Below are 66804 nucleotides of genomic sequence, written 5' to 3' on the forward strand. Positions count from 1 at the left end.
GGAAGCTCCCAGTGTAGAAGGAGAGAGACGAGAAAACCAACCGCCACGGCTGAGTGGGGTGAGGCCGATGTTAATCTAAGGACAGCGGCCAGACCTCACGCTCACCAGCCAGACCGCCAGCAGAGTGGCCGGGGAGCCATCAAAAGCTGGCAACAGACAGGTGTGAATGTTATTTCACACTCTTTTCCCCACCATCAGGACTGCTGCACGCAGACTTTGCATCGGATAATCAGAAATTATTCAAACATTTGTTGGCTAAAATACAGAAGCGATTGCTTGAAAATACGCTTTTCTTGGTTTCTATCAGATACCCAATTTGGTACAAAGCGTACCATGCAAATAATTTAAAAATCATAATCAAAACAACAAAGGTCCTGCCCTGCACGGCCTTGGATGAGTCACCCAACTTCTTTGAGCCCCAGTCCCTCACGTAGAGGGTGTTATTTATGTGGGCCCTGACTCGGTGTGGGACTGAGATACCGCACGTGAATTACACATGGTGCTCCAGCGCACAGCAAGGGCCTGACGTTGATCTAACATCATTTGTCTGTGTCGTCGAGGAGCTGGCTTGTAAGTTATGCCCACTACTCACCGCCTGCCCTGGACCCCAGAAGGTAGGAGATGTGGAGCCAGAGGCGTGACCATGTGAAGTCCAGAGGAAAAAAATAACTGCTTGTCCATTATCACCGAGCAGAAATGAAGTGACCCCTCCCTTCATTCTCAGCAACCTGCGCCTGTGGGCTGCTCCTCCGGGGAACTGGCAGGGGAGGGGTGGGTGGGGAGAGGGGAGGGGTGCGGCAGCTTGTGCTGAACAGGGTCTCCCGACCCTCCCTCTGCAAGCCCAGCACGATGATCTCAGCCCCATCTCAGCACTTCTCAGCCCGGAGCCTCCGGGGGGTCACACCCCCTCCACCCCGCCCTCCGCTTTCCTAAGAGCAGCCCTGCCCGCCTCCTGCGGGGTACCAGTGCCCAGGCCCCACTTTATGCGGAAACTGCTTTGGGACTGGGGCTCCCTGAAACTGTGCAGTGCAGCCGGTCTGCGGAGTGCCGGGCCACGGGGCGGGGCTGCCCCCGGGGCCTGGGTGCTTAGCGCACATGGAAACAGTTTTCTCCTGAGTCTTCCAATGAGAGCCATTTAAATTCCTGTAGCCATTGGGGTGGAGGCTGAGAACCAGGGGTGAGCGGGTGGGTGGAGCCGAGGCTCCGGGGAGGGTGCTGGGGAGGGCGTGGGGCGCCCAGACCTGGCCTCTGAATCACAGGCCCAGAGCGAAGGGCCTTCAGCGTGGGGCTCTCAGGGAGGCATCGCCCGGGAGGCCACAGGAGCTGGTCTTCCCCGCACGACTGCTGGCAAAACAGTGACTTGAGCGAGGCCCCGAGGGATGGACGGGAGAGCGGGAAGGAGGGCCGTCCAGGGACCGGGAGGAGATGGCGGCGGTGGGAGCGTGTGGGTCGTTTGGGCAAACAGAAGAGCTCGCTCCATATGGCTGGACTGCAGGAGCTGCAAAGGTTCCCACCTGGGGCCAGGGAACAGGCCCAGCCCCTCCACCCGGGGGTCCCTCTCTGTGCAGTCAGGTGACCCAGCAGCAAAGCAGTGACAGGTGCTTCCGGATTCCCCCCAACCCCGTGGTCGCAAGAATGGGCTGTCAATGCCCCGGAAGGGCGAGGCCCCTGACTGAGTCCCCGCCCCTCCGGGCAAAGCCCCTGGAACTCCCCATCGGCTGCTCATTCCAGAGCCACCTTCGGGCTGGCCTCCCCGTGCTGAACGGGGTGCGTCCCCTGTCTGGTCCCCCAGCTCCCAAGGGGGCAGAAAGGCCCGCCTTGCAGGCTGACGGGCAAGGCAGAGAGGCTGCCAGGAGGGGCTGCCGTTTCTGGGCTGCGGGGGAGGGAGCAGAGCCCAGCCCTGCCCTCCTGCCCCGCATCGACCCAGGCCCCCCCAGCCGGCTCCCAGGGTTCCCGGGGGGCAGGGGGGGCTCTGCAGTTGGGGACGTTTGGGGTGCTCCCAACAGCAAGGCCCACGAGCTAGGCAGTCCTGGCTCTGGAGCCGTAGATCCGGTGCAAACCCCAGCTTTGCACTTACTAAGTGAACGGCCCTCAGACAGCGCCTAAACCTCTGAACCTGATTCCCCATCGACAGGGGTTGTGGCCTGGGGACCGTGGGTGGTTGGCCAGAGAGGACACGTGTAAAGCGGCCGGCACAGGCGTGCACGGGGCGGAGGGAGGAGCACATGAGGGCGTGTTGTGTGTGGGGAAAGGGGTGAGCCTGCCCTCTCCCAGGCATTTCTCCAGTTCACGCTGTCTCCCCCCAGGGCGGCCTGGCGGGCAGGCTGGACTTCCCGGGGAAGCGAGCCCAGAGAGGCCAGTGCCACGGCGACCCTGCAGGGACACAGACACCTGGGCCAGCGGGAGAGTCTGGCCAGGAGGAGCGCCACCAGCCCCCCCCCCCCCCCCCGACCCCCGGCCCCAGGGCGAGTCCTGCCCCACCCTTTCCAGAAACCAGGCTGCAGTATCACGGGTGGAGCCCCAGCTGGGAGCCAGTTCTGCCGCTTCCCGTGCGCAGTGGCACCGACCCAGGCCAGCGCCAGGCAGGGACGGCCAGCAGCAGCCGGATCATGGGGCCCCCAGCCCCTGGGGTCTCTAAAGGAGAAGGCCCGACCTGGAACCCAGAGAGAAAAGAGGCTTCTGGGGGCTCCGTAGACCCCGCACAAGGAGGCCCAGCCAGGGCCCAGCGCTGCTGACCTGGCTTCCACACACCTTGAGCCCTGGAGGGGGCCGGTGACAGGTTACAGCTAAAATAGCAGAGACAGCGGCCAACATTCATCACACACTTGATGGGCAGTGAGCACTGTGCTGGTTACCGCACAGGTGCGGCTCTGTTTTTCAGATAAGGGAACTCAAGCACAGAGAAGGCAAGCAACTTGCCCAAAGCCACACAGCTGGGAAGTGCAGGGCTGGACTTCGACGTGGTCTCCAGCTGGAAGCGCTGGGTTTCAAGGCAAGCAGGCCCCAGGAGAACCCGTTGTTCTCTCTTAGCTTTTCCACCTTGAAAGTGGGCATAATATGAACCAGCTCTGCCCGGGACGCGCACCAGTGTGGAGAGAGAACCTGAGGGACGGGAAGGGTCTCCGTCTCTGACCCAGAGCCTCGGAGCCCGGAGGTCATTTTCCCTGAGCACGTGGGTACACAGGGGGCCAACAGACCCCCGACGCAAGGGGTGTGGCCAAAGCAGGGCAAGGTGGGCCCGGAAGGATTGGGGCGCCTGGGGTACAGGGGACGCCGGGCACAGCAGGCGTCAGGGTGTCTGGTGGGCAGCTGGTCAGGACACCCAGGCCGGCTCCTGGCCATCCCCCACCTCTAGTGTGTGGTCCTGCCCCGGCTGCGTGGACAGCACAAGAGCGATGGAATAAAGGAAGAGCTGAGGGGGAGGCGGGTGTGCCCCCCCCGGGCACCTCCACATCCAGAGTCCATCGAAGGGTTTCGGTGCACACGTCGTGGTCCCCCCGCTTCCCAGGAGAGAATGCGGAGAGCGCACACCCTTGCCTTGGACTTGGAAGGGCCCGGCCCCCTGCCCTAGGCTCTGGGCCCTGGCCCTCACTCACTCTCTCCTTGGTGAGCCCGCCTGCCCAGACCCTTCGCTTACGGACGGTGCTTATGGAAGGGCACACAGGGACCTGCTGGCCTCCAGCCAGAGGCGGCACCCGGGTCAAGGGTAGGGCTCGTTTCACGATGCCGGGGTGGGGACTGGACCACCTGCCGCAGTCAGAGCACGGCCAGCTCTGCATGGGGATGGCGCTGGGGCACCCGAGGGCCTCTCCTGGACACCAGGGGACCCCAGGAGAAGAGAGAAGCGGGACCTGGCCTCAGGGAGGTTCAGAGTAAGGCAGCGAGGCTGCCCTCCACGTCCGCCTCTGCACAGGGTTTTCAAAGGCAAGACCATGTCCATTGGAGCAGAGAGACGCTCATGGGGACCCTGTCGGGAGGGGAGGTGCAGCACTCGGGACCGAGACCTCACCATCATTCCATCCTGCTGCTCCAAGGAGAGGCTGAGACACAGGAAGCAGAGCCCGTGGGGGCTTGGTGGTGGTTGGAAAGTTCTGGTGTCCACTTCTGGGCTCGACGCCCCTCTCTCTGGTGGCCGGAGAGGGGACCATTACGGAGGAGGGGCTGGGACACTGATGCGGTTGTCGACTGGGGAGCGTGAGGGGGGCCGTGCCCAGGAGCTCTGGTGGGTCTCCCGGGGGCAGTGGTGAGAGCCCCCCGTGGGCCCGAGGGCCTGCCACCTGCCGCCCTGCTCTTTCGGGCCTGTGCAGGGGGCCCTCCTGGTCCCACCACAAGCCCTTGGGCTCCGTGAACATGTCAGGCTGGCCCCCGCTACCAGGGCCTATGTCTGTGCTGCCCCTTCCCTCCCTGCCCGCCCCCCTGCCCCGAGTTTCTCCTCCTCACCCTCTGGGGCCTGGTGAGGACACCATTTCCTCCAGAAAGCCCTCCTACCTGCCAGGGCGAGGCCGGGGGGCCCTGGTCTGCACTGCCTCAGCCCCCGCGCACCCCTGCTATCACGCGGAGCTGGAGCCTTCTGTTGCTGTGTCTCTCCCCGACCGGGCTGCGAGCTCCTGAGGGTCGGGCGGCCCTGTCTAATCACAGCACCACCACCCCCAGCACAGCAGCTAGCATTCATTTGGGGCTCAGGAGACATTTACTGAATGAATCAGTGAATGAACAAGGAATGAGGCCAAGACCCCAGGCCCCACCCCTCCCAGGTGCCCTGGGACCATAGCCTCTTTATCTCAGCATCTACCACGGGGCTCGGCACACAGCACCAGACAAAGAGGCCCACACGTCTCTCGAGCATGGAAGGGCGATGCCCAGAGAACAGGAAACTTGCCCTCCGTGCGTAAGAGGTGGCGTGACCGTGACAGTTACAGGGCCAGGGTGTGCAGAGCAGGGAGAAACGAGCTCACTCTGCCTGGAAGAGGGTGGGAGGTCCCACCCCACCCCGAAGTGTTCACCGTGCCAGGTCCCACCCCACCCTGAAGTGTTCACCGTGCCCCTTCCGGTGGAGGAGTGAGAACTGAGCGGAGGACCCCGGACGGAGGGACAGCTGCATTCAGGGGACTCCAGAGGGCAGGGCGGCCCGCCCCCTCCCACGCGGCTTCCGCGTCCTCTGCCGACTGGACCAGGGCCCGGCCTCTTCAGCTCAGGGACCCTGCGACCCCGCGACCCCGGCTCGCAGTTCAAGCCCAAGAGGACCTCCAGATGGTGGGGGGGACCAAGGCACGCAGACGGGCCCAGGCCGTCTTCTGAGGCGTGAGGAGCCGCCTGATGAAACTGGCCTCCTTCCTCCGCCCGCTGCTCGCACCCTGGCCCAGAGAGGAAGACAGCAGGTGTGCACCGAGGCCTCATTGTTCCCGGGAGTGACTCACTCGTGAAGCCTGGGGGCCGTGAGGTGCCGCCAGGGGCTCCCATCACAGCCTCTCTGCCCTGCGGCCCAGGCTGGGGAAAGCGCGGGCATCCCCGGGCCGTGCCCCCTCCCCACCGGGAGCGGGCGAAAGCCCTGGTCCAGGGGCCTGTGTCCCTAAGGGCTGCTGTCCGCCCCGAGTCCCTGGGAGGCCAGGGTGCGCCTCAGTTTCTCTCCCTCTAAAGAGAAGTGACAGGACGCCGTGGGTGCGTGGTGGCCTTTATTACTGGCTAGGGTGGGCGTGGGGGCGCGGTCGGGCACGGGTGCGGCTTCCAGCTGGGCCAGCTCCTGGTCTGCGGCGGGAGTCGGCCTCCGGTGCTGGAGGAGCCCGGGAGCCGGGGGTGTGCAGGGCGGGGACACAGCGAGGAGCAGATCCTGGGAGAAGGAGGCTCGGCCTCCGAGGAGGCTGAGGCTCTACTTCCAGCGCCCGGTGACTTTGGCCTTCCCACGGGTCTTGGAGCTGCAGGAGAAGCAGGGCCCAGTCAGACAGGACGCGGGGCAGCCCTCCATGGTGGGTAGGTGGGGGGCGTGGGGGGCTGCTGAGGGCTGCCAGGGGCAGGGGGCCACCTGGAGCTGCCTCCAGAGGCTCAACAGGGCAGCAGTCTCAGGCGGGGGGAGTTCTTTGACCCTACAGGAGAGGAGGAAGGGGTGGGAGGCCTGGGAGACAGGGAGGAGGGGGGAGGGGGCAAGGGGGGGATGGAGCTCGGATGCTCACACTTTCTGGTTGTCATTGATCCTGTTGCGGAGAACGTTGATCTGTAAGAAAAGAAGGAAAGAGAGAGTGACCCCGCCAGCACCCACTCGGCTCAGGACCCGGCTGGCCTGGGGACGGGGTGGGCAGGACCAGCGGGCTGAGCCGCTCTCTTGCCTGGCGTCCAGGACCCCACACTAAGGCCCCGGGCCATCACGGTGAGAAGTGAAGCGGCTGCGTCCCTGGTGAGGTCCCCACCACCACCTCCACCGGGAGGCCTGGCCCGTGCATCCTGGTCCCCCCATCGTGCTCAGTGCACTGAGCTGCTGCCTCGAGGCCAGAAGTGGCAAGACCCCACGGCTGGAACCCCAGGAAGTGTCTGCTCAGCCCCAGTGAACCCTCAGACTCCAGAAGCACCAGCCAGCCCAGCGGTGGGCGCTGAGCACCGTCAGAGGAGGCAGCGGGCAGGCAGGTGAGCAGGACGGGGAGGGGCTGCGGGCAGCAGTGGTGTGGGGCTGCGGACGGGCCGGCCGGCTCACCTCGTATTTCTGCTGCTTGAACTTCTCCTGCAGGTCGAACTTCTCCGCTTCCAGGTCGTAGATGCTCTGCCACAGCTCCTTGGCCTTCTCCCTGCACAGGCCGTGGGCGGGCGGCAGTAAGGAAGGGCCCTCACCTGCCTCCCTCCTGCTCCTGATCACTCCCCATCCCAGCCCTCCTCCCCTCTCCAGGCCTGCCGAGGCCCCCCACCCCGGCTGACTGCAGTGTCCGGAACTGAGGACGGGGCACCGGCGCCGCCAGGACAAAGCCCCGAAGCGCGGAGGTGGGGGGCGCCCCGACACCGTGCGCAGGTGGGGAAGGGGAGCGGGGCTCTGCTGCCCCGTCCAGCCCGTCGCGGTCCCACCAAAGCCGCCGACGGAATAAGTGGGGCGGCAGCGCCCCCTGGTGGCTCAGGCGAGCCGGTGCCCCTGCCCTCCGCCCGACGCCCCTCCCTCGTGGGTGCAGCCCCAGCGTGCGGGCCGCCACCTCAGCTGGTCTTCGTTCAGGTGATCGATGGCCAGCACCTTCCTCCTCTCGGCCAGAATCTTCTTCTTCTTCTCCCGCTCCGTCTGCCTCTTCCCACTTTTACGCTCCGTCTGGAGGGAGTGAGAAGCAGGGGAATGGGTTAGAGAACACCCCCTCCTATCCCCGCACCCCCAAACCCAGCGGGGACAGAGGCTCGGCCTTGCAACCCCCGGGCCAGCAACTGCCTGGGCTCCCCAGGAAACAGACAGGTGGGGGTTCCCTGGACCCCTACCTCCCCACATCTCCCCCCAACAGCCTTCCCCTCCTGGGGCTCCCCAAACTACGAGGAGGAGGAGGGTTTGAGGACTGGCACCCACCTGGGCCTGCAGAGCCAGGACAGCAAGAGGAAGACCCAGAGAGAAAGATGCAAACAGTGACAGAGACAGGAAGAGGGGAGGGCACAGGGACACAGGCAGAGACACGGGAAGGAGAGGGACGTCTCCTCCGCTCAGAGAGGGACGTCTGCGTGCCTCGGTTCCCCCCACTCGCGGGCCACCTTAGTTACTGGACGTGCGTCCGGGGTGGAGTGGGGATGTTGGACAGCAGGGCCCTGCTCGTAGGGTCACCGTGGGGCGCAGGGGCCAGGGGGCTGGCCCAGTTCTGAGCTGGGGACTTGGAAAACTAAGAAAATGTTCTGATGTGTCCACTGCACAGAGAAGATCAATTTCCCATTTCTCCGCCCCTGGGAACGGAGTATCTGGTGGGGATGGGCACCAGCACTAGGACGTGGGGGTGAGCTCCCAGGAGCAAACCAGCCTGCGTCCAGGCAGCACTTAGCCACGTTCCAGGGTAGCCCGTCTGACCCTCTCAAAGCAGGCAGGGTGGACATTAACCCCGTTTTACAGATGAGCAGACTGAGGCTGCAGGATTGCATGAGGCCACACACGGTGGATGTGAGACGGGGCACAGGGCCTGCCAGCTCTACCAGCCAGCGTGGGGCTAGGGCTGGGAGGGGCAGTGGTGTTCCGGGCTCTGCCCACAGCCCTCATCCCAGCAGCCCCTCCCAGGGAAAGCCAGCTGGGCGAGCGCCAGCTTCGGGTCTGGCGTGGGAACTCAGTCTCGCAACAGCGGCTGGACATTTCTTCCCGGGATCCCGCGCACAGGCACTCCTCACGACACGGGACGTCTGGAGGCCCCCCACCTTCTGGATGTAGCCTCCAAAATGCATCATGTTAGACAGAGCCTTCTTCTTCCGGGCCTCGTCTTCCGCCTTTCTCCGGTTCTCCTCCTCCTCCCGGCGGGCCCGCTCCTCCTGGTTTCCGGCAGGGAGGGAGTGGATTAGGGGTGGGGGCCGGACACCCTGCTTCTGGACTGGCGCTGGCGGTCTTTGTGGCCAAGCAGACTGTCCTGAGGATTGAGGGCACTCCGGGCATGGGGCCTCGTGCTGGAGTTTGTTGGCCGGGGACACGGGACTGAGCGAACGGGGTCCCAACTCCTGACAGTGAGGCCCGCCACCCCCAGGCCAGGAGCATGGGGCCCCAGGGGTGGGCGGAATTACCGAGGCGGGGCCCCTGGCAGCAGCACAGGACGGGGGCTATGGGACCTCAGCTCCCGGGGGGCGCGCTGTGCAGGGGTGAGGGTGGGGGGGTCTTTAAACGCCCAGTGCATTTCGCCAGTGCCCAGGGGGTGCTCGCCATCCCTGACTGAGCCCCCGTCTGCGCATAGAGGGCCCGGCGGGGGTCACGCACGGCCAGGCGGGTCTGCCGCTCCTTCTCCCGCTCCGTCCGGATCCGCTGCTGCTCTGCCCGTTCCGCCCGCCGTTTCTCCTGTGGAGGGAGCGCCCGCTGTGGGACTGACCTCAACACCTGAAGAATGTCAGGTGGGCTTCTCCGTGTCCCCTGAGTGCCCCCCCACTGGCCGCTGCCCTGTGCTGGAGACAGAGGCCAAGTCCTGCTGTCGGGCAAGCAGCACAGGAGGTAGAGAGGAGAAAGGAATCCAAATAACCTCTTGTCCCCAGGAGAATGGTTTGGGATTCTGGAGGTCACGCATCTTCCCTCCGTTAGTGGCTGGGTTGTGTGTGTGGGGGGGTGCCCGGTGGGAGTGAGGTAGGGGGGCAGAGATGATGGCTCAGCTCCAGCCCTCTGGGGGGGGAGGGAAGAGACCATGGTGCTGGGGCCTCAGGGGCTCTTGCTGGACCCCATTCCCAGCCACCGGGGGAGGGGGCCCGACACCCACGATCCTGTCTTTGAGGGAGACCAGCTCCTCCTCCTCCTTCTTGCGGTTCTCGAAATGCGCCTCAATCAGCGTCTGCAGCTCGTTCAGGTCCTTCTCCATGCGCTTCCGGTGGATGTCCTGGGTGGGGGGGCGGGGCTCAGAGGCTGCCCACCTCCCCCATGCCAGGGGGGAGGGGCCTGGGTCCAGGAGAGCAGTTGGGGCCGGACCCAGGACACTGTCAGGCACTGTGTGCCCCCGCCCGTGACCTCCCCTCCGCCAGGAGGTCCTGAGGTCTCTCCCAGGGGGCCTGCCCTCCCCAAGCCCCAACTCACGTCGAAGTCCACTCTCTCTCCGTCGGGGATCTTGGGTGGCACCAGGTTGGGCATGAACAGCCTGGTGGGCAGAAGGAGGTGTGAGCACCAAGCCCTCCCTGGACCAAGGGGCTGCGGTGCTTGGGCGGGCAAGGTCCTCTCCTCCCTGCAGAAACGCGGCCGCCGCCACCCGGACACCGGCACGGTGACACCAGCGTGGCGTGCACACAGGAGCCCCCAGGCCGCTCAGCACCAGGGTCCCACGGCACCCGCACGTGCCCTCACGTTTACCCACAGAGTAGGAACCAGTCGTCTCACTCAAGGAAGCCGAGACTCTGAGACATAGCGCCTGGCTCACAACCACCCAGCCAGGAAGTAGAGAGGCTGCACGGGTGACAGCTTGGCTGACCCATGGGACCTCCCCAGGAGCCCAGGAGGCCGCGGCGGTCCCCACCCCCTCCCACACTCGCCGTGGGACTCCAGACCCCGGGCGCTGGGCCTTGGTTTCCCGTCTGCCTCATCTGTGTGGGGCTGAACCGAGACGCTGCAGCGCTCACACCAGCGGGGGAACGGGGAAGGGGCTGGACTGTCGGGCTGGGCTGGTTTCAGACCATCCACTCTAGCCGGAAGGCACCGCGGGGAGACGCCTGCGTGTGCGGAGGCGCCGCCAGCTGGCGGCGTTGGCATTCCCGAAACCCCCATCCCACCCAGCACCCAGAGCTCCCAGGCAGGGTCACGTGTGTGGCAACAAGTTGCCCTGTGTGGCCCTTTGTGACGCTCTGAAGCCACACGCCGAGGCTGACACACTTTCACTGCTTGGCTCCCCTGAATTTTCTTCCCTCTTCCCCACCCCCCGGTCCCCCCTCAGCCACTGAGGATGGAGTCCCAGCTCTCCTGTGGGGTCAGACAAGGTGTCCACCCAGGGCCACAGCTAGTGCATCATCTTCCTCTAGATGGACATAGTGCTGACGGGGGCAGGGCCCGGAATTGGTGATGGAGTGTGGGTGGACTTCAGCCCCCATCCCCCCCAACCCCACACACCCTGGCAGCAGACGGCAGAGACTCTTGTGCAGTGCACAACCTGTAAAACCATACGTGGTGGTCTATGCCCGCTGTGCCACCGTGCACGGCGGTCCTGTCCCAGTTGTCCTCCCTCATGGGCCCTCTGCTCCCAGGGCCTCACCACTCACCTGGGCTTGGGCTTGTACTCCTCCACTGGGCCATCTGGAGAGAAGGGAAGCACACGGCCACGGGGTCAGGAGGCCTGGATCTGGTCCCACTCTGCCCCTGATGAGCTGGGCACCTGTGGGCCTCCGTTTCCCCATCCACCTGAGTCCCTCCCAGCCCCGGGTTGCAGGAGCACCCAAAGAACTAAGCCGCAGGGTTGCAAACCCCACACTCCCTCTCGGGGCTGCTCCCCAGGGGAGTCTCGGGGGACGCACGCACGCACAGCCCTCTTGTTCAGCAGTGCTGGCCTCACAGTGAGGAGGGGTCCAGGGCACGGTCCCTGGGGGTCCTGGCCCCAGAGTCCCCTCCCGAGCCTCTGCCTCCTCGCTTGCCCCCAGACCTCCTGGCGGCCTGGGACCAGGAAGCTGATGGGGCGTGACCCCAAGACCCACTGGCTGTGCCCCTCCAGAGGCGTGACTGGGGCCACCTGGGCCCCTGGTGAAGGCTGCCGGCCAACAATGACCGCAGCAGTGACCCACCCCATGGACCGTCCATGCCTGGGATCTCCTCCCCCAGACTCCCCACCCTCGAGTGGTTCAGCCGGGCTCCAGGCGCCTCGTGTGTGGACGTGGCTGTGACCACTGCCCTGCCCTGCCTGGGCCCTTGGACATCGCCCCTCTCCCCCGGGCGCCACCGAGGCAGCTCCTCTGCAAGGAGGAGCCCAATCTCCAAACACGCATGGTCACCGAGTTCTGTCCTGCCTTCCCCAGCCCTTCCCCCCCCTCCCTGGGGTCTCCCCCAAGCTGCTGGAGGGGCTCCCCGGCCCCCCAGCGCCTCCTCCCAACGCCCAGCGGGCCTCACCTTCAGCCTCTTTATCTTCCTCTTCTCCACCTTCTAAACAGAACGTGAGAAATCAGTAAAGGTCCTGGTTCCGAGCTCAAACCCCTGCCAAGAGCCTCCCTGCAACAGGTCCTCGGCCAAGTGTGCCCTGTGGGGGTCTGGGGTCCGGAACTGTCTGTCTGCACCTGCCCTGGGCCCAAGACCACTGGGCACCAGAGGGGCACGTGGCCAGCGTTTACTGACAGGGCGACCGAGGGCTGAGCCCCGACAGGACGAGTGGCCGCCCAGGCTGCAAAGCTCAGTCCAGGTGGATTTCTTGCTGCTGTAGGAGTGGCTCTGGGGCTCTCGCCACCCCGAGCTCCAGGACAGAGCCCCTCGCACCCTCACCCCCGGGCGGAGCCTTACCTTCAGTGTTGGTCTCCTCAGCGTCAGTCCCGCCTCCAGCGTCTTCTTCCACTTCCTCCTCCTGTTCTGGAGAAGTGAACCAGACACAGTGAACACGCTCGTGCTGGCAGGCAGAGCCCGGGGCGGAGGTGTGGGGAGGGGGCCAGCGACATCCAGGTTCCAGATGAATTTGGGGGTGACTGATGTGACACGATGGGGGCTACTCTGTTCTTGGTTTAAACCAGAAGTCCGCAAACTATGGCCCAATCTGGCCCCCAGACTGTTTCTAAATAAAGTTTTATTGGAGCATGGCCCAAGCTGCTTTCACGCAACAACAGAGTTGAGTGGCTTCCACAGGGACCAGGTGGCCACAAAGCCTAAAACATTTACTATCAGCTCCTTCTCAGGGGCCTGGAGACCGGCTCTGCACCTGGAGGCCTCTGGGAAGGCCAGGCGGGAGCTGGGCGGCACCAGGGAAGGGGTTGGGGCTGTCTGCCGGGCTCTTTCTGTCGACTCCGCCCCCTTCCCCACCCTGTCCCCCGATGCGGCACGACAGGGGTCAGGGGAGCGCCTGTCCCGGGCTCAGACCCTGGAGACCCTTCATCTGTGTTTGAAAGAGACCAAAGCAGGACTGCGTGTGGGTGGAGGAGCCGCCCCGCATGTGGACGCATGTACGGTCCAAAGAGTCAGGGGGTTTCTGTTTTCATCCACTTGCTTGGCAGGGTGTAGACCCCGCCCCAGTCAGGCACTCCGAGTAGATAGACACATTCGACAGCGTGGCGCCAGGCACAGGGATCCGCCTGCAGGGGCTGCTGCTGATGACCTTGACTGAGGCACTACATGTGGTGGCCTCCTGGCAGGGGGGCTGGAAAGCCTGGAGGTGGGGGGGGTGAGGCCAGCACAGAAATGTTCACATCCCCTGCCTCCACCCCCGGCCTCCACCCCTGGCCTCCATTCCCCGCCTCCACCCCCTGCCTCCACCCCCTGCCTCCACTCCCTGCCTCCACCCCCAGCCTCCACCCCCTGCCTCCACCCCTCGCCTCCACCCCCAGCCTCCACCCCCAGCCTCCACACCCTGCCTCCACCCCTCGCCTCCACACCCTGCCTCCACACCCTGCCTCCACCCCTCGCCTCCACCCCCAGCCTCCACCCCCTGCCTCCACACCCTGCCTCCACACCCTGCCTCCACCCCTCGCCTCCACCCCCAGCCTCCACACCCTGCCTCCACACCCTGCCTCCACCCCTCGCCTCCACCCCCAGCCTCCACCCCCAGCCTCCACACCCTGCCTCCACACCCTGCCTCCACCCCTCGCCTCCACCCCCAGCCTCCACCCCCAGCCTCCACCCCCAGCCTCCACACCCTGCCTCCACACCCTGCCTCCACCCTCAGCCTCCACTCCCTGCCTCCACCCCCAGCCTCCACACCCTGCCTCCACCCCCTGCCTCCACACCCTGCCTCCACCTCCTGCCTCCACCCCCAGCCTCCACCCCCTGCCTCCACACCCACCTCCACCCCCAGCCTCCACACCCTGCATCCACACCCCCTGCTTCCACTCTTGTTCTAGGTCTGAGTCCTCTCTGAGGCCTGGAGAGTCCTGTTCTTTGATCCCTGCAGGACCCTTACCTCAAAGAAGATCCTTCCAGAAGGGGTGAGAGGGGAGGGCTGGCTAGCAAGGACATGGCCAGGTGTGGGGTCCACCTTCAGCCCATCTTGTTAACACCTCTCCCACCCCGTCTGATGTTTCAGTTCCCACCTCGCCCAGTGGGCACCCAACACCCCCAAGGGGAACGCCCCAGCTGCCCCCGCATCCTCAGACGTCACTACCAGAAAGTTTCCGCTAAAATTCAGTCCGAGTCTGTGCCCCCTACCCTGCCCCGTCCACATGCAGCCGTGCACACTTGCAGGCTGACATCCCGTCCTTGCTGCTCGGGCTATTTCCAGTCCCCCAGCTGCTCTCCCCATGATTCTGTCCCCAGGCCCCTCCCACCCCGGCCACCCTGCCCGGGGGCTGTCCCCTAAGAGGGCGGGGCCAGCACAGAACACTGTGTGTGCAGCGGGGCGGACATCGGTCCCCTCTGGATCCTGGACTTGGAGCGGGTGGGGGACTGGCCAGCCTGGGTCCCTCTCGGGAAGCACGGAAAGGGGCAGTGGCCCCGGCCGCTCCACAACGGTCCCCACCCCAGTGCAGGCCCCTCCTCATGGGGGCAACTTGGGACGACAGGGTGGGAGCACAGGGACAGGCAGATCTGCACCGCTGTCCCGTCCTCTCTCCGGGCTTCCTCATCTGAGGTCGGGGAGCGGCAGCCGCGAGGGGAGAGGCGAGACAGGTTAGCCTGGGGGCAGGAGGACGGGGCAGGCGTGGACGGCGCATGGTGGCGTGGGTGTGGGCCGTGGAGCCCAGGCCCTGGCCCACCAACTCCTAGACCCGCTCCGGTGGCTTCCCTGAGCCTCAGGGGTCAGCAAAGGGGAAATAGCTGCACTCCCTTCTCGGTGATGCTTGGCTGTGCCTGGGCCCTGGGGGGCACTCAGGGTACCTGGTCACTTCCTGCTTCCAGACCCCAGGGCTCCCGTCTCCCTCTCGCGGGGACAGAGGCCCCAGAGTGGGAACAACGCACTATTGTCAGACCCCTCCACATCCCGACCCCGAAGGAGCCTCTCAGGGACCCACGAGACATCTCCAGTCTCCAGGAGAGCCGGGCACAGGGCAGACTTGGAAGGAAGCGACCCCATGCAGGGAAGCACGGCCCAGCACTCCCGCTCTAGGAAGGCCGACGGCCCGCAGAAGGACTATTATCTCCTGAAGGAAGCAGAGGCCCTGGGATTGTCCGTCCTGTGGGCTTAGTGACACCCTTCCAGACCTCGCTCTCTTGGTCGCTGGCAGCCGGGGACTTAGCTACCAGGGAGCCGGGTGTGGTCCATTCACTGCAAGCAAGGCAGACGCTCCAGGGACTCAGACCACCAACGCAGTGGAGAATCATTTTGTTAATTCACAGCCAAATCCTAGTGTGGGTAGCAGGCAGGTTGGTACCAAATCCAGAGTCTATGGCTCAAACCTCATCCCCCAAAACCTGTTGTCAGGAGCTGGCAAATCCTCCAAAGCAAAGGAAAACCCACCGTATGGAGAGTCTGCAGGAAACACAACTGAAGGTGGAGCTAGATTTTTGATTCAAAAAATATTCAGATAGCCTCTGATGTGAGTGGTGCTCCTTGAGAACTGACTCCCAAGGCCCCCCCCCCCCCGCCCGGGTTCTCCTGTGAGTGTCTCTGTGTCTCCTCTTTGTCAGGTACCCCTGGAACAGCCTCAAATGCAAGAGGCTCCCACTTTCCCCAGAAGACTCGGGAACAAGGGTCAGCTCCCAAGCCCCCTAGTTCTCTCCCAGAGACCCTCCTCCTAATGTCCATGCACGATGTGCTGACATGATGCTTTTGAGGGTCCGCTGAGCCTCTAAGGGGCAGGATCCACCCTTCCCGGGGGCAGAAGCCTGAGGGGCCCAAGGGCTATGCTGGGCCAATTGGGGGCACGGTAGGGACAGAGAGAGGCCTCTTGACCACTGGCATGTGTCAAGTACTCAGGAGGAAGGGAAGGTTAGGTGCTTGCAGGCAGAAGGGGCACCACGCTGAGGAGAGGACCAAGATAATGATAATGATCAGCAAGTAGGAAGGGCAAAGATCCGAGGGTCAGAGTGGACCCTCGCCAGGTAATAACGTCTTCGTGTCTACAAGACGTGCCTCAGATACCTGAACACCTTCATAATCTCATTTGATAAAGCATTAAACTGAACGTTTTTAGGTGTGATCACGGTATTATGGTTATGTTTTTTAAATAGTGCGTATCTTTTAGAGATTCATACCGAACTAAGTAAGCGTGGGGTGCTGTGATGTCTGCGGATGATTTGTCTGCTCTAAAATACTGGGCAGAGATGGAGTAAGTGAGAGAAGATGGGCTGTAAGTTGACGGTTGTTGAGCTGGGTGATGGGTGCACGGGGGGTGCATTATTCTATTTTTGCCACTTTTATGTGCATTTAAAACTTTACATGGTAGAAAAAAATTAGAGAAAAAGAGCAAAGATAATTAATTGGAAAAAAAGCAGTGATTCCCTGTGAACCACCTGGTGGGCGATAGAGACAGGTTTAAACCTTTTGCCCCAAGACCTGAGCACCAGGGTTCGGGCTGATCCCAGTTAGGAGCTGGGATTGGTGGAGGGTCTTTGCTCAGCTGAGAGCGAGGGGCGGGGACAATGTGCTCCCTCCACGCCGCCCCTCCTTCCCACCCCATCCGTCCCCCATACCTTCCACGGCTCTTGCTCCGGGGATGAGGTGCGACCCCAAGAGAGGAGAGAAGAGACCATCAGTTTCAAAGCAGGCTGTCCTGCCCAGTGAGCGTGGGGCATGCGCTTACCTTCCTGCTCCCTGCGGTGCGAGGGGAGATGCCGTCAGGAGCACAGGGCACGCTGCACACACGTGCACACACACACCCACCCCACATCCACACACCACACCCTGGCCTCTTCCTGAAGATGACCCCGGTTTTTGCCCTCTGCACTGGGTTCTGGCATCCGCCCGCTCTGCCCACCCGCACAGCCTGGTCTGGCCCAGCCTCCGGTCCAGCTGCCTCTGACCACCCCCAGGAAACCTGGCTCAGCTGCTGGTCCCCTGCGCTCTGTCCACACCCCTCCACCCGGGGTCCAAGTCCAGGCAGGCGGGCGGGGCCCCTCCACGCAGCCCCCCAGGCCCTCCACGCCCCGCAACCAGGAGGGAGGTCTGTGGGGTCCAAGCCGTGCCGGCACTCGTGTCACTCCTGTGCACCCACTCCCCTCAGGAGATGACTGCGTGATCGGCCGCCAGTGTGTACCCCCTCCCCGGCGCTCGGGACAGGGCGGCGCAGGAACAGCGGCCTCCCGGGGCAGTGATTACAAGGGCTCTGAGGTGGATTCCTGGGGCACGGTCGCTCTGTGGCCTCGGGGTCCTCACGGAACCTCTCTGGTCCGTTCTCGGGAGGCCCAGCTCCCGGCAGGAGCCCACTGCCCTGGGAATGGGGTCTTTACTGCCAACCCCGCGGGGCAGCCCAGAGGCACACGGCTGGAAACGAAGGGGTGCAGCTCTCCCCGGGCCCCCAGAGGGGCACGGCCCCTGCCCACACCCCAGCATCTCCCAGGCCAGGTGCACGGAGGGGAAGGCCCCCCAGCAGGACCCCGGTACTCACTCCTCGGACTTGTCCACCGCCTCCTCCACGTCCGACATGGTCTCCGCTTCCCTCCAGAGAGAGGAACAGTCAGCACGGGCGGAGGGCCGGCCTCCCGGCTCTGCGAGAAACGCTGGGCCCGGTGTCCACCCGAGACTCTGACCACCGCCCCTTATCCGCCCGTGATGGCAGCAGAGCCCGCTGCCTCCTGTGGCGGGGGCACGGCAACACCTGCACCACGTGGTAACCATCTGAACCCCCGCTCTAAGCTTCCCCAGCCTTCCCAGCCTCGCCCAGCGACCCGGGGAGAAGCACTGCCCCATCCACGCAGTCTCCCCTGGGAGCGGCACAGCGTGGCGTGGATGGTGACAAGGCCACAGGAAGGAGAAAACCGGGGGTGCAGCTGACACCCCGGACGGACCTCCAGGGAATTACTCTCCCTGGGGGGAGGAGAAGCCGAGGCATGTGCTTCCACCTCTATAACATTCTCGAAACGGCAGACTTGTGGAAATGGAGAACAGATTGGTGGTTTCGGGGTCGTGGGGAGGCTGGGAGGGAGGTGGGCGTGGTAGGAAAAGGCACACGAGGGACGATTGTGGTTCTAGAACTGCTCAGTATCTCTGGTGGTGGATCCTCGGGCCTGCACAGGCTAAAACGGAAGAGAATTTCACGCTCACACTCACACACACCCACAAAGTCGAAGCAGAGCGGGGAATCCGAGTAAGATCACGGATGGAGCTTCCACGTCCCGGCTGTGATTTGGACCTGGTTGTGCAAGTGTTACCGCGGGGGACACTGGGCAGTGTGTGTGTGGTTCTACATCATTTCTCACAGCAGCATGTTTATCTACACTGGCTCAATAAAAAGTCCAACTCAATGGAGCTTCTCTGGGGAAGCTCTCGTCTTGAGATTCTCCCCTCACTGCAGTAGGAACAGAAAATCAAGACTCTCCTGTCAGCTGAGCATTGGGGCAAGTCTTCCCAAAGCGCAGAGTGCCCGCATCCTGGCTGCCCGGCCCAGAGGTCTGTGAGGACCAGGCTGACACCGAGGAAAGCGTTTTACTGTCACTTCCCTGCAATGACGGGGAGAAGCCAAGGGGGGGGTGGAGGCTGCCCGCACGGGACTGGGGGGCTGATCTGGCTTTGAACGCTGGCTCCATCTCACATTTGCCTGTGACCTTGGAAAGGTCGTTGACCTCCCCACACCTCAGTTCCCTCTTCTCCGAAGGGGTGATGCGAGGCTGCTCCTGACTCTGCCCCACTGGCACCCGGCGCTGCAGCCACCAACTTCCGGCTCAGCCTGCGGTGACAGTGGCACGGAGAGCGGCGCTCACGCCCGCATCCCCTGTCCCCGCACACCCCACTGTCCTGGCCGAGACCCACCCCAGGCACCCATCTGCGGACACGCAGTGAGCCGCAACTCTGGCGGGTGGCGTGATGTCCACCGCAAGGCAGCCCCTCTGAGGCCAAGAAGTTCTGAAGGAGCCTCTGCCCCGCGGCCCCTCTGGCGGAACACCTCCTCAGACCCAGCACCGCCACAGCCTCGGACTGGCTGCTCTTCTGAACCTGCCTCAGTTCGTCCAGTCCTGCTGGGTCAGGGCGAGCGCTGCAGCGAGCCAGACCCCCCACCAGCCCCCTTCGCCAGCCCCCCTCGCCAGCCCCCCTCGCTGGAGTCGGTGGGGCAGTGAGGGCGGGGCCAGGCACAGGGAGCTTTGGACAGAAGCTGGCTGCCCCAGGTGAGGGTGGCAGTGGGTGAGAAAGAGATGTCAGATGTGTAGGGTGTCCTGAGAAGACACACCCCAGAGGGTCTTCAAATGGGGCCTTGCGGGGAGAGTGGCAGGGGAAGAGCCCCCAGCCCAGAGTGGGTGGGGGTCTGGCAGAGGAAGCAGTGCCTGGAGCCCCAGGGAAGTAGCCAGAACCGGTGGCCCGAGAACTGGGGAGCCCCTCCCTGAACCCCGGGCGGAGTCTGTCACCTCGGCGCAGGGGAGGCCTCCCAGGGAAGGTGCGTGGCCAGACTGGGGCTTGGGGTCTCTCTCTGCTCTCCCGCCCGCCCTCCCACGGGCTCAGAGCCATCGGGCACAGCCCCGGAGACCGCCCCCTGCTCCTTTGAGTGCCGTCCAGCTCCTAAAAATAGCCTGCCGACCATGGGAAGGGGAGGGCTTTCGGCAGAGAGGACGCAGCCCAGACAATTGTTCAGGGGACTGGTGACAGGAAGGCAATGGGCCTGGGCGGGGCTCCAGCTTGGAGGCAGTCGAGAACCCGGCAGGCGAGGTACCAGAATGCCCACACCCGGGCCCCCACCTGCCACCGCAGACTGATTTCTAGCCGGTCTCCCTCACAGCCAAGAGAGTGGGGTCACATTTCTTGGGGAGTAAAGCAAAAACGATAGAAGGCAGAGAGAATGCTGGCCATGCGGTCAAAAGAGCTGGGTTTAAAACCCAGTTTTTGCTGTGTGACCTTAGTTAAGTCACTTAACCTCTCTGGGCCTCAGTTAACCTGTCTATAAAACAGAGGAATGGGGGTCCCATCCCTCAGCCCTTGTCCCCAGCCTTCAACTGGAATCTTCCTAAGCCTGCAGCTGTTAGCCCACCGGCAGAGCTAGGCCAGGGTACGGGGGGAGTGGGAGGGGCAGTGGGCAACTTGATCCTCTCAGATTCCTCTTCTGCCCCTAGAGAAGGAGGCCTTGCCCTATAAGACCCGGGTCAGGGGAGGAATTCAGGAGGTCAGGTGCTTCCCAGCTGCATGAGGACAGGAATGTGCTTTGAAATTCCCCGTGCTCCAGGCGGTCCCTTTCCCAGTCTGTCCTCAGCCTGCCCAGGAGAAGAGGGAATGGTTCTCCCTCCTGAGCTTAGAGCAAGCGCTCTCCCCGGGGGCGTATGGAGGTGGATGGGGCAAGGGTCACACTCGCAGGGACCCTGGGGTGGGGGGCAGCTGGACTCAGGGTTAACCCTCTAACCCAGTGAGCTGGGTTCACCCCCCATGAAGGGGTCTCCCAAGGGGGTCTCTCCCCATTGCTCAGCCCGTGCCCTGCCTGGGGAGGGGTGCAGTCCTGGGTCTGGGAGGTCAGATGAACCCCGTGTCTGCCTGGAGGGGCCTCCAGGGGTCCCTGCTGCCTCAGGACAGTGTCTGAATGCCGGGAAAAGAGAATTCGGCCGCAAGGACTGTTCTGACTGATGCGAACAAGGCCTCACTCTGCTCTCTGGGGATCGAGAGGGACCCCTTCCCTGGGAAGGCTCAGGGGCCCTCTGCCTGGAGGGGGAGCCCTGTGGGTTGGAGGCCTGGCAATTATCTACCCCTCCTACCGATGAGGAAGCTGAGGCCGGGGGAAGGAAAGCCGCTCACCCAAGACTTTCCAGCAAAACCACCCTTCGGTGACAGATCCCAGACTCAAACCCAAGCCTCCAACCTCTCACTGAGGGCCAGTTAAACTAGTCTCAGGGTCCTGTCCCTGCAACACCTCCTCGGAAGCACCCGAGGGAACGGGGCCTCCCCCAGCTCTGACACCCTCTCAGAGAGGACCCGGGGACTCAGGACAGAAGGGCCAGGCCACAGGACACCCCTCCGCTCTCCAGAGTCTGCCCGAGCCTTACCCAGAGCAGGAGCTGCCGAAGACCGGTCCTGCGGCGTCTGCGCGGCCTCGCAGGGTCTGGGCGAGGGCAGGGGATGGAGAGGGCTTTAAGCAGACACGCGGTTGGCCTGGGAGCCAAGCCCCGAGGTGGAGGAATGTGCGGCAGGAGACAGCCTGGGGGGGGGGGCGGCGGGGGCAGGGGGAGCGGGGCTGCTGGCTGCTATTTTGGCAGGTGCCGGGGACAGGGCTGAGGGAACATGCACCCCAGGCCATATAAGCCCATGTGGTCGTCCAGCTGCTCAGATAAGCTATTTAAAACCAGGACAGATAGGCAGGGGACAGGAGGGAGAAGGCATGTAACACAAACCAGCTGTCCCTCCTGAGAATCCCAGTAAAGTGGATGCCAGTGGCGGGGTGGCAGGCTGGGGGCAGGGCCGGGGGCACAAGGCACTTTGTCAGTCTCCGGGCGGGGGTCTCGGGAGCAGAAGCAGGGCTTATCTGCAGCTCGACTGAAGTAATGCTGTGGATGAGGACGGCTTCCAGGCTACTGGCTGCTTCTGGCAGGATGAGCAGCCTTGTGGGGGAGGCAGGCTCTGCTGGCCTCAGTGAGCACATCTGCAGAGTGGGTCTTCTCCTTGACCCCCCAAGCCACGTGGCAAGCCCTCCTTACTGCGCAGGGATTAAACCCAATACAGGAGGTCAGATTCAAGGTCACACATCCAGCCAAGAATGAGGGTTCTCCTCAAAGAGGCAGCTGGTTGAGTGAAGGGGCAGGGAAGACGGTTGACGTTCACGCCACTACGGCTTTAAAGTTAGGCAACACGGGACCATGATCTGCTAAACCCACTAGATTACAAGGTCCGTGAGGCCAGCGCCCGGGGCTTTGGTGTTTGCTTGCACGTATGCGGCTGCCTTGAGAGCCACATGCCGCGTCCACCACCGACGTCCTTGAAAGGGTCCTCCACGTGCTCCTCACCCACTCTGCTATCAGACTTGCCCCGTCACTCAGCTGCCACTGTCCTTCCATGGTCCCCGGTGGCCTCTGAGCCCAGTGGTCTGAGTCCCCACCTCCAGGCTCAATCCCTGCCATGTGGCCCTTTACACTGCCAGCAGATCCGGGGCGGGGCAGGCTGAAGCCACATGCCTGCTGCCGGCTTCCCGGGGAACAGGGACGAACAGTGAGCAGCCAAGCTGTCGGGAAAGAGGGGGGGTGCCCCATCACCCGCTCTCCTGGTGCAGCCCACCAGGACCTAGCCTTGCCTTGTGTCCTGGCCTGGAACCTCCTGGAATTTAGGAATCGCTTTTCCTAAATCCTCCCTTAACTTGAGCTACTTCAGTGGGTTCCTTGTAAACTCAACAATCCTTCAGATGGGACGTAATCTGCTTGCACAGATGCCTGGGACAGAGATCTGGCCACCTGAATCCCCACGGGGAAAACCTGGTAGGTTCTTGGCATCCGTGGACTAACTGTGTGAGGCTCTCAGTAAGTGTCCTAAGGTGGGAATTTGACTTGGACCGTGGGCGGCAGTCACTCAGCTGGCGAGTCTAGCCACCCTCCAGCCACCACATCTGAGCTGCCGTGGACGCCCCGTCCTTGCAAACAGATGTAACGTCACCTCCTCGTGCTAATGGTAGAGGGGAAGGAAGAGGAAACAGATGGTGCTTGGCCAGAATTTGACTGGAAGAAGCAGATGCTGGTATGGTGCTTGAACATTTGCAGGAGGAGAGGCTGCTTGTGAGGTCCCGGGTCTCCGGGCAGGAAGGCAGGCAGGCAGGGCCCGGAGTGTGGGTGGGAGGGTGGGGGGCTGTTCTGTCCCTGGAGGGAGTGGGATGTCACCTCCTCGAGGGGCCTCCCCCGACCTTGTCACCCAGTCACCCCCAGGCTGCATGCTCTGTCCTCACACTGTCACCAGCTGAGGTCATCCTGGGCGTGCATCCATCTCCCGGTTTACAGACCATCCCCCGATAAGGGGGAGTGCAGGGCCCTCGTGTGTGGGATGCACGAGTGCAAGGGGGCAGAAGTCGTGGGGTGCTGTCCCCCACACCCTGCCCAGCAGTCAGCCCTTGATGGGCACCCCAGTGCATGGGTTGCAGGCACCAAGGGCTCCACCCCCGAGGGCAACAGCTTCTGGACACCCAGATCCCCAGGACCAAGCGGAGCCCCTCGGCCCGCTCTCGGGTCCCCACGCTGGAGGGAGGGTTACAGAGGACAGTTGTGCTGGACAAATTCACCTGCTGGGACCTTCCCAAGTTTAGAATGGGAGCATTCAAAAACCTGCAGGTCGCCTGTTTGAACCCCGAGTTCCTGGCAGGGCCTGCATCTCTGGGCAGTGTTTGCCCCGGCCCCCGGCTTCATCCTGGGACTCGAGTTGGTAGCGGGTGTGGGTGTCCCAGGCAGGCCCTCCAGGTCCTGCTGCCCCCCGGCTCCGGGCAGGCACAGGGCCGGCCACAGGAAGCCCACCAGCGGGAGACGGGCCAGCCTGGGGTCACGGACGGGGCCCCGAGGGCCTCCGGTGCCCTGGACCCCAGGATGCAAGATAGGAGCCTCACTCGGGGTCACAGACGCTGGCCAAGGCTGGCCGCGTCTGCCCCACAGGCTCGGGGGCCTGCTGACCTTTCCAGCTGTGATCTGAGGAGCCCTGCGGTTTCCCAGGTGGGCCTGGGCCGGGCGTAGAGGGGCGTGGGCCCTGCGCCCGTGTTCCCGCAGCTGGCTCCGGGGCACTTGGGAACAGAGTTCTAATTTAGTTCTAATGATTAAAAGAAAATACATACGCGTGTGTGTGTGTACGTACACACACACATGCATGTGCACGTACGCTTGTGCACACACGTACCTGCACACGTCTACCTTTATCACTACAGCACAAAGGGCTTTGACAGGCACCAGACTTTCTGAGTTTGCTTTGTCCTAGATTCTCAGCTAGCCCAGTGTCCGCCAAGCCCACAAGGGCCATGAGGTTAGAGGAACAGAGGACCAGATTTGGGGATCGTGTGTGTTGGGATGTGACAGCAGGCCTGGCACTGTTTGTGGCAGTTCTGCCCCCCCTCAAGTCACCATGCTAGAAAACTGGGTAGCAACCCCCTTAAACGTGAGGACAAGTGATGACCGCCTCCCCCCTGCACGCCCGCAGCCAAACAGCCCTCACCGCACGCTGCAGACGGTCCCCATTAACAGCAAAGCCTCCAGGAAGGAAGCGTTTTTAAAGTATTATCAGTCACTTACACCTGAGAGTGAATGAGTTTATCAGCTCTTTCCTGAGAACAGGGGGAGGGGAGACAGGACAGCTTGGCCAGAGCAGCAGGTGGGGATGTGAGGGAGAACAAAGCAGGAGACGGGGCCAAGGAAGACAGTGCGACTCTTCCAGCCTGGCCGAAGTGGGTGGCCCGGCCTCTGAGAGGTACACGGAGACACCTGCTGGCTCAGACCAGGCAGGGACCCTGGGCTTCTTACAGGACGGCGCCCCTGACCCTGGAAGGGAGCAGCTGTCTCTGGACAGGACCCCGAGGCCTGAGGTGCGGACGGGAGTCGTGCTGTGCCCAGGCTGGCGCTGGGGCCCAGGATCCGCTGTGCCCACAGCAGGACAAGGGGCCAGGCACACCTGCCCCGGAGGCTGGGCAGGGAAGGAGCTGGCTGAGTCCCCCCGACGTTCCTGGTCCCAGGTCCGAGGCAGAAAGGGAGCAGGGTGATGAGACAGAGGTGTGCCTGCTGAGCCTCGAGACAAGGCTCCTCACACCTACGGGGCAAAGGGCGATTAGAACAAGACGGGTTCCTCGGGCTGGACAGGAGGGCGCCCCTTTCCCCAAGCCCCGCGCCCACACTGGGCCAGAGGCCCCAGGGCTGCTGGTTGAGGGGGGTAGGGGCTTGCACAGCTGTGGGGAAGCGAAGCCGGCGGAGGGCGCAGCCGGCATTCCCCAGGTTGGGTCCACCCGGCCTGAGAACGGGGCTGTGCAAACACAGGCCAGTCGGTGTGCGCGACGTTGGGCGTGTGGCGTCTCCGCAGGGCAGCCCCCCCCGCCCCCCTCACCTCGGCACCCAGGGAGGGGTCTGCTTTCTTCCTCCACTGGATCCTCCTGGCGGCCGCCGACTCCTTCTGCACTTCCTGGTTGCGGGCATCAGGGTGGAGACCAGAGGCTCAGGCTTACGGCACAGGGGTCCCCAGACCCCTCCCCTCCCGAGGGAGGACCCCAGACCCTCCTCCTCTCTGCCTTCTGACCCGCAGGCTTATCCACGGCCGTTCCCACGCCCAGAATATCGCCACTACTTTTGGGGCTGCCCCTCCTCTGACAGGTCACTCTGCCACAAGGGGGCCCGTGGTGAGACCGCAGGAGGGCCGGGGTACCTGCGGGTCCTGATCTCCCGACTCCTGGGTCCTGCTGATCCACAGGTTGAGCCTCGATGTCACAACCCCCGAGAGCCGCAAGTTCTCCTGAAAAGAGAGCTTCCGTCTCAGGGTCGGGTGGGCATCTCCAGAGGCCTGTACCTGGCCCACACCCACCCAGCCCAGGGCGCCGGACCCGCCCCCCCTCACTGGGGCTGTGCGTACAGCCAGGGGGACGGGGGCTCAGGAGCAGGAGTGGCAGGGAACCCAAGTCAGAGGCACGTTCTCCCAAACTGACGCACGAAGGCACAGAGCTGTCTGGCACTGCCTAGGCCAGGGGCCGGGGTTTGCAGACACCCAGCCTCATCGGCCTGAGCCACTCACCTTCCGGCTGGAGGCGGATCCTTCTCGGCCCTGACCCACCAGCTCCTTCTCAAAGAGGTGGCGCTTACTGGCGACGTCCACGGGAGCCACCAAGAACTCAGGGCGGGAGGGGCCCGGAGACCTGACTGACTCTGATCTCTGGGAGCAGAGAGCACAAGCTGCTGACCCTTGAGGGTGGGCGTCGACCACACCCACCACGCAAGGCAGGTACCCGTCCCCGCCCACCTGTACAGCTGTGTGGTATCTCTCCAGCTTCTGGCCCAGTGTGAAGGAGCTGGCCGGGAGCCTCGTGCTGGTGCTGCAGGACAGGAAGGCAGGGCAAGGCAAGAAGGCAGGTGAGACCCCCGCCCCAAGGGAGACCAGGCCTGCGCCCACACCCCCAGCGCTTCGGCTAAGAGAATGTGGCCTCAGTCACCAAGGGAGTCCATAACGACCTGGCCAAGGTGACGATCTACAGACTCTGGGGGCTCCCCTGTCCTCCCTAGAAACAGTCCCTTCAGCAGGACCCCAGCCACCAGGCCGCCCCACCCCCGACCAACCCCATCCTGTCCTCAGGCCACCGGACAGCGTACAAGACTCATGACCTGGTCCTGCCTGCCCTCCTGACACCAGTGTCCCCCCGCCCCTTCCTCCCCACGCTGAGGAGCCGGCCAACCGGACGCCGTGTGTGTCACACTCCATGCCCTTCCTCATACTGTCCCCTCGATTCAAAGCTTCCTTCCGCTTGGAGAGCTCCCTCTAGTTCACGTCCTTTCAGATGCCGATCGCTCTGGGACTGAGTCCCCAGCTCCGGAGGGCCGAGCTCCCGCAGCCATGAGGGGCTCCAGCCCTCAGTTCCCATTCCCATCCCGGCACCTCCGTGCTGTGGGGCTCTTGCACACTTCATGTCTGACGTGAGCTGCTCGAGGGCAGCGGCGCGTCTCATCCACCTTGTACCCCAGCGCCCATCCCCACCCCCAGGCCTCGCCCAGCACTGCTGCCCTAGAGATAGTTTGGGGGCAGACGGATGCAATGCATGTGCATGAAATTCCCAACGCATGAGCACAGCTGCTCCTCAGACCCCATTTGTTGTTGTTGTTGTTTTTTAAAAAAACACACAGTCCTCCAGCTGCTTGCATGGACGCTGTGGGCAGAGGTGGGGGTGGGGGGGAGGTGGAAGCACTCGTCAAGCATGCAGAGTCCCGGGCGCCCGCGCCCCGCCTGCTGAAGCGGCTGCGTCCCCTTCCTGCACTGGTCAGTCTCCCTCCGCACCCCTGCGCCTCAGGACAGCCCCGCCCAAGCCCCGCCTCCTCCAAGCAGCTCCCCGGATCCGTCCCCTTGTGCCACATCTCGGGCCTCAGCCCCTCCTGCTGACCCTGCAGCACAAGCAGGACGGGAGCAGACGGGAGCGGACAGAGCCTCTGGGCCCCTGACCTGCGGGTTAAGGCTGCCTCTGAGTGGTCTCTCCGGGGGCTCATCTGAAACGAGAAGGAAGGTGCCCATGAGTGGGGTCAGCCGCGGCCTCCTCAAGGGAGGGCTCAGCTGTCAGAACACATCCCCCTCCAGGGGCCTCCCACCCACCTCTGCTCAACCCCCAATCCAACCCCCATTAAGGGGTGTGGGACACGGCCCCAGCCACCAGGCCGGGTCAGCAGCCCCTCCTTGACGCCCCCAGGTCTTCTTGGGGCAGCTGCAACCACCTGCTTCCTGCCCGCTTCCCCACCGGCCCGAGCCCTGTGGGGCAGGGACAGGCACCGGCCGGCAGCAGGTCTCGTGCCTCTCCCCAGGGCTTGGCACAGCGCACGGTCAGTCAAGAAGCGAGGGAGCGACCCAGTAAACAGAGGAACCAGGAGTAAGTTCTGGCGTAAAGCGAGAGGACCAGCCCCGGTGCACGTGATTTGTACTCCTGGGGCAAGGCAGGGTGGCAGGCACCGGGACAGCCCATGGCTCCCACCCACCGCCCCTCCTGGAGGAGAGGCTCTCCCTGCAGTCCGCCTGCGCCGCCCTCCTGCAGGCTAGCTGGGCCCATCACCTGGGGCTGCTGGGTCTCGTCCACACCCGCCTCCAGCCATTAACCGGTGCTTCACTTGATCCAACCCCAACTGCTCTCGGCCACCCTCGGGCATCCAAAAGCCCTGTGTCTGCGTACAACGTCCCTGGTGTCTAACCCAGGGCCCTGGGCTGTAACGGGGGCTGCTTTCCGCGTCATGCCCTCCAGAGGATGGGAGGCAAAGGGACCCGGGCCTCACCCGGAAGGAGATGGTCCTGGGGCTGGAGCGCTTCAGGGAGCTGCTGTAGGTGGCCCGGGTGGGCGAGAGTGTGTCCGCCTCGTCCTCCTTGCTGGGGATTTTCATCTGGATGGAGCAGGGGAAGTATCACACGGAAGGCCAGGGTACCCCGAGCCCAAGCTGCCACTGGGGCGCCGCTGGCCTGGCTCATCCCGGGAGCTGCAGCGGGAAGCAGGCAGCAAGGCAGTCCTGTGCCTCCTGCCCCTCTGCTGTGGGGACGGCGGACACAGTCCCGGGGCCAGGCCGTCAGGCAGGGCTTTCCAGGGGGACTTCTAGAAGGATCTGAGGCTTCCCAAGGGCCCACGAGGGCCTGCAGTCTGGGCCCTGGCTGAGGATGTGGTACGGGGTACCAGGTGCTCCCCGCCACGCAGCTGACGCCCCCGCCCCCGGGTCCGCTATCCTGACAGTGGTGGAGCAGGTAGGGAGAGAAGCAGCAGCCAAGGCCGGCCTAGAGGCAGGAGGACAGGACGAGAAGGGAGGGCGGAGGGTGGGAGGGCAGGGGCACCGCCAACCTGGAGAGTGATGGGTGGGAGGCGGCAAGTCACAGCCGGACGCTCTGACCCCTGCTCCCGCAGCCCCGCCGAGGACGGGGGCTCCTGCTCGGGGCCGGCCCTCCCCTGCCCCTTGCGGGTGGATGGGCTCTCCGCAGAGGCTGGCCGCTCCTGGGCCTGGGGCTGCCCTGGGGCCGCCGCCCTCACTGGGGCCAGCTGCGTCTCAGGGGCCGGGGTCTTCTCAAAGACTGCTGCTTTCTCACACGTCAGTCTCTTTTCTGAGTCCGACGTCTTCCCTGGGGACGGCAGCTTCTCCAAGACACTTGTTTTTTCCAGAACCAACCTCTTTCCCGAGATGGCTCTTTTCTCCAACACTGCGATCTTCTGGGACACAGGCACTTTCTCAGGGCTGGGGTTCTTCTCGGAGGCGGAGATTTCCTTGGAGTCCAGGCTCTTTTCGGGCGCTAATGTCTTCTCTGGGGCAGAGGGCTTCTCTGAGCCCCCCTTCCTGCTGCATCCCGGCTCCCTGCCCGCCAAGCTCTCCTCCTCCCGGACCCAGGAGCTCCGCTGCTCCCGGCTCAGTCTCCGGCGAGGCAGCAGCTTCAGCTCCTTCTTGGGCACCAGGGGCAGCTCCCTGGCCTGCCCGGTGCCCACGCCGTCCTCCTCCTCTGCCTCCACCTGCTCCCGGACGGGGGCCTGTGCGACCTCCACCTCCCGTTGCCTCTGCCTCCGCTCCTGCCGTGCCCTGAGGATGGCCCACACGTCCTCGTCCTCGCCTCTGGAGTCTAGGGGTGGTCGGGGGGGGACCTCCATCTCCTCCACGCTCGGCAGTCTGAGTCGAAAGATGGGAGATGGGGCGGGAGACAGAGTCAGAGGCCGGCAGAGGTGGGAGAGACCCTGGGGTGCCCCCCGACCCAGTGAAGATGCCTCTGGGGCCACGCGGGAGGGGCGAGGAAGGAAGGCCGTGGCCCCCCCTGGAACCACCATCGCTTAAATCAGGATCCCTTTTATCTGCTTTACACATCGGGCTTCTAAGGTATCCTCTGAACAAAGCACATGATGCTTTTAAAAGAAATGCATAAACCCCTGAAAGGTGCAACCATTCCACGCTCAGCCCCGATCAACAAACACCTCCTCTGTGCCAGGCCCCACCCCTTGCGGCTTAGATCAGGACCAGAGACAGTCAGGGAGCTGGCACAGGTCACACAGCTCATGGGCGGTGGAGCTGGGAGTAGAACCCAGGCCTCTGACGCTCCTCCCGCCCCGTCAGCCACGTGGGTGCAGCTCAGGATGCACACCTTGTGGTCCCTCCTCTGGGGGACCCAGGGGAACAGGGGCAACATGAGAGGCCCTCAGGAGACTCTTCCGTCCCCACCACCTGCTCGCCATGCGACTTGGGGCAGGTTAATTCACCGTCTGAGCCTGTTTCCCAGCCTGCAAACCCGGCTTGTTCGGAGGCGAGAGGAGACTCATGCCAGGAGCGGGCGCCGTCCTGACAGACAGGAGCGTCCGGTGAACACGGCCCTTCTCTGCCTTCCCCTCTCGACCCTCAGATCTGGTGGCCACACCGGCCCCCGCGCTCCTCCGGTCACAGGCGGACCACGGAGGGTCCGGGTTAGAGGGAGGCAGCTGGGGTGAATGGAGAGAGTTGGCCCCGGGGCCTGACAGGCGTGGACGACACCCGTGGCCCCTGCTCCCCAGGTGGACAACCTGTGTGCTCTCTGACCAGCTCCTGCACCTGTGAGACGGGTTAGGACCCTCCCTCTCAGGAGCCAGGAAGGACTGAGTTACGCTCACGAAATGTCCAGCAAAGGCTGCGCGTCTCACGAACACTGGCCACACGGGCTGTCCTGATGAGGGTGGAACCCACAGGAGTTCAGCCCGGTTCCCCAGGCAGGGGCAGCCGGTCCGTCCGTCATCCGGGACTGGGGTACCGCCTCCCCACCCCCGCACCTCTCTGGGGCCGCCGGGTCTCCGTCCCGGGCTGGCCGGGCCACCTCGTCGTCCGCGGTGGAGCTCAGGCTCCGGTGTCGCCGCCGCCGTTCTCGCTCCTGCTCCGCCTCATCCTCCAGGGTCCACTGCCTGGCCAGGCTGGCGGGGGACAGGGGTCAGTGCAGCCCACACGGCCCGCCACCCCGGCCTGCGCGGCCGACACCCCCAGGGGGACGCTGGGCTGGACTCCGCCCTGGACCCCCGAGTGGGATGGGGGCCCATACTCCAGGGTGCCCAGGGATGCGGGAGGGCAGGTGCAGCTCTGCCTGCAGGAGGTGGGTGAACCTGACAAGCTCCCCTCTCTCTCTGGTCTGGGGACTTAGATAACATCGCTCAGTGGACAATCACAGAGAAACGTCCTCAGCTACACTGCTCCCCGTGGGACTTCTCAGCTCTCCAGAGGGGCAGACTCACCACTGAGACCAATGACAGCCGGGGAGGGCCCAGCATCACGCCCTTCACCCCCCAGGAGCCCGTCAGCCTCTTTGGCTCCCGAGAACCAGCTCTCAGGTGCCGGGAGCAGGGGCCACACCTGCTTTTGCTTCCTGCTCCCACCACCCTGCACCACAGGGCCTACCGGCCACTCTCACAGCCACCCACCCCCGCCTTCAATCACGCAGCCATCCAACCTCCTGTCCCTGCAAACAGCCCTCCCCCATCGCCTCCACCGCCCTGCCCACCCGTCATCCTTATCCACCTACCCCCCCCAACCCACCCCCACCCTCCATCCCAACCAAAGAGCAAAATATCCCTGAGGAACTGTGCTGGGCCAGCGCCCCGTCGGAAACTGCGGGTTCACAGACCAGGGCAGGGCCCCTGCCTCGGAGACACCTGCCAAATAGAAAGACAAGTGTGTCCACCAGTAGCTCTGCACAGGGAGGGAAAGGTTACTGGGGCTGGAGCATCAGAAGAGGCCCCGGAAGAGCCTGAACGTGGGCTGAATCTCAGGAAGGGGGACAGGCCAGGGCCGGGAGAAACCCGAGGTCCAGGCAGAGGGGAGGCACGAGCAAGCCTGGAGGGCAGAGGTGGGGGCTTGCAGGGGACGGAGGCCGTGCTTCACCCGGAGCCGCAGGAGAAGCTTAGGCCGTGAGGGTTGGGAGTGGCCTCCCAGTGCTGTCTGGGGCCCAGATCAGACGGGCCTCTACTTGGTCCTCCTGCCCGCGGGCAGGTCCCTTCCTTGCCTCCTCCGTTTTCCTCCCTAAGAGGAAGAGGAGCACCCACACGACGGCCCTGATCTTTTTTTCCAAGTCCAGCATCACACCTGCTGATCTGATCGTCACTAAACTCACATGTTTTGAGCACGGTCTACAGGCAGGCAGGTTCCGGGGACTGGGAAGGAGCCCGATGGGGTTCTGCCCTTTGGGGCGCGTGCCAGGTGGGGGAGTCAGGGAGCAAGGAGCCCGCACGTGAACAAAACGTCAGGAAGAGATGGAGGAGAGAAGGCGCCTGGAGGGGAGAGGGCCCCAAGGACCAGAGGGGCTGGGTCTGGTGGCAGCGTTCCGGGGGGAGGGGGCAGCACAGCTCAGGTCTCCGCCGGCTGTGCTCAGGGGAGGGGAGACAGGGCAGAAGGCCCGCGGACGGGGGAGAGCGTGGGTTTATTCCAGGGTGTGGGAAGACACTGGATAGTTTCACACCGAGCGGGGCATGGTAAGACTTATTATGGTCACTATTTTAAACCTCTCCGGCTGCTGTATGGTGACAGGACTGCAGAAGGCGGAGGAGAGGGACTGGGCCGGGGGTGGGGGTGGGGGCCCTTGCCAGGGCGCGAGCTACAGTGACGTCACCTGGGGTGGTGACAGTGAGATGGGAAAAGTGATGGATTCGGGACACATTTTGAAGACAGAGCCAACTGGGTTTGCTGATGGGCTGGATGGGGATGAGGGGCGAGGAAAGGAGAAAAATCAAGGAAAACTAGATTTTCTGGCCTGAGCAGTTCCTGGCGCTGCTCTTAGAAGGATGGGGACCATCAGGGAGGAAGGGGTTTGGTGAGATGTCCGCGGCAGCGGGAGAGGAGGGAGCAAAGGAGGAAACCCGGGAGGAGTCGTCCTGGAGGAGGAGCCAGCCCTGTCCACACTGCTGGAAGGGCAAGACCACCAGGAGGCAGTGTTGAGCACAGAGGCTTCCGGACCCTTAGAAAGAGCCCGACTGGACAAGTAAGGGGAGAAGGGGACCCGAGAAAGAGGAGCTGGTGACGGGCAGCAACTCTGCTGAGAAGGTTTAACGAGAAGAAAAGCCACGAAGATGAGACAGTACCTGGAGGACCACGTGGATGCAAAGATTGCTGTCTTAATTGAGGTGTAATTTACATACAATAAACACACAGATCTTAAGTCATGTTTTCTTTTTAAAGATGGGCAAATGAAGCAGAGCGGAGAGGGTAGGAAAGGTTTGAAAAGAAAGTGTGAAGAAGTTGCCCTGCAGGGAGAGAAAAGACCACAGGACGAGCCGCATCCACCACGGCGCCCGGAACGCACAAGCGCCACCAATGTGGAACCAAGTGCAAGTGTCAACTTCACTTGGGAAGAGGAGAGGGCAGGGCGCTCCTCTTCCCTGGGGAGGGGGGCGGGTTCACCAGATCTCTGCCTTGATAAGCAAGAGCACAAAGAGGGAGCAAATCCTAGGCCCAGGCAACCTTCCAGAACCTCCCAAGTCTGATGTCATGGTAGCTCTTGGTGAAAACCTTAGTTCCTCCTGCTTGTCAGGTCTGTACTCCACCTGCGTGGGGATGGGGCAGGGCTCCATCTAGGACCCACGGCCTTGACCACGGGGTTTAAACCAGATTCCCCGGGGCCTCCGTGATCATTCATTCACTCACTCACTCACTCACTCCACGGGAACCCATGGCTCCCTCCGGCCAGGCCCCAATGCCCCACCCCTTCCTCGCTGCCCGGGTCCAGATGAGAAAGGCCCACTTCAGCTCGCTTTCCTCTGGACCCACCTAACTGAGTGCACAGTTTGGGGTCAGCTGTGCCCTACAAGGCTGAGGGACCCCCCCCCACCCCGAGGGAGACCGGCCCACCGAGCGGGGGCTCCTCCCCCGACAGGCGCGGCTGGGCTGGAGCCCCCAGGATTCCTTGGGCGTGAGCAAACCCGTTCCCACACAGGCCGTTCAGCCCTCAGGGGAGCCATCGGTTTGTCTGTGGGACCTGGGACAAGTCGGTGTGCGATCTGTCAGAGCCTGGTCTCGGGAAGTGACTCACCCCAGGCGGGTCCTCGCCCTGAGGGTCTCGGGGCCCGAGCCGCCCGAGGCGGGGCGGCCCGGGCGTCCTCGAGTGATCCCCAGCTTTGCCCCAAGACCCCGCCGCTCACCCAGGTGACGTGGTCACCCCTCACCCCTACCCCAGGAGAAACGTTATCTCCACCAAGCAAAGAGCTCCTCCTCTAAAGAGGAGAAAATGGGGAGGAGAGGGCAGGAGCGGTGAAGGCCAGGCTTCTGGGCGGCTCCGCAGGAGCCCCAGGAATAAACAAACGGTAACTAAGGGCCTGCATTCAGGAGCACACAAGTATTTGTTGACTATGGTGACTAATGAATCAATAAATAAAGGAATAAAGGCAGAAGTGAGCGCTCTGACATGTGCTTAGACAACACCGGGCGCTGGTCCCAGCGGCTCACAGATACCTCTGACAAGAGGCCCCCGACAGCCCTGAGGGACGGGGGTGGGGGTCACCCCCATTCTGCAGGTGAGGACTCTGGGGCTCGTGGAGGTCACTAACGTTCCCAGGACAGGAGAGCTAGTAAAAGAAGGAACCAAGCTTCCAGCACAGGCCAGCCTCTTGACCACAAGGCTAAATGCCAGGAAGGATGCCCTGCCACCTTCTCGGGAGCCCAGCAGCTGAAGAGCCAGAGGGAGGAAGGGGAGTCTGGGAGGGCCTCGGAAGGTGTGGGACTCTCCAGCCCAGCACAGGCCTGAGCTCGTAGCGCAGCCTGGGGAAGCAGGTTTGGGGAAACCCAGCGGCCAACACGCTGCCCTCTCGAGCGCCAGGGCCAGGCCAGGGTGCACCGTGTAGGTCCCACACCCCAGGGAGTCCCAGCCACTGTCACCAGCTGATGCTGCAGCCCTGGGCGGCCACCCCGCCACCCCCTCCCTCTCAACAACCCTTTCCTCCACCTCCTGGCCCTCCTCTGGGGACACACATCCCTCTCTTTGCCCCCAGGTAGGACTGCTAGCCTCCCTACTCCTGACCTCACCAGCTCCATTCTTAGGGGAAGGGACCTCTTTTTCCCTTAAATAGTTATGGAAGACCTTCTGCCCTGCTGCTCAGGGCAGAGCTGGCTCTGCTCCCTCCCAAGGGCCATTCACCTGAGGTCTATCCTCCCACTCAGCAGCAGCTGAGTGCAGGGGTGTAAGTGCTGGCAGGTTTACCACGAGAACCCTTCTTTCCCCAATTGAATCGCACATAGGAGCCCATGATACGACAGATCAAGGCTCAGCTGCCCTGGTTAAAGCAGGGGAAGGGTGTGAAGGCTGTCCCAGAGCATTCTGTGGAACCCTGGGGCTCAAAGAGCAAGGATTTGCAGAACTTGGAAGGAGAAAAGCGAGCTCAGGCGTGGCACTGGGCTGAGAGACGCAGTTCTGATTAGTCGCGCGACCTTGGGCCAGTCTGCAGCCCCTGAGGGGGGACAGGCCTTCCACGTGACGAGGGGCCACAGCGGGTGGTCAGTGAGGTCCCTTCTAGCCCTGCTGGTCTAGGGACAGGTGTCAGGGAGAGCCAAGCAGCTCGGGAGGTGGCAGGGCTGCTCAAGACCCAGGCAGGGAAATGATTAACCCCCGGCTGCTCCAGATCCACCCCTCACCCCCCGCGGACGAGCCCGCCCAGCCTCACCCTCACCAGGCCAGCCCAGGGAGGAGAGGGCAAGGCTGCTGACCAGGGCACCCGGCCAGCCAGCTCACCACTGCCCTGCCCCAGGGCTAGAGCGTCTGAATTTCTACTCGCCAAGGACGGGCGGCAGGCTGGCCCTCAGCTGCCCACCTGGGCCCTGTCTGGGGCCACGCTCCTCGCACCCTCCTCAGCGCCACCCCCAAACCCGGCCCCGGGAGGGCCTGGGAGGCTCCGTTGACAGTGACTCACGGCCCTTCCCTCCTGCCAGCTGAGGCTTGTTCGCCAGGGAGCAGGGCGGGAGGGTCCTCGGCTCCAGCTGCCTCACGGGGTGAGTGTTGGCCACAGCTGTGTCTGCCCACAGGGCTGGGGAGGGCCGGGGGCGGGGCAGGGCTGGTCCCCGGGGCTTCCCGCTGCCTGGCAATCGCCCCCCCCCCCGCCCCCCCTGCAGCCACGGGAGACTGGGGCCATCTGAGCAGAGGACCAGCTAAGACCAGACCCTGCTCGCACTTTAAAAGTTCCAGCGCCCCACTGCCACCTGGTACACACCCTGACACACATCCGGGCATGTCTCAGACACAAAGTCACACACATCCCAGCAGACCGGGGGCTCCTGACTCAGCCATGTCTGCTTTGTATTTTTACCCCAACGCCCTGCGCTGTGGTCTTCAACGGACATCCAAATGGACTCGGACTCCCAAGGCCCAAACTCAGCAACGTCAGAACCTACCATCCACCCAGACGTGTCCGCACTACACACCCCAACACACACAGGCCCCACCTGGAAGCAGAGACACTCCCACGTCAGCGCCAGCACCGTGACCCACACGCAGGCAGAGTCCGAGACCTTGACCCCCAGCTCCACCCGCAGTACAGACCCTCCCTGGGTGTGTCCAGCCTCTGAGGCGGCCGGGCCCCTGTCTGGGGCACTGAGCTCCTCCTTTCTTGGGGCGTATCCTTCCCCTCTCTAGACCCCGCGGGCCCCTCTGCAGCAGGGTGACCGGGCAACTGTGCTTCAGAGCAGTGAGGTGTGAGGGTCTGGGAGGCCCCCGGCCCTGCAGAAGCTCCGGAGCCCTTGGGAAGGGGGTGGGGAGAGCCAGAGGCCTTGCTGGGGAAGGCCTGGGAGGGGCTGCTCCACGCCCATAAAGGCAGCCTGGGCCTCAACCCACACGCCCACCTGGGAGGGGTCAGCTTCTACCCGCTAGAACCTTCCGGGCTCCGATCCATCTACTACGTGGGCCTCAGTCTCCTGAGGGGGCAGTGGGGGGGGGATCACAGGTGAAGATGCTCATGGAAGCACCTCTGGGGGGAGGTGCAGGGTGGCCCCAAGGAGTTCAGGGGTCACCAACCACATGAGGGGTGTTGCCTTCTGGACACCCCCCCAGGCTTCTCTGACCCTGACAGGATGTCCCGCAGGCAGGGATAAGACACCCAGTGCCCAGACCCTTGGAAGGACAAGTTCACAAATAAAGGCTGAAGCACAGAGGGGGGCAGAAACTATCGTGAGGTCACCCAGCCCAGACACCACCCCAAAACGCCACACTCAGAACCTCAGCCTCATCAGTGGGAGGGGATCTGTCCCCCTGCCCGGTGCTATTCACCAACGCTCCAAGGTGGTGCTGCCCCGCTCCTGGCACTGCGCCCCCTCCTCCTTCCCGGGAGGGGCCCCTCAAACTCTCTACAGAGAAACGCGGGCCGTCAGGGGGGCTTCTCGGGAAATGAGGCTGGGCCATAACTCCAGAACGCCTCCCCAATCCCCCGAACCGGCCTCTAGGGGCCGACAGCCACCCCAGGCACCCTGCTTGTGCCTCAGCCCCCAGGGGAGGAAGGAGGCGGTGGGGGAGCCAGAACACCTGCGAGCTGCCAGGTGTGGCCCCGACTCTGTCGCCCCCAGGAGCGGCCAGGCCCCCGGGCTCACCTGGACAGCGCGGCCCAGTTCTTCCTGCTGACTGACATGCCGCCAGAGCCCGCGCGCCTCCCGCGTGCGTCGTGTCCGCTCGGCGCCGCCCCGCGCGCACCCCACCTGCCGCCGGCGCAGGTAGGCTCACCTGGCCTCTTATCCCCCCGGCCTGCGTCCCGCGCAGCCGCGCGCCGCCTGCTGCCCCGATTGGCCTGTGGGTAGGCGCGTCGCAGAAGGAGCCGCCCCGGTCCCCGCCCCGGCCGCCCGGCCGCGCGCCCAGGACGGGCCGCCGCACCGATGCACGGACGGACGGACGGGTGGACGAGAGCCCGGGCCGCGCGGGGCGGGACGGGGGTGGGAACTTCCTGCTCGGGACCTGTCCGACCAGCCCGCCCGGCCGCCCCCTCCCGCAAGTGCCGCGGCCCGGGGCCGAAGCCCGGGGACGGGCCCGCTCTCCGCCCGCCAACCGGGTCGGCCCCGAGAATCCCAGACGGGAGGCGGGCGGGCAGGTGGGAGCCAGCGCGCGTCTGGGGTCTGGAGAGCCCTCCCGGCTCTGCGCTCCGGCCCGCCGCACCGAGACCCCGGGAGAGCACGGGGCGCGCTTCCTCTGCGCCGCGCGCAAAACTGCAGGCACGCCCGGTGCAAAGCCCACCCCTCCCGAAAGGAGAGCCTGGGTTCCATTCTGCACACCCTGGAGTGTCTCCGGCTCTGAAAAAGCCAAGACGTCGGAGGCGGTCTCCTCGCAGGCTGGTCTGGACTTTGGGCTGGAGGGGCTGGGTGTGGAACCAGGAGGGGGAAGCTCGGCTTTCCCCGGAAGGGAGCAGCGGACAGGGAACTAGCACTGGAGTTTTGGAGCAAGTGCGGCACCACCTGGCTCCCTTTCAGTGAGCATCCGGCTGCCACGCGCCGCCCGCCCGGGAGCCGGCCTCAGGGAGACCAGGGATGGTCAGTCCCCAAGTCGCAGAGTCTTATCTTCCCGACGCATCAGAACTGGTGCAGCCCCAGGCACCAGCAGAAGAGGGAGCCGGAACTGACAGCGTCTGTCCTGATGGGTCTCGCTGGCCAGCCTGGCCTCCCTGTGGCACTGATCCAGGGCTGGTGGTCTCTACAATACCCTCCAGCTCTGAGATCTCCCAGTAGAGGGCAAGCCAGCCGCTAAGCAGAAGCTGGGACACACACGCACAGCTAACCTGCTAAGGCATCTCCTTCCCCAAATGCCCCCTCCTCCAGGGAGCCTTCCTTCTTGGCCAAAGGAGGTGAGGAGTGAGGTTCAAGGAATGAGAGCTGGGAGCCTGGAGACGGGGCTTTGGGCTCTGGCATGTATGAAACACGTGACGTGGGGCAAATCTCCTGTTTCCTCATGTGTGTAGTGGGAAGAATGATACTTTGCCCAGCTTCCTTCCAGGTTGTGGGGATCACATGAGTCCGTGGTTGCATGCTGGTGATGCTGGGGTGAGCAGTGGGAGAGCTGACAAGACCCCTGCAGAGGCCAAGGCAGGCCCTGGGCCATTGGCTCTTCCAGGGAAAGAGAAAGAGGGGCTGGCAATAACCCAGGTCCCTGGATGCTGGGATTTGGGGCCCAGCACTTCCTGGGGAGCCTGCTGACCCCTGGGGACCTAGAGAATGTCCTTCCCATGGTTTGTCAGTGGTGACATCGCAACAGAGAAGGACAAATGATCCCAGTCATTTGAAGCCTGGCCCTTCCAGGGACACTTCATGAAACCAGCGGACAGTCAGCCGTCTCTCTAAAAGCCCAAACTCCAGCACCCTGTCTATGGACACAAAAACCCAAAGACACGGAAGATTGGTGTGTAGACAACTCCAGAAGGAAGCAAAAGTGAATTATGTGCATGTTAGTGCCCCAAAACTTCCTTGAGGGCAGGCATTGTCTATTCACTAGACCCTTCCTGTGTGCCAGACACTGTGCTTGGTGCTATGTCAGGGCTGCGGTGACAAAGTGTCACCAACGAGGTGGCCTAAAAACAACAGATAGGGGCTTCCCTGGTGGCGCAGTGGTTGGGAATCTGCCTGCCAATGCAGGGGACACGGGTTCGAGCCCTGGTCTGGGAAGATCCCACAAGCCGCAGAGCAGCTGGGCCTGTGAGCCACAACTACTGAGCCTGCGCGTCTGGAGCCTGTGCTCCGCAACAAGAGAGGCCGCGATAGTGAGAGGCCGGCGCACCGCGATGAAGAGTGGCCCCCGCTCGCCGCAACTAGAGAAAGCCCTCGCACAGAGACGAAGACCCAACACAGCCAAAAATAAATAAATAAATAAATAATTTTTTTAAAAAAAAAAACAACATATTTATTTTCCCACTGATCTGAAGGCTGGAAGTCCATCGGCAGAGCCGTGCTCCCTCCAGAGGCTCTAGGGCAGGACCTTTCTTTGCGTCTGTCTTCCTGCTGCTGGTGGCTGCTGGCAACCCTGGGCCTGCCGCCACGTGACTCTGTGTCCGCCTTCTTCAGAGTCCCAGGGAACCGTCCCGGTGTCTCTGTGCCCGCGTCCAAAGTTCCCTCTTCTTATCAAGACATCAGTCCTTGCGTTACAGCCCGCGCTGATCCAATATGACCACATTTAAACTTGATCACATCTGCAAAGACCCGACTTCCCAGTGAGGTCACATTCACAGCTACCAGGGCTTAGGGATTGACCTTTTTTGTGTGCGGGAACATAATTCTACCGGCTACAATCAGCAAATAGCGCTGGCTTTCAATGACACAGAGATGATGGGGACTCGGTTCCTGACCCCAAGACAGTCCCAGTTTGGCAGTGGAGGTACACACATGCTGGTGCACATCCACATGTTCTCCTAATCCACATGTGCTCCTAATCATGCGTACACACACGTGTGCATAAGCATGCGTGCACACACATGTGCATAAGCATGCGTACACACACGTGTGCATAAGCATACATACACACGTGTGCATAAGCATACGTACACACGTGTACTCCTAAGCGTCCTTACACCCAAGCCGTGTTCAAGACAGGCTGTGATGAAAATTGAAACTGTCATCAGGAGAGATTAATCCTAATGGAGGGATTGGGGATGTCTGCAAGGGGAGGGAACATCTGGGTTGGGCTTGAAGGTTGAGTGGAATTCACTCATCAGAGAAGGGGGCAAGGGACCCGCTACAGGATGGGGTGTGAACGGAGATGTGGGGTCTCGAGTGGAAGGTGGTTCCGCAAGGAGAGGGGCTCGTGTGCCCGAAGCATCGTGTGCCCGTCACGGCACCGGGAAAGGGGGCCTCATGCTGCCCTGAGCTCAGGACTTGGCCATGACCCTGCACAATAGCTGAAAATGACAAGGCAGATGGCCTCCGAGTGGGAAGGCCCCCGAGACTTTGAGAGCAAGACTGACCAGGCTGGAGCGGGGAGACCACCACCGAGGGGACTACTTTTAAGTCCATAAAAAAAAGAAGGACTTAAGCACAGAGGAGGGGTTGGCTGGAGGTCTGGAAGGTCGAGTGGTTGTGGGGCTGGCTGCTGGGTGGAGGGGAGAAGGCCAGGTGACTCCCACTTGCTACCTTGAGGGGCCAGTGAAGGCTAAGGCCGGTGACCTTAGCCCGAGGGGCCCCAGCCTCAGTATTGACACCTGGGGCCTGAGAGCTCTTGGCGTGGGGCTGTCTGCACCCTGTGAGGTGGTCAGCAGCACCCCTGGCCTCAGCCACGGGAATGTGAGGGCCCCAAGGACAGCCCGGGGAGCTGTCCAGCACGTGGCTGGACGTCGGGGCGGGGCTCAGGACAGCCTGGCCTGCATTTTCCACGGCACCCGAGGGCTTGTGCAGGGCGGGCGGGAGAAGGGGACAATCACAATGCAGGGGTGGTGCTCAGGGCATCCGTGCCCGTGTTTCAACGCCCGGAGTGTCTTGGGGACAGCAGGAGTGTTTCATTCACCCCCGTGTCTACACTAGCACTTAGTGTGGTAGGTTTACAGAATTGCACTAACTTGCTTTGGGAAGGAGAACAGGAAACCCCACACAGCCCGAGATCCCCTCTGTGTCATCTGGGAGGCTGGGCCGGGCGCTCTCAGCATCTAGGACCCTTCTTCTCCAGGATCTGGGTCACCCTGATGGTAAATTGCTGCAGGAGTGTACTTGCAAACCAGCAAGTGCTGATGGCCCGGCACCTTGACCATGGGCACCAGCAGGAGCTCAGAACATCCAGCGTAGCACTGGTTATAGTAGCAAAACTCCGGAAACCACCCAAAGGTCTATTCACAGGAAAAAGGGTGAGTAAATGGTGGTATGTCATCATTTCATTCTTTCACAGGGGTGAATTTTACAATCTTCACCTCTAATGAACTTCAAAGCAGAAGCATGCATTTCGAGGCCCATGAGAAGGACATGGAGCTCTCGTCTGCTGTGCAGCGCAGCAAGGACATGGTGTGTGGGATCTGCATGGAGGTGGCCTATGAGAAAGCCAACCCCAGCGAGCGCCGCTTCGGGATCCCCTCCAACTGCAACCACACCTACTGTCTCAAGTGTATTCGCAAGTGGAGGAGTGCTAAGCAATTTTTTTTAAATTAATTTATTTATTTATTTATGGCTGCGTTGGGTCTTCGTTGCTGCGTGCGGGCTTTCTCTAGTTGTGGTGAGCGGGGACTACTCTTCGTTGCGGTGCGTGGGCTTCTCATTGCAGTGGTTTCTCTTGTTGCGGAGCACGGGCTCTAGGCGCACAGGCTTCAGTAGTTGTGGCACGTGGGCTCAGTAGTTGTGGCCCACGGGCTTAGTTGCTCCGCAGCATGTGGGATCTTCCCGGACCAGGGCTCGAACCTGTGTCCCCTGCATTGGCAGGCGGATTCTAAACCACTGCGCCACCAGGGAAGTCCATGCTAAGCAATCTGAGAGCAAGATCATAAAGTGAGACTCCTCTCCAATCTTCATTTGTGCTTTCTAATTTGGGGAAGAATTTAGTATCTTGTGCCAACTTTCAACCAGATGGACCGCATTTAAATGCATGCATTTTATCTTGAAACTGGGGTATTCTTCTAATTGGGATTTCTTCTTTGTATTTCAGCTAGCTTCTAGATTAGCTGGTATATCTACTTTTATTTGAATGAGGAAACCCTATGTATCAGTTAGTAGAATCTTCATGCTTTTTTCTGAGGAAATTGTGTTTAATGGATTAGCCGGTTTAGGTTCAGAGAACAAACTTATCTAGCTCTGAATGTATGTTTCCTGACATTTTACATTTTCCACTTTCCTATTCCATCCATTAAGCTAGCCAATAATCCACCATCCTTTAAGGATTGTTCTCATAACTGAACAAAAAATATATAATCTAAACAGAGCAAAGTTACAAGAAATAAATTTATTTAAACAAACAAACAAAAAAAAGAAAGCATGCATTTATGTCAGGTTGACAAAAAGACGCAATGCATTGTTTTGGGAGCCAGAAACATCGAGAGCCAGGGGAATAAAACACGCAAAACTGAGGATCGCTTTTACCTTTGTGGAGGGGAAGTGTAATGGTTGGAGAGGGGCGCGCAGGGGCTTCAAAAGCATTTGCAATAACCTAGTTCTTTTGTTTTAATCGAAGTATAGTTAATTTACAATATCGTGTTAGTTTCAGGTGTACAGCAAAGTGATTCAGTTATACATATATATTTATATAATTATTTACTTACTTATTTTCAGATTATTTTCTGTTTTAGATAATCACAAGATATTGAACTGCAGTTCCCTAGTTCTTAAAATGAGTGGTTGGCACAGAGGTGTTCACCGTATAATTCTGTGCATATGTTAATAACTGTGAGCGTGTGCTGGCCACTTCCCCTGGGGAGAATCCAGGGAGGCAGGGCTTATCACCCTGGGAATCCCCTGGTCCAGGACGGGAGTTTTCAAGACTCCCCAGCCGGTGGGAGGAGGGAGTCGCCTCTCTCTTCCCCTCCCAAGGAAGACATCGGGCTCTGGAAACCCCGGTCCCCAACCCCTGTCTACACAGGACATAAGGCAGCTTCTTCTTCCCCAAAGAGGCCAGAGTGGAGACCAGGGGATCCCCGGCCCCAGGCCAGTGGGGTTGGAAGTCACAGCCTGACTGTGACTGAGAGGTAAGACCCACACCCTAAAGAATCCAGGGCAGTGGTTCCCTGGCTTAGGGTTTCACAAACTAATAATACTTTTTAAAATATGAATACACAAATGGTGTTGCCACCATTTTGTTTTTTGAAGTAAGAAATTAGAAGACAACAATTACCACTTCCTGTGCTCCCACCCCATAAGTACAGGGCATCTTGATACTAAAATAATAGAATTAAGGCATGCATACGTGAGAAAAGGAGAACCCTTTTCACTGAATACATGTAGCTTTATGGAAACTTCACTGCAGTAGCCCGGCTTCCTCAGCGGGCAGTGGAGCAGGAGAAAGTTGGGTCACAGAGATCCAATCAGGAGAATTGCGTCTGGAAAATTCTAAAACGAGGGCCACGTGGGCATCCATCACACTCAAGGGCAAGCAAGCCACCACCCTCACGGGCACACACACCAGGCTCACCCCTCCGATGGACGGCCACGAGCACACGCGCACACACACGCACACACACTCTCACTCCTCCCCAGGGCTCCCGGGTTGGAAAACCTGCCCTGGCATCCAGGTGTGGCCATACTTCTCTCCTGAGCCCAGAGCCAAGGGTGGGGCTCACCCAGCCCGTGTCAACCGGTGGAGCCAGGTGGGTGCTGACCCGGGGCCAGAGGTGGGCCACCCGCTCAGGCCCCCGGACCGCTGCCTCTGGCCGGGAGACCAGAGCTCTGTCCACCTACGGGGAGTCCAGGGCCCTGTTCTGTCCCCCTGGTTAGGCCTGTGACCTTGAGCAACTCAGTCTCCCTCTCTGGGCCTCCAGACGCCGGCTACAGCCCTGTGCACCAGAGCCACGGGCAGATGGGGGCTGCGCTGCTCAGCTGTGGCCTCAGGGACCTGCTTAGGAGTGTGTCTCGGGATAGAGCGCCCGTCACCCGCCTCCAGCAGAGGGCCTGCTGGCCGGCTTTAGGGTTGCTGAGGAGGGAGCCCTGCTGGGGTCAGGAGAGGCGGCTGCCGTCCGCACTGGTCCCAGCGGCCTGTCCCAGGCTTCAGCAGCTTGGTCACCCACCTGGAACGAACCTGGCCAGCCGGGAGCCCTGCGGGGAGCCTGACTCGCTTCGTGGGGGACCACTGGGGCTAATGTTTAACGGGCTCCCTCCTTGGCGGGACACTCCAGTCCCTGCAGCCCTGAGCCTGGGCCTGCCCTGACCATCCTGCTGCGAGGTGGGCCCCAGACTGACAGTGGGCTAGGCCTCCTGCCCCGTGGATATAGAGACCTGGGGGGCAGCTGGCTTCCTGAGGCTCTGGGGCAGGCAGGGGTGTAGCAGGTGGCGTTCTGCCCTGGTCGTTCCTTCCAGGAGGCAGGAGCTCCCCCTCCAGCTGCTGGCCCAGCTGCTGCTATAGGTCTGCGTCCCTGCTGTTGGAGAAAGTCGGCCCCTTTGCCCATTTGGGTGCATTTGCATCTCATTTGAATGTTTTCTCCTCTCTGGGGACAGGCGAACTCCAAGGTGTGTATGCATTGCCCTTGGTCCCCGGCCACATCCCTTCTGGAAAGTTACAGGTCGGGCTCTGTTGAGGCAAGTCTGATCCCAGAAAAGGGTGACCCCCAAGGCAGGTTGACCCAGGTCCCTGTCCCCAGCCTGCAGCTGTCACAGCCCGTGACTCGTGGTGAGTGACTTCAACTCTCCCAACCTCCGTCTCCTCATGTGTCAATGAATCTGAAATAACAAGGTCTACTCCTTAGGTTTTGGTGAGAACGTTAATGATGTGATTCTGATAAGGCATGTTATTAAGTCGTGACTAAGAGTCCGGGCTCTAACAGACCAGCTGAGTTCAGTCCTGGCCCCTCGTTCACTAACCGTGTGACCATGGAAAGGTGTTAACCTCTCTGTGCCTCACTGTTCCCATCTGTGAAATGGGAGTGCTTGCGGTCCCTCTCTCATGGGGTGTCGTGAAGGTTAGATGAGCTAATTCGGGTGCAGAGAGCAGTGCCTGGAGTGGAGTGAGTGCTGCAGCCGCTGGTCTTCAGTGGGGCCCAGCTCCCGGCTCTGCTCTGCTCGTGTCCAGGCTGGGTCCCTGCGTGGTGAGTGGGGACCGGGTGGAATCGTGGTTCTCTCTCTCCAGAGACCATGCCTCCCACCCAGGCCCTGCTGTGGCCACAACTAAGCCAGCCCCACCCACCGCCACCCCAAGGAGCCCTGTGACAGAGCCCCCCGGCCGTCACCACTCAGGGCTCCATTGCACGGGGGGTAGGCTAGGTCTGGCCCTGCCAGGAAGCAGAAGGGACTGGACTTCCTCCCGGAGGCCTTTGGGTGGGGCCGGGGCCCTTTCCCAGAGGGCCCTCCTCCCATGGGCTCTCTGCGCCAGGCGTTTGCTCTGAGTCAGGCCTGGCTTTGCAGGGCAGGGTGGGGACCCCAGCGTGCTGGGCCCCGGGTCAATAGTCAGGGGGCGGAACCGAGCACTGCCTTTGCAACTCGGGGCCAGGATCTCCCAGGGCTGAGAGGAAGCACAGGGGGGAGGCCACGCTACGGACCCGGGCCGGCCGCAGTGACCTGTGGGTCAGGGAAGGGGGTGTGTGTGTGGCTGCCAGGCGTGAGACCCAAGCCAGGCTCTGTGCCTGGACCAGCCCCGCTGGGCTCTCCAGCTGTATGTGTGTGTGTGCGTGTGTGTGTGTGTGTCTGGGTGTGTCTGGGTGTGTCTGGGTGTGTCTGTGCCTGAGAGTTTCCATGTTTCTAGGAGTTGTCTTCTTTGAGCACGTCCGCCTTTCTGCCCACTGAGCTGTTTGCAGCAAGGACCCAGGCAGAGTGCTCTTCCCCCAACACATCTCGGGCTGCTGGTCCTTCAGGGGCTGGCCGGCTGCGTGGCCGGGAGCCAGACCCCGGCCCAGGGGCCCCTGGTGCTGCACTTTGCTCCCAGCTTCTAGCATTTATGGCAGATAATGCACTGGGAGCAGAGGGCAGAACAGGGACTCACAGGCAGGTGGAGGGCCCTTCACACAGCCCAGCCTCTCCTGGGACCAGTGCCGGGTGGCCAGAACGCCAAGGGCCGGGCCCGGGACCAGCTGCTTCCTCGTAGGCATATATCAGGAGTCACATGACACTACCCAGAAAAGCCAGGCCCTCTCTGGCCCAGACATTGGTCTCTGCTCCACGGGAGCCGCTGTCCTCCATGTGTGTGGAGGGGTGTCCCCAGGCCCCCCATTCCACCCCAGCAGACTTACACCCCTCACCGGGCTTTGGTCCAGATGTCAGTGGGATGGAGAAAGGACCTGACCTGGAGGACAGACAACTGACTGCCCCACCTTGGGACAGAATCAGTCCTGGGGGACATGGTCCGTCAGGAGTGTGAAGGAAAGACAGTCAGGGAGGGTGGATGCAGGTGGACAGGGCTGGCCCAGGATGCAACGGGAGAGCCCAGGGCGGGCGTGAAGAAGGAGCTGCCTGCTGGCCGGGGTGGAACTGCAGGGCATCCCCCTGGCTGGGCCAGGTGCTGAGCAGCACACGGACCTGACTGCTCAGCCCCGAGGGTCAGGTACACCAGGGGGGCACCCGGGAGAGGGGAGCCGGGGGAACGGCCCTGTGAGAGCAGCAGGGCCAGGGGCTGGGAATGGAGGGGCCCCTTGACAGCTGCAGGGCAGGCTGGGTTGAGCTGAGCACCCTGGGGGTGAGGCTGTGCTGTGTGGTGTCACCGGACCAGATGGAAGGGGGACCAGGGGGACCTTAGCAGGTGGCCCGCCATGCTGACCCGAGCTGCTGCCTGACGCCCAGCACAGCCTCCCTCACAAGCTCCCTGCCTTCCCCGTCCCCCAGGTGCTTACAGCCAGAGCTGCAGAAGCGACCAGGACACTGGTTTTAATGGAGAGGCTGTGACGCCCACGGGCGCTTGACATACAGAGTGGAGGGTGTGTGCCTCCTTGTGGCCTGTTTGCACCACAGCGGCCGGGAGCCCAGCCGCCAGCCAGGCGAGGTCTTCAGACGCTGCCGTTCCTCCCCTCTCGTGTCTGTTAATCCCAGTACCGCCGGAAGGCGCGCAGGCTGGAGGGGAGACGTGGGAGCAGGGGGGGCGCTCTGCAGTGCAGGGGCGTATGCTGAGAGGCCGGCGGGCGGGGCTGGAGGAAGGAGCCGGCAGGGCACCCGGAGCACAGCTTGGCCAGCTGCCTGTGGGACAGAGAGACAGCAGCCCTCAGTTCCCAGGCCTTCTCACCCCGGCACCCAGGCTGGACTGCTGTCCACAGGGGCTCCTACGAGCCTCAGCTCTCCCCCCTCACACCGCTCCTCCCCACGGGGCTCCTCGCGCCCGCCGGCCTGGGCATCCTTCCACGTGTGGCTAGTCCCCACCTCTGAGCTCTGGCTGCACCATCAGCCCCCGACAAGCCCCCCTGCGTCTGCAATCCCATCACATCCTCGGAGAGCTTGCCCCTCCACAAGGCTTCTCAGACGGACAGGGCTATCGGACAGACCCTGCCCCTCTGCGTGTGCCCTCCGCACGCCCACAGAGGGCTTCACGTGTCCTAACTTGGCTGCTTTCTCCAGCAGCTTCCTCGGACAGTGGGTGGCCTTGTCTCCTCTGAATGGAAGCCCCCCGACCAGTGCTGGGCACTTTGCAGGATTCCCCAGGAGGCAGTTAAAAGTGCTTTAGACTTTTGGAAAGTCAGAGCTGGAAGGCCCTGGGGGTCATGGAATCCAGGGGTTCTAAGCTCTGGCATCAGAGTCACCCAGGGGCTGATCCCACCCCAGAGTCTCGGATCCAGCAGGCCTGGGAGGGGCCAGATCATCTGCACCGCAGGTGATACACCTGGGGGATCACGGAGCTGATGCAACCCCAAAGCTGCAGGTGAGGGAGTGAAGGGCCCCGAAGCGGGAATGATGTGTCCACAGTCTCGGGGGGACCAGGACTGAGCCACCTCAGGGCTCCTCTCCCCCGACCGCCCTGCCCAGCCCGCCAGCCGCTGTCCTGGGGTCCCTGCTGCCCCGTAAACTGGGGCCTGGGGGCGGGGAGCTGGCTCTGGTACCTCTACTGGGAGGTCGGGGACTTAGCAGCATCAAACATCTTCTTGCGGCCCTCCATCCCGGACATGGCCTCTACGTTCTTCCTCCAGTCGCCCACCTCCACGGGCCGCTCCTGTGGGCGGCCACACAGGGGACACTTAGCGCCAGGCCCTCCCTGCGCAGGGGCAGCTGGGGGATGGGAAGTCAGCCTCCCCTAAAAGGTGGGACATCCCGGCCCTCCTTCTCCCAGAACAGGGTGGTGAGGCCTCCCCGGGCCTCCCAGGGGTCCTGGAACGTTCTGCCAGCTGGCGGGGCTCCTGCGGGGGCTGCAGGGCTGGCAGAGGCCGCGTCGGGTGAGGTCGGGGGCTCACCTTCTCCGTGTCCTCCTTCTTCACAGACTTGAGGTTGGCACGCAGGTCCATGGACACTTTGTGCTTGGAGCCCAGCAGGGCGCGCAGCATGGCGTCGGCAGAGACGCGGACGCGCCGCAGGGGGGGGCGCTTGAACTTCCCGCGCAGGTCCAGCACCTTGAGCTTCAGGTCCTTGATCTGCGGGGAGGGGGCAGCTCAGGGCTCCGGGCCCCAGCCAGGCCCCACTTCTCCGGGCTCCAGGCCAGGCCCTCGGGGACGCCCAGACCCACTATCTGTCACCTTGCAAACAGCCACCCCTGTTCTATCCTATTCTGTTGGTACAGGGGTGAGTGGGACTCGGAGAGGGAACTCAGTTAGCCGTGGCGGCCGTGGCGGCCATGGAGCGAAGAGACAGCAGTGTCATTCGGAAGCCCTGTTTGCAGTGGGGCGGGCCACTTCCTCTGATTCCTGCTTCTAACCTGTCCCTTCCCAGTGAGGCTTCAGAGCAGCTCATTGAGGGCACAGCCCTGGTCCAGCAGGATGGATAAACCCCATGTCCGAGCCCCCTGGGGGGTTTCCAGGGTGCAACCTCAGGAGGAAATTCTGGGGGGATCCGTGAACCCACAGACCGTCATTCCTGCTGGGGAGAAGTGGGAAGGAGGGCAGTGTCTCCAGTCCCTCCCCACGCCTCTGCTGGAACAGGTGGCCACTCCAGCAGCAGGAACCCTGTCCCTCCGCATTCTGCCCACCGCTAGAGCTGGGTCTGGGTGGAGCTGACGCCCCGCGCCCCATGCCGGGGGAGTGCTGAGTGACTGGAGTCAGGGTCAGAGGCCAGGCCCATCCCAGGTCCGCTGCTGTGTGACCTGGGCCGAGTTTCTCAGCCTCTCTGAACCTGTGTCCTCATCTGTCAGGTGCAGATAAAAGCACCCACTTCGTCCACAGGCATGCAAGGAGGATCAAAGGGACAATGCACATGAAAGCCGTTTGCAAGGTAAGGTGGTATTAACAGGCTATGATTATTTGTGTGGGTGAATAAAAGGGGCGGCTTCTCTTCCACTGAAGAGCCCACCTTATAGGTTGGAAGAAGTCTGTGCTTTTCATCTGTGTGAAAAGCATCACCTTCTCTCTGCCCAACTCCAGCCCTGGGGGATGGAGTGCAGGGACCAGAGCTTCCTAAGTGCCACTCCCCAGACCCGGCAGTGGGAGGGGGACCTGGTCCACAACTGCCACGTCAATGCCTACCCGACACCCCCAGACATCACCCGCCACCCACCTGACCTGCACCGGCTGCGCCCACCTCCCCAGACGCCACCCTGTCCCACCCAGCCAGCCTGCTGCAGCTGTGCCCCTGCCACCCCCCAGCCCCGGCTCACCTCCCTGGTGTTGTGCAGGCACTTGGCCTCGATGTCGTATCTCTCCTCGTCCACCACCTCCACCTTGGCGTGCAGGTCCCGGCACAGGTCCTGGGGAAGCAGGGGAGTCAGGAAGGGAGATGAGGGAGCCGCTCAGCCCCCAGCCCCCCTTTTCCACCTCCCAGCCGGGTGCCCGGCCCCTCCTCCACCTCGGCAAGACCTGAGCTGTGGAAGGGGCTGATGGACCCCTTCGCTCTGAGTGGAAGTCCTTTGTTTTCCTTTCCGAATGTACTTATCACTAAAAAGTTTTCTTATGATAAAAAGAATGTAAGTTAATTGTAGAAATTTTGAAAATTATATATTAAGCAAAAATACTAAAATAAGGGGACTTCCCTAGCAGTCCAGTGATTAAGACTCTGTGCTCCCAATGCAGGGGACACGGGTTCGATGGAGCTAAGATCCCGCATGCCGCACGGTGCAGCCTAAACAAACAAACAAACAAACAAATACTACTACTACTAATAAAATAGGAATAATTAGTGATAATAATGATTATTATTTAATTAATAGTAAAATAGGAATTATTACCACCAGGCAGTAATAACATAGGTTACCGCCTGGAGATAACCATTGGTGACATGTTGGTCTACAAATGGTGGGACTTCCTTGGTGGTCCAGTGGGTAAGACTCCGAGCTCCCAATGCAGGGGGCCTGGGTTCCATCCCTGGTCGGGGAACTAGATCCCGCATGCCGCAACTAAGACCTGGCACACCCAAAATAAGTAAGTAAATATCTTTTTTAAAAAATGGTCCCTGACTTACGATGGTTCAGCTTATGATTTTTTTGCCTTTATGATGGTGAGAAAGCAATACAAATTCAGTAGAAACCGTACTTGGAATTTTGAATTTTAATCCTTCCCAGGCTAGTGATGTTCGGTGCTGGGCAGTGAGGCCCCAGCTCCCGGGCAGCCCCGCGCTCACGAGGGTGACCACCGACACACTTAAAACCATTCTGTACCAGACAGCCATCTGCTTTTTCATCTTCAGTAAATTACATGAGGTATTCAACTCTTTATTATAAAATAAGCTTTGTGTTAGTTGATTTCGCCCAACTTTCAGCTACCGTGAGTGGTCCTCACGTGGTTAAGCTGGGCCAGGTGAGCTGTGATGTGCAGTGGGCGAGGTGTAGACAGTGCACTTTGGACCTACGATAGTTTCACCTGACGATGGGTTTCTTGGGACATAACCCCATCGTAAGTCAAAGGCGATCTGTATTTCCTTCCGGTCCCTTCACTCTGCAGTCACTGATGTTTAAACTCTTATCAATGTTATAAAAACATTAAAGGCCTATTTGCAGGGGAAGGACGGGCCAGTCTGGAGAAATGGGCCCTCCCAAGCGTTGCCCAGCTCCCCGCTCTGCACCGTCATGCTGGCCTGATACACGACCTGTCCCCTGCTCAGCACCACCCCCCAAGCAAGCCCCTTCTCCCTGCTGAGCCTCCCTTCCCGCCTGTAAAATGGGACCCAACGCCGCACCCCAGCCCGACCCCGCCACACGGGGTTGTGAAGACTAGTGAGGCCAGGTGAGGGAGGAGCCACTTGTAAAGGACAGAGCTCTGAGCCGAGCGGTCACCCATCGGGAGCCCCTCCCCCATGCTCACCTGCAGGGCGCTGAGCGACAGGCCTCGGGTCTGCAGCGCCGGGATGCGCTCCGCCAGGTAGCGCCTCTTCTCAGCCTCTCGCTCCTCGTGCTCCTGCTCCCAGCACTCCTTGGCCTTGGCCAGCATCAGGCTCTGCGCAGGACAGAGCCTGTGAGCGGGGCCCCTCGTCCCCCACCTGCCATCGGGGCACGAAGGGAAGGCGGGCCCCCGACTGCGAGCCCAGCCCCGGAGGAGGCCCAGACCAGGCAGCCCTGGGCGCCTGTGAACCAGGCGGCCTCCGCGAGCGGAGTGTGTGCGCGGCCACGTGAGACCAAACCCCGGGGGACCACACACGACCACACGCGCTCTTGGACCCCGGACCTTACTGTCCTTCAACCTTCCTCTTACCATTTCTCATCTTTTTGGGCCCCAGAGCTCCTAAGAAAGAATCTCTTACCAAAATAAAGCAAACCCTCTGCTCCCACTAGGGGTCCCACCCTGAAGTTGGTCCCACCTCCTGCCAAGCCCCGGGTAGGTGCCAGGACCAGAATTCCGGGTTCCCACCCTCTGACCATGGACTCCGGGCTCCGGCCAGACTCCCTCTGCCGCCTCCTCCTCCATCCCCTCCTCCTCCATCCCCTCTCCTCGTCCTTCTCCATCCCCTCCTCCTCCATCACCTCTTCCTCCATCCCCTCTCCTCGTCCTCCTCCATCCCCTCCTCCTCCATCACCTCTTCCTCCATCCCTTCCTCCGCCATACCCTCTCCTCATCCTTCTCCATCCCCTCTCCTCGTCCTCCTCCATCCCCTCTCCTCGTCCTTCTCCATCCCCTCTCCTCGTCCTCCTCCATCCCCTCTCCTCGTCCTCCTCCATCCCCTCGTCCTCATCACCTCTTCCTCCATCCCCTCCTCCTCCATCCCCTCTCCTCCTCCTCCTCCTCCATCCCCTCTCCTCGTCCTCCTGCATCCCCTCTTCCTCCATCCCCTCCTCCTCCATCCCCTCTCCTCCTCCTCCTCCTCCATCCCCTCTCCTCGTCCTCCTCCATCCCCTCCTCCTCCATCACCTCTTCCTCCATCCCTTCCTCCTCCACACCCTCTCCCCGTCGTCCTCCTCCTCCATCCCCTCCTCCTCCATCCCTTCTCATCCTCCACCTCCTCCCCACTCTGGTCTCCCTCCTCTTTGACCTCCCATGACCCTCCCCCCCCAGAGGTGCACTGCACCCCTCTCCCTCCCCGGACGCCTCCCCAGAGCCGGGACCCCACTCACCTTCAGCAGGAGTTTGCGGGAGGCAGTAATCTTGGGTTTTCTCTGAGGAGAAAGAGGAGGAGAGACGGGTGAGGTGGAGGCTACAGAACCGGAAATCTGGACCAGGCCAGGATGAGTGCCAGCCTGTCACCATCCTTACCCAGCATCCTCGCCTCAGGGTCCCTTAAAAGCTCATCTTGTGATTGCACCTCTCAGATTCAGAGACTCAGCTCCCTGACCGAGGGGCTGAATCCTGCAAGACACTGTGGGTCACGGGGTCTGGGCACCCCCTTCCTCCTCTGTGAGTCAGGATGCTGAGACCCACCTTACCCGGTCCACAGAGGGACTAGAGACAGAATGAGATGATGGGTGAGCACCAGCTTCGAGCAGCATGGATGAGGCATGCGGCTTGGCGCTCTGGGGCCATGTTGTGTCACGTCAGAGAAGTAAGCCGCGAGTTCCCTCAATAAAGAAGCTTATCTCTTCAGACGTCAAAACTTTTCTTGATGTTAACGCAATCCGTATAAATTGCTCTCAGTTATGAAAACAATATTTTCTCTTCTTATTAAAAATGCTTGACATCTCTTGCTGACTAGATACGTCCTAATAGGTCTTGGCCCCGTGGCAGTGTCCCCCAGGGAAGCGAGAGGGGGGCTGCTCTATCCCTAACTCCGAGGGCTCCTGTCTCCTCCTGGACACAGGCGGTCACTTCTCGTGCCACTGGTGACCGCCCCCTCCCCCCACCTGCAGCTACTCTGCTGAGCCCCGGCCACAGCTTGGGTTTGCTATTCTTGTGTGTAAAGTAGAAGCAATTGGCTTTGAGCCATCCCTGTGGGAGACAATGAAGGGGCTTTCGTGCCTGGAACATGCTTCTAATCCAGCTATTCAGGCTGGTCTGTCTTTTCCTCTCCGAAAGCCAAGGGTTTTGCTGTGTGTCCGGTCCGCGTGGTTGCGAGGGAATGGCCTGTTGCTATGGTCATCACCAGCGTCACCAGCCGCGGTTTACACTGTCATGCACCCACGGAAATGTTTCACCGTCTCCCCACCACCGGGGGAGAGTTTGGCCACCTCGTTGACCAGCAGTCACCAGGGACTCACTTTCATACGAGCCTCAGTGAAACTTAGAGATTCACACGACGATGGAAAAACAGAATCTCTGCTGAGTGTCCCCTCCATCCGTGCTGCTAATTCCCAGCCTGCCAACCCTGAGTCCACAGCTCCCCAGCTGCAGTCCCCACCCCGGGCGGGGCGGGACACAGGCTGTGTGTGTCCTCAGCAGCCTAAACAGACCTGGGCTGTACCGGGGGCAGGGCTGTCTAAGTCCTGAGGGGAGGACAAGGATCCTTTTGCTACTCCCTCAGTGTCCAGTAGTGGGCGGGGGTGGAATAACCCAAGGATGATCCCCTCCCACCTTTCCAATGTAGATCTGCAAGGACAGGACGGCCCCCAGAGCTGGACGCGCTCTCAGACCCGGTGACGGAGAACTGCTCGGTGGTCAGCATGGGTGCAGGGTCACACCGCCTCTGTCTGGTCCCAGCCCCAGGACCACCTTCCAGGGACGTGATGCACTGGGGCGCCCCCTCCCTGGACCTTGAGGAGCCCCACGTCCAGAATGTTCCCCCAAGGTTTATATCCTCCAGGGAATTTGCTCAGCCACTGAGCACCCCTCCCCAGGCCTTGACCCAAGCTCTCTGTCCTCAAATGCCCAGCCTACCGTCACCTGTCTAACGTCCGCCAGGACAGAGACACCCCCAGTCTTACTCACCTCGCTGCAGGCATCCATCACAGGAAGGCCAGGGGGGGCGGGGGGCGGGGGGAAGAGCAGAAGACAGAGTGAGTGTGAACAATGCACAGCATCCTTGCGACAGCAGACCCTGTGGACAGGCTGGGGGAGGGGCGCGGTGACAGGCTGGGGGAGGGGCGCGGTGACAGCACACCAGAAGGAAAGCAGACATGGTGCAGGGGCACCAGTCCGAGGACAAGCAGAATAGAGTAGAAACCCTCAGGCCCCGTGGGCTACTGGAGGCGCTTTTGGGAAACACCAGCCATTGTACACTGGGGAGGATGGGAACCTCAAGGTGGGGTCCTAGGCTGTGAAAACTTCCTTCCCGGGACGAGTAGGTACCTCCCCAAAGCTTGTTCATCTACTGGGTAATGTTAAATCATGGCCTGGGGCTTGTGATCCATCCATTCGGTCAGTGCAAACAAACTCTGAGACACAGGCCCAGAGGGTCTTCCGGCAACAAACTGGGAGCCAGTTCTGCTCAAAGCCTGGGCGGACACGTGGACCCTGGGGACCCCGGCTCTCAGGACTGTGCCTGTTTTAGGATCTGGTCTCCCGGGGAACTGCTTCAGGGACCGAACAGATGGTCTGAAATCTGCAGCAACGGCACATGCCTTCCTGGACCCCGGGGCGGGGCGGGGGTGCGGGGAGGTGGGGAGGCAATACTACTTACACTTCCGGCATGGCGGCGGTGGGGCGGCACCTGGGGCGGCACCTGCGGCGGAAGGAACCGTGGATGAGGGAGACTTAGAGTTCCTGCCCTCACCCCGACCTGGCTGGGCCGTGGGGCTGTGTCAGCCGCCCAGCCTGCGAGAGAAGGTCCGATAGCAGAAAGGAGAAATCAGACATATCGCCTTCCAGTGGGTCAGGATGGGGTAAATACTTGTCCATTTACTCTTTTTTCTCTCCATTCATTTACTCATTCATTCACAGGGGAGAGAAACCTTACAAAGGCAAAGAAACAAGATGAGAATCAAAAGTGGTTCTGCTGGGCAGGTGTGTAGGACCAGGATCTGCAAACTACAGCCCACAGGCCAGGACTGGACTGTTTGCTTAAAAGACTGTAAAGCAAAGAAGAATATGCGACGGAACCTTATGTAACCTGCAAAGCCTAAAACATTTCCTATCTGGCCCTTCCCAGGAAACGTTTGCCAACACCTGTGGGGAACAGAATGGAGTACACAGGAAATGCGTTTGGAGTTGCGGGGTGGGTGCTCGCTCACGGGGCCTCGAATGACAGGGTGAGACAGACTGCCCTGTGGGCAGTGGGTGGTCATGAAGGTCTCGGAGAGGGCGGGGTCTGGAATAGTGAGCACAGGCCACAGGAAGCCGCCACGTGGCTCACCTCCAGGGGGCGCCATTCACATGGATGGTGATGAGCTGGGACAGGTCCGCGAGGGGGCCCTGCAGGGGGGCCAGGCCAGGAGTCAGGGCAAAACCCTGTGTCCCACTCTGGTCTTCACCCTAGCCCTCTCCGGGCCCGCTTTTCCCTCTGCAAAATCAGGGGTTAGAGAACTTGTTTTCCATTTAATATTTGGTTCTTGAACCCTTTGTTCAAAGCAAGTCCAATCAATAGAGCGGCTGGCCCTGGTGGAAGGGGGGTTAGCCCAGGACCCCCATGATCCTCCGTGAGGTCCTCTGCCCGTGGAGCACAGTATGAAGCCCCCTGACCTGGGACCCTGGGACCCCTTTCAGTCCGAGCGTCTGGGGCTCAGACCGAGGAGGGGGTCCTCGAGCCGTAGAGGGGGAAGCTCCACAGCCAGGCCTGACCACCCTCTGGCCCGGGCTGGACAGAGAGCATTCCAGTGGAGGCGGGTGGGCACTGTGCAAATGACACGGGGAGGGAGGGGCACGGCTGGGGTGGGAGCCGGTGTGCAGGGCGGTCGGGAGCCCAGAGCTGGGTTATGAAGTGAAGGATCAGGGAGGGGATGGGGCCAGGGGAGGGCTGAGCACAGGGTCAGGAGTTTGGATCTGGTCCAGAACCCGGTGTGGGTAGGGGAAGGCTGACCCTGAAGGACACGTGCAAAGTGGCCACCGTCGCCTCCGCCTCTGCCTCGATTCCGCCCTTTCCCCTCGTGCCCAGGAAGCCTGCGTGGGGCTCAACCACCCCTCCTGAATCTCCCATCGGAAAGCCTTAACCACGCCCCATCTGCCGCTGCCTCGGGGGTGGGGGGAGGGCGAGGCCCGGGCTGAGGGAGTGTGACCCAGAGCTTCAGCTGTCACCCTGGGGCACAGAGGGGAGTAGAAACAGTCCACACATTCCCGAGATGCTTGGCTGCAATTAGATTTTATCGCCAGCTGTTTATTCTAGGGCCGCACTCCTCTGAAGACACCGAGGCGGTCCAGAGAGGAGGGGCCGCTGGGGAAGAGCCCTCCCCACCCCGGGCCCACCTTCCGTCACCAGCCCCCGCAGCACGGCCCCCGGGGGCACAGATCTCACTGCGGAGGGACTCGGGGTGGGGGGGGGGGTGTCCGGCCGTGTCCACACCCCCTAGACAGTCACTACCTGCCCGGCCAGGCCAGGCGTCCTGCCGAGCTCCGGGCCCGCCCCCGGCCCGCCCACTGTCAATCACCAGGCCAAGGGGTCCCAGCCTTGCGCTGACACCCACCAGACGGGACCCCTCGACAGGTCCCCTGGAAGACAAGCAGAGACAAGATAAGAACTCAGGATGGAGCCGGCAGCTCAGAGGGTGGGAGAGCCGCGCTCCCGCCCCCCAACAGCAAGAGGGAGATAACGGGACCCACAGTGGGAGGTGGGGGGTCCCTGGGCTGCCCTCCCCCAGGCCCCATGGGTGGGACAGAATGCCAGCCAGGCCGTGAGACCGAGACTGAGGGTATGTGTGGGTCTGTGTGTGTAAGTGTGAGTGTGTACGTGACCGTGTGTGAGCAGGGAAAGGACCACAAGTTTCTACTCAGGCTTGTGTTCCTCCCCTGGCTCGCCTGCACCCCCGATCTTGGACCTCAGTTCAAGGGCATCCCGGTCCTCCCTGACTGACTGCTGACAAGGCTTGTGCTTCCAAGGCTGCAGTTGTGGACCCCCCAGCACCCTGAGCTCTGAACAGGAAAGCCCGCCCACAGCTGCTGGGGACAGTCTCCGGTCCCGCCCCCTGTTAGAGAGCCCACCCCCCCCAACCCCCCCACCCCCCCTCCCGCCTCAGGTCCTCACTGATGTGCTCACAGGCTCTCGAGCTCCCACCCCAGTGCTGTCCCCCTGCCTTCCCCCAAGAGCCCCCCTTCTGCGCCAGAGCCAGGAGGCTGGCTGGCGCTCTGCCCGCACCTGCTCTGTCCACTGTGCAGACAGCAAAGGGGGCCAAGCGAGTTGTCAAAGACAAAGAACAAAGAGGCAGGAGGCTTCCTTGGTCGGTGGCGGCGGGCGTAGGTGCGGCCTTCCAGCCCCCGAGTCCTGCCCCCGCTCCTTCCTTCTCCTCCGACCCGGGCGTCGCCCCCTGCACTGCTCACCAAGCTCCCCCTCAACTTCCAAACGCAGCCCCTCTGCCCCCTCTGGTCCCCAACGCGCCCCTCTCCCTCCTGGGACGGCTGGGCTGCGGTGTGAAAACAGTCCTCGAGGCTCTGCCGGGGGCTCCCCGGGCAGCCTGGAAAATCCTGCTCACGGCTCCAAACGGGCAGGGAGCGCACCTCCGGCCACAGTCCTGCAGGGCAGAGGCCGCCCTACGGGACTAAATGCTGCGGACTGTCTCAGGACCGTCCACCAACAAACCCAGCGGCACAGGCGAGACCGTCTTCTTCGCCATCCGAACCCTCGCTTGCTCCTGAGTCCGGAGCGCCAGCTCCACTGCCCGGGCGGTGGGCACTCACCTTCCTGGGTCTCCGTGGGGGAGATGGTCTCGCCTTGCGGTTGACTGCAGACTGGGGGGGGAAAGCGGAGGGGAAGCTATGAAAACTACGGCCCACAGCAACTGGCGGCTAAAAATAGAACAGACACGCCGCCCCTCCCGCCTCCCCGCTCCCCCCCCGCCCCCCGCCCACCACACACACACCTCGCGAAGGGGACACCGCAGCACGCACAGCAGCAGGCGGGCTTGAAGACACACGTGTCCCAGGCTCAGGAGACACGGAGCCTGTGCACACAGCGCCACCGCCTAGGAGACGGCAGCCCGGAAAGGGGGAATGGACAGCAGACCAGACGGGGCTCCAAGCAGGGATGGGGCCAGGGCACCGGGGGCCCGTGGGAAGGGGAGCCGTCTCGCTGACCCTGCATCTCTCGCAAGGGAATGTGGAAACCAGGCCCCACAGCCCTGGCTCCGACAGGGCAAAAGGCTTGACATTCGGGCATCTTCTGAGGCTCTGGTACACATGCGCCAGGAAGGCGCCTGGACCTGAGGGTGATGTAAACAGTGCCGAGGGGGTCCAGTGAGGGTCCTGGGGCTGAGCTGACCTTCAAGTTCGTGGAGTCTGAGGGTCCACAGATGCTCTGCACCCTCTCCTGGTGGGTTTCCCAGGTTCCAAACGGCGCCCCACACCCCGTGCCTGGAACTTGGTGAAACTAACTCTCTCTGTCCCCTGACCCACCCTCTGTCACCAGCCGCATGCCAACAGCATCCAGGGGGCTGGCGTGCGGGGACTACACCTGTTCACTGGCTATTTTTAGGATGATGGATGAACACCTAATACCCACCCTATGGTCAGAGAAAGACAATGCCTGCTATGTTAATCCAGTGGCTATTATTGTTGGTCATCTCATGGGCCGGGAGCCCAGGCTGGGGCAGGACAAGCAGGACGCTGACCCCTCTCGGAGGCCAGGAAAGGCCTTGCCAGCAGCAAGAGGCTGGGGAGCTCTAGCCAAGCGTCGTTCGGGTGGGAACAGAGCTGGTGGACAGGGGTGTCCTCAGGGGACATACCCAAGTGCCATGGAGGGTTAGAGGCCCCTCTCTCTGGGCCAGCAGAAGTTGCTCTGACTTGGCTTTGGTCGGGTCACCTTTGGGAAGCCTCCATGCAAGAAGGCTGCCAGGCAGAGAGAACGGGGTCTGGGGGGTTCTATGGGGGGGTGGGGGGCGGTACAGGATTCCAGGTGGAGGGGCTGGGATGGAAACCAGAGGAGCAGCTGGGGATCAGAGAAGGAATCTAGGGGCTGGGGATGAGTCTGTGGGAGTTTATTGCATTGGTTTATTTGGGGGGTGCTCCCGATTCATCAGGTCCGGGGTGGAGCCTGGAAGTTTGCATTTCTAACAAGGTCTCGGTGATATCGCTGCAGCTGCTGGTCTGGGGACCGCACTTGAAGAACCCCTGTAGGTAAACCAAGTCGGCACCCCCAACCTCACCCCCAGGCAGACTCCACCCTGGGGCTGGAAGTCTGGACTTCAGCCTGTGCTGCCCGCCTGCCCCCCGCCACAGAGCCCATGAGCCGGGCACAGACAGCCCAGCCAAGGACTGCCCTGACGCATCTCCTGCCTTTGCCCCGGACTCTCCAAACCCTGAACTTTGGGGGCGCCCACACTCCCCGCCATCGTTTACTCGTTGATGCCTTCATCATACCTGCGGGAGGCGCCCTGCATCCCGGGCACTGACCCAGGCCTGGGGTTCCACAGCAAGCCTGGGACCCTGCCCCACTGCCGCCGGGCCTAGAGGGTGCTCTTGGGTGCTCTGACACCCCCCTCACCGCTTTCACTCTGGTCCTCCTTCCCAGAAATGATTTTCGTCTTCGTCAGAGGGACGAACTTAGTCCCAGAGCTAAGAGGGGAGGGTGAGTCAGTGGGGACAGAGTTCCAGCCTCCCTGGCACCAAATCTGTGTCTCCTGCCCGGGGGCCCCGAGGTGAGGCCCGTGTGCCCAGCGGCCATTCCACACGCCCCCTCGGCCCCTGCCCCTCCTCTGGTCACCACGGCACAGAAAATGGCATAGCCACGTCCAGGCGCCAGACCAGAAGCCCGAGGGCCATCCCCCGCCCCCGCCCCACGGTCAGCGGCGCTCCGAGTTCTGCCCCGCTCCCTGCCTGGAGCCCCCCATCTGCCCTCTGCCGCCTCTGCTCAGCCATCCCGCTTTGCCGACTTCATTGCAGCCGCTCCGGGATCCCGCGCCGCCTGAACCATCCTCCTAAAATGAGGACACGGTCCCGTCCCCAGTTCCTCCAGCAGTGGCCTCAGGATGAAATGGAAACCCCGCCGTGGGCTCGCCCGCCCTCTGTGACCTCCTCTCAGCCTCCCCGCCTCCACACACCCTCAGCTCCGGACACGGGCCTTCTCGAAGCTCCTGGAGCCACAGATGCTGCTCAGAAGGCCCTTCTCTCACCCCACCCGCCTCTAAGTATCAGTGGAGCGTTGCCTCTTCCAGGAAGCCTGCCCTGACCACCACCCTGACTGGACTAGGAGCCCTCCTCCAGGCCCCGGTGCATCGCTCTTTCCCTGCACTTAACCCGTTGGCGTCATCTATTTAATCATCTGGAGAAACCTGAGTGTCAGCCCCACGTCATACTCCTGCTTGTACGCTCGGCGCCCGGCGCAGTGCCTGACACACAGTAGGTGCTTAATCGGTGCTCATGGAGTAAAGGAATGGACCGATGGAAACACGGAGAGGAGCCTTCTGACCAAAGACAGTGCAGGAAATCGCCTCTCAGGGCTCAGGAGGGATCCTGCTTTTTCCTGGGGTCCTGGAATATGGTTGGGGTACCCATGGCCAGGGGCCCGGGGAAGGGTCGGCTGGGAAGCTTCTCACTCAAGCTCTTGGCACTTGGAGTGTCCAGGCCCCAACTGCCCCCTCCCCCAGGGAGGGGCAGCCGCAAACTCTCGCTGACATTGACACAGGTGATGAACCGTTTTCCCCTCCAACAATGAGCTCAGACAGACATAGAGACAGCAGCTGGGCAGCTGGGCCTTTGTGGATATGAAACTGAGCCCTCAGAGGTCACCGTGGGCTATGCCCATTCCCCTCCACCCCGCGTCAAGGCCGGGGCCAGGAGTGCCAGGGGGACACAGGTGCCAACGCAGCAGAGGGCTCTGCACTCTCTCTGTCCACCACTCTCACCCCAGGACGATTTTGCAGGCGCCTTGGGGCGGAACTGGCTAGAGAGGGGCCTTCTCAAGATCAGAGTTTCTAAGGAAGTTCCCTCAAAACCCAGCCAGAGTGAGATGACCTCTCCAGAACCCCGCACCTCCTTCTGGGGCCGGCTCCGGTGGGTCCCGCACTTTCCACGCTGGGGCAGAGGGGTGGGAGCGGCCTTGGGAAAGCGGAGGCCCCTTCTGTGTATGTCTCTCTCCCCGCCAGTGCAGACACCCAGCCGAAGGTCCGCTCACGGCCTCCACCCACGTTTCCTCTCCTTGTCAGAGGGGTTGTCTGTAGGAGGGTCCACAACGCAGAGTCCTGCCCTCGCCTTGCTCCTGGCCGGTCCAGCAGGGGACACGATGCTGCAGACAGGGAACTGCACCGCGATGGAGGCTGCAGGAAACCAGCGGGGCAGAGGTGAACCTGATGCTCCCGGCAGACCCATCTCTTCCCCATCGTGGACTTTTGAACAGGTGGAGCAAAGGCAGGCACAGGTAAAACTGCTGATGCCACAGCAGGAATCAAGGCCGCGGCAGCAGACTGTTTTCCCACGATGCGCTCACTGGGGAAAAGCCAGTTTTACGTGAGAGTGTCCTTGATGAGGTGGAAGAAAGTGCTAAAGGAACTCTGATGAATGCAGCTGGTACACAGGTCCTCTGTCTGCTTGTAGGTGTGAGGACGTGGAAACCGCCGCTTTCACGTGGCATTTTCGGTTGATTGAAAACTATAGTTAGTCGGACTTCAATGCTGGTAGATTGTTTCTCAGAAATGAATACAGTGGGCCTGTCACCTCGAGGGAAACAGCTGCCAATTAAAAAATTCAAGCTTTCAAGAGAAAATGCAAATCTGGGAAAATTTGTATCTGCCATTGTGAGCTCGACAGTTTCCCAAATATGTAGACTTCTCTGATAAGATTGGCACTGATGTTAAAGAATGAAATTTTTACAAACTCCCTGAATAATGTATGAATTGTGTTCGCATTGGGAAGATCTGCATGTTTTCCAAATGACCAATGAGTAGTGTTACAGAATCACCCCGGTAAGAGATCCATTCAAACTGCAGGATAAATGTGGGTTTTAATGCAACTTCATTGAAGAATGAAGACTTCATTGATATGGTTTCAGATTCCACATTGGAACTAACCTTCAAGAAATTCCCGCCTGTTGAGTTTTGATACAGTAACCCAAGAAGAGTATTCACAATTCTCTGAAAAGATGATTAAAATATTCTACTTCTCTCTTTTCCAACTACATATCTGTGTAAGGCTGGATATTTTTTGTGAACTTCAAACAAAACATATTACAACAAATTGGCTGCAGAAGCAGATATGAGAACCTAGCTGTCGTCTATTGAGCCAGACATTAAAGGGATTTGTAAAAGTGTAAAACAGTGCCACTCTCCTTATTAGATATATTTTTTTTAAGATTTATTATTTATTTATTTATTTTATTTATTTTTGGCTGCATAGGGTCTTAGTTGCGGCATTCGGAATCTTTCATTGCACTGTGCGGGCTTCTCTCTAGTTGTGGCACGCGGGCTCCAGAGCGTGTGGGCCCTGTAGTTTGCGGCACGCGGGCTCTAGTTGAGGCGCGCGAGCTCAGTAGTTGCGGCGCGCGGGCTTAGCTGCCCCGTGGCATGTGGGATCTTAGTTCCCTTGTCCCCTGCAGTCGTAAGGCGGATTGTTTACCACTGGACCACCAGGGAAGTCCCTTATTAGATAGTCTTGCTTTGTAATTTTATTATTAAAACTATTATTTATAGTAACTAATGATAATGTATTTTATTTGTATTTATACATTTGTTATTTATAACATTATTAAAAATATTTTATTTATGTTATACAGGCTTATTATGTAAACCTATTTGGGCTTACATAATAAGATGTAAGATGGGCTTATTATTATAATTATTAAATAACTCAATCAATATTGAAATTTTTTTCCATTTCCATTTCTAATATGGTAAATATTGGTAATCATGACTGACAAACAAAAGATTTTTAGAGCCCTCAGTAAAGTAAAGGGGTCTTGAGCCCAAAAAGTGTAAGAACCACTGTTCTGTTTTTAGCATATTATTATTGTCATTATCCTGATTAATTTATTTTATCTATCAAATAAAGCTTAAAAAAAGAAAAAGGATCAACAAAAAGTGAAGTATGATTTTTGCTACTGTCTAGTGGCAGCCAAAAACAGGAATAATTAAGAAATCCTTAACATCCAAGTTACTGTGTGTGGATTGGCCATGGCTAACCTGGGGATTTTGTGGCTTTATGGTTTCACAAAATGCGCCTTAAATGACAAGTTAGGGAGACTTTGATAAGGAACCGCATGAAACTGGGGTTTTCACTTCAGTCCTGGGAGAGAAAACTGCCTAAATTCTAGTTCTCATCATCGCCACCAGAGGGCGCACCGGGGCGCGTGAGTGTGTGTGTTTGTGTGTGACTTACTCGTGACCCAGCGACCACATACACACGGTCGTTTGTGTTCCTTCTCTCCACTTCATCCCTCCCCACCCACCCACCCCGCTGATACACAGTCAGGCGTCCCCAGTCGGGTCCAAATCCATCACCCGCTCAGCCTCCCCTGCTGTGCACACGTGTCCACACAGGTGAGCTGGGCCGAGCCCAGCGCTAAACCCGGAGACCAACAAACACAGCTTATGGTAGACGCGTTTGCAGTGCAGTTACTGTGACCCCCATATAGCTGCTTTGACAATGGTGTATCTTCCTTAAAGTGAGGGTACCTGCGTCTAAAAGTCCCCCTGAGGATCTAAGTGGTTAAGGGGTTCTTTATTTTGGGGGGGACTTAGAACTTCCTTTGGAAAGTTTTGAAATCTGTAACATTCACACATGTCATTTGGAAGTCATCCACTTTCACACGCACACCAAGGCTGGGGGCTCCAAGACCCTCCGAAACCCACTCAAGGACACACTGGGGGGGTCTGATCCAGTCGTGTGTTCACAGCTGTCCCCAAGGACTCACAGTCCTTCCAGAGAGGGGACCCCTGCACCCGGCTCCTCTCTGGGGTGACCGGGTGATGCTGAGAAAGGGCTGCAGGGGAAGGGCCGGCACTAGAGGGCGGTGCTGAGCGGGGTCTGCAGGGAGTGGGCGTTTTCTGATGCCTAAGACACAAAGGTATGAAGAAAATTCCTGCTGCTTTTACACTAGGATATTAAGGTTCCAGAGCAGCATGGAGGCCAGGGAACCATGGTATTTCAGAGCCTGTGACAAAATGATATTCTTTCTCACCAACACCTTCCCCCATGGACAATCACCTCACAATAATTCAGGGGGTCCCACCCGGGGTGAAGTGCACACTTGCTACACCTCACCTGTTATCCTCTCCCCAACCTCGATAAATGTGAATTCTTCATGATTCAGACTAAAATCTAGACAGACGGGAGCCTTCACCTCCTGCTTTGCTGTCCACATAAATATATAAAAAACTCCTCAAACAATTGTAATAACACTCAATACCATATGAGCTTTATTGTAGTACTGATGGGGTGTGATGAATTCTCTGAGAGGAGACCAGGTTTTTTAGGAAACATCGGAGTTCATCAGGCAACCAAGGAGAAAGGGCATTACAGACCCAGGGTGGTCTGAGCAGACACAGTGGCAGGAAAATGCACGGGGGTGGGGGTGACTATAGGCAGCTTGCTCTCGCTAGAGTGTGAAGGACTAAGCTGGGGACAAGCAGGAGGCGAGCTGGGAGTGGCTATGGGGTGATGACAAGTCCCAAAACCTGGTCTGCACCCCAGGTGCCAAGGAGCCTGGACTCCGTGCATTTACCAGAGGTCTGTTAAAGGGCTGTAAACCAGGTGACACAGGAAGATGTGAATTTTAGAACGTTCATGCAGACTGCAGAATAAAAGCTGGATCCAAGGGTGGAAGAATTGGAGACCAAGCGACCAGAGGCAATTACAATAATAATGATAATAAACAAATAAAGAAGAATTTAAATATAAGTCATATAAAATACAACAGTACAATAATAATAATAATAAGGGTGGCTGCTGAGGAGGACCTGAATTAAGGCAGCAGCAGTGCCATGAAACAGACGAGACTTCGACTGAGGAAAACCACACGACCTAAAAGTTCTGAGTGACATTATATTTGGGGATCTTACTGAGGACTACAGCCCGGGAGACAGCCACGCAAAGAGCTCTAAGGAGCTGCTCCGAAGAAGTAGGGGAGGAGCCTGGATATATAGGAATTTCTGTTGGGAAAAAAAACAAAAAACAACTTGTAGTTGAACATCAAAAGTTCCTGCTAATCACGAAAACCAGACATCGCAAGTTAATGATTTTAGTGCCTTTCTATGGATGGGAAGATGCAAGAGTCTGGGCTCACTGAAATCATTCCTGAGATCTGCATCTCAGCTCTCTAGGGCCAGTATCCTGTTTTTCTCCATCCTGAGTCCCCTCAGGGCGCAGCATGGGGGCCGGCTGCAGTGGCTAAGGGCTTGAGATTCGCTGTTACCGGAATGGCAGACAACATTTTTTTATGAGCAAGACAGATCCAAGAGGCCATCAGGAGGATGATCTTCAGCTCTAGCTGTTGACCGGTGTGTGTTGGGAGGTGAGGGGCAGAGGCAGTGGGCGGTGAAGGGAAGAATCTAGACCAATCGGCTCAGTCGACAGGATGGGTGTGGTGCCTTAAACTGGAAGCAGAAGTACATCACAGAGGAAGAGCTGGTTTGGGAGGAAGCTGACGAGGTCCACACTGGACAGACGGCACCCAAGATGCTCAGGGGACGGACCAGCAGCCTGTCCAGTATTTGGGGGGGGGGGGTGGATATCCCAGTGCAGAGCTCCAGGGGGACATGGTGCCTGGACAGGCAGACTGGGAATCACCAGTGCATCCAGCGAGGGCCTGGAGAATACGGGCCGGGTGTGGGGATAGGAGAAGAGTGGGAGGGGGGAGAGAGGGGGAGGAGGACACCCCGAGGGGTCAGACATGCAAAGGCAGGCAGGGGAAGGAATTCAGAGGAGGAGATAAAGAGATGTGGGTAGAACGAGATCAGCAGGGTGCCCTAGAAGGCAGGGAAGACAGTGGGTGTCGGCTCCGTCAATGACACAGGCACAGGCAGAGCTTGGGATACGGGCATCACACTGAAAACAAGAGGACGGAGCAAAGTTCACACACGGAGGGGTAATAGCCACCCCTCCCACTTCTGCTCCGGAAACGCTGGCAGCCAGCCTCAGACGCCCTGGCAAGAGGGTGGAGATTCTGATCCAGGAAAAGCAACCATCCCGAGGAAAGCACTGACGTCGGCAGTATGTGGCAGGCCTGCAGTGAGGCCGCGGGTCCCCTGGAGTTAGACCCCAGCCGCACCCACACACAGAGCTTCCAATGGCCTTTGAGTGCTTCCGATTCCTTTGTACACATGGACATTGAGGGACCGCCAGATATTTGAGGAAAACGTCTAACTTGAAGGGAACTAAAACATT

The 66804-nt window shown here is 61.0% G+C and overlaps 3 protein-coding genes and 2 long non-coding RNA genes across 13 annotated transcripts; 1 reads left to right on the forward strand and 4 right to left on the reverse strand.

Moving 5' to 3' along the window:
- Nucleotides 1-5659: 5659 nt before the first annotated feature.
- Nucleotides 5660-20958, reverse strand: TNNT2 (troponin T2, cardiac type). 2 transcript variants are annotated; one of them, XM_057544571.1, is made up of 15 exons: nucleotides 20834-20958; nucleotides 17266-17311; nucleotides 16462-16472; nucleotides 14322-14346; nucleotides 12083-12153; nucleotides 11699-11731; nucleotides 10861-10894; nucleotides 9692-9752; nucleotides 9381-9497; nucleotides 8894-8971; nucleotides 8347-8457; nucleotides 7167-7276; nucleotides 6683-6773; nucleotides 6168-6208; nucleotides 5660-5912 (listed from the first exon to the last, which is right to left on the reverse strand). In XM_057544571.1, exons 2-15 carry the CDS (start codon nucleotides 17301-17303, stop codon nucleotides 5867-5869), a joined length of 867 nt encoding a protein of 288 aa, XP_057400554.1. In that variant the 5' UTR covers nucleotides 17304-17311; nucleotides 20834-20958; the 3' UTR covers nucleotides 5660-5866. The 2 variants fall into 2 exon arrangements, with proteins under 2 accessions (XP_057400554.1, XP_057400549.1); XM_057544566.1 differs by lacking the exons at nucleotides 14322-14346; nucleotides 16462-16472; nucleotides 17266-17311; nucleotides 20834-20958 and having other exon boundaries at nucleotides 11699-11728; nucleotides 12083-12194.
- A 1308-nt stretch (nucleotides 20959-22266) lies between these two features.
- On the forward strand, nucleotides 22267-28685 carry LOC114235949 (uncharacterized). Its single transcript, XR_003622019.2, has 3 exons — nucleotides 22267-22508; nucleotides 25767-25849; nucleotides 28609-28685. It is a non-coding gene; the product is annotated as an uncharacterized LOC114235949 (long non-coding RNA).
- LAD1 (ladinin 1) lies at nucleotides 24038-38385 on the reverse strand. 6 transcript variants are annotated; one of them, XM_057533659.1, is made up of 9 exons: nucleotides 38173-38385; nucleotides 30226-30363; nucleotides 28294-29104; nucleotides 27743-27847; nucleotides 26928-26971; nucleotides 25740-25812; nucleotides 25515-25652; nucleotides 24837-25238; nucleotides 24038-24545 (listed from the first exon to the last, which is right to left on the reverse strand). In XM_057533659.1, exons 3-8 carry the CDS (start codon nucleotides 29083-29085, stop codon nucleotides 25101-25103), a joined length of 1290 nt encoding a protein of 429 aa, XP_057389642.1. In that variant the 5' UTR covers nucleotides 29086-29104; nucleotides 30226-30363; nucleotides 38173-38385; the 3' UTR covers nucleotides 24038-24545; nucleotides 24837-25100. The 6 variants fall into 6 exon arrangements, with proteins under 6 accessions (XP_057389642.1, XP_057389638.1, XP_057389626.1 ...); XM_057533655.1 differs by lacking the exon at nucleotides 38173-38385 and adding an exon at nucleotides 37131-37271; XM_057533643.1 differs by lacking the exon at nucleotides 38173-38385 and adding an exon at nucleotides 37001-37262.
- Nucleotides 38386-46827: 8442 nt separating this feature from the next.
- Nucleotides 46828-52702, reverse strand: TNNI1 (troponin I1, slow skeletal type). The gene is made up of 6 exons (XM_057533572.1): nucleotides 52596-52702; nucleotides 51352-51483; nucleotides 49713-49802; nucleotides 48361-48537; nucleotides 48013-48122; nucleotides 46828-47158 (listed from the first exon to the last, which is right to left on the reverse strand). The coding sequence occupies exons 2-5, from the start codon at nucleotides 51475-51477 to the stop codon at nucleotides 48015-48017; spliced, it is 501 nt and encodes a 166-aa protein (XP_057389555.1). The 5' UTR covers nucleotides 51478-51483; nucleotides 52596-52702; the 3' UTR covers nucleotides 46828-47158; nucleotides 48013-48014.
- Nucleotides 52703-55030: 2328 nt separating this feature from the next.
- Nucleotides 55031-59953, reverse strand: LOC130705663 (uncharacterized). Of its 3 annotated transcripts, XR_009006020.1 has the most exons (5): nucleotides 59851-59953; nucleotides 58356-58694; nucleotides 58174-58224; nucleotides 55703-55849; nucleotides 55031-55072 (listed from the first exon to the last, which is right to left on the reverse strand). It is a non-coding gene; the product is annotated as an uncharacterized LOC130705663 (long non-coding RNA). The 3 variants fall into 3 exon arrangements; XR_009006021.1 differs by lacking the exon at nucleotides 58356-58694 and having other exon boundaries at nucleotides 59851-59938; XR_009006019.1 differs by lacking the exon at nucleotides 59851-59953 and having other exon boundaries at nucleotides 58356-58866.
- Between the last annotated feature and the right edge of the window lie 6851 nt (nucleotides 59954-66804).

This window comes from Balaenoptera acutorostrata, chromosome 1, assembly GCF_949987535.1.
Source record: "Balaenoptera acutorostrata chromosome 1, mBalAcu1.1, whole genome shotgun sequence".
NCBI lineage: Eukaryota > Metazoa > Chordata > Mammalia > Artiodactyla > Balaenopteridae > Balaenoptera > Balaenoptera acutorostrata.

What these genes read in the sequence shown, in the direction of transcription:
- TNNT2 (XM_057544571.1), bottom strand. Translation starts at nt 17,303, where the DNA reads ATGTCGGACGTGGAGGAGGCGGTGGACAAGTCCGAGGA. An exon ending in TGAGGAGACCAACACTGAAG is followed by an intron (nt 11,732 to 12,082) that starts GTAAGGCTCCGC and finishes CGTTCTGTTTAG; the next exon opens with AAGGTGGAGAAGAGGAAGAT. An exon ending in ATCAATGACAACCAGAAAGT is followed by an intron (nt 5,913 to 6,167) that starts GTGAGCATCCGA and finishes CTTCTCCTGCAG; the next exon opens with CTCCAAGACCCGTGGGAAGG.
- LAD1 (XM_057533641.1), bottom strand. Translation starts at nt 35,651, where the DNA reads ATGCCCGGATGTGTGTCAGGGTGTGTACCAGGTGGCAGTGGGGCGCTG. An exon ending in GACCCGGCGGCCCCAGAGAG is followed by an intron (nt 29,105 to 30,225) that starts GTGCGGGGGTGG and finishes CTTTCGACTCAG; the next exon opens with ACTGCCGAGCGTGGAGGAGA. An exon ending in GAGGCAGCCTTAACCCGCAG is followed by an intron (nt 25,813 to 26,927) that starts GTCAGGGGCCCA and finishes CCTGTCCTGCAG; the next exon opens with CACCAGCACGAGGCTCCCGG.
- TNNI1 (XM_057533572.1), bottom strand. Translation starts at nt 51,477, where the DNA reads ATGCTGGCCAAGGCCAAGGAGTGCTGGGAGCAGGAGCACGAGGAGCGA. An exon ending in GCCTGCACAACACCAGGGAG is followed by an intron (nt 48,538 to 49,712) that starts GTGAGCCGGGGC and finishes CCCTCCCCGCAG; the next exon opens with ATCAAGGACCTGAAGCTCAA. An exon ending in AGAAGGAGGACACGGAGAAG is followed by an intron (nt 48,123 to 48,360) that starts GTGAGCCCCCGA and finishes GGCCGCCCACAG; the next exon opens with GAGCGGCCCGTGGAGGTGGG.